This window comes from Anastrepha ludens, chromosome 4, assembly GCF_028408465.1.
Source record: "Anastrepha ludens isolate Willacy chromosome 4, idAnaLude1.1, whole genome shotgun sequence".
In the NCBI taxonomy this organism is placed as follows: Eukaryota; Metazoa; Arthropoda; class Insecta; order Diptera; family Tephritidae; genus Anastrepha; species Anastrepha ludens.
Window position 1 is genome coordinate 76115223 of NC_071500.1, and position 72089 is coordinate 76187311.

The following is a 72089-nucleotide window of genomic DNA, read 5'->3' on the forward strand; positions in this document are numbered from 1 at the left end:
ACGAAGTTTTGCTCGTTTATTAAATCTACCGGATGGTTTGAAAAGGAACCCATAGGGTAATAATAAGTTCCAGTGGTATCACAGACTTGTTAAATTACTTGAAGAAAATAATTATGTTTCAACTTCAATTATGCAGTTACTGGAAAAAGTTGTAGCGATGCTAAAAAGTAAAGGGCCCAGATCTCATCGTTAACAGCAAACAAGTGTAAGTCCGGATTGTGTTATACAACGTAGATTTGTATTGGCGGATTTGTGAGTATACCTATATATAAATATATGTATATCTTGAACTGAAGTGTGCCTCGTACATCTGCTATAGCATGTATTTAACGTTTTTAGTCTATATATTTATCTATTAAAAATGCTTTCTCGCGCTCCCAAGCGGTGCGGCCAGATGACTGTGCTCGGAAATTAAGAAGATAACAGACGATGTGCTCATTCATCTTGAAATGCTAGCTGCCCGACGCGACTGCCCCCAACAAAAGATATGCGCACACATACCATATACTCGTACTCGTATATTTCGCCCGCATACAAGCTGCCACGTTGCATTTTCTCCCAAAACATTACTAGCCAAACCCATCTGTTAGTAGAAGCAATAGCTATTTGAGGAAGGGGCCGAGGCAAGGAGGAAATGAGTTATGATAGCGTAACGCTGCCACTAGCACAATGATGCCACGCCAGCTTGTCGTCCGGCTGAAGTTGTTTGTGTTGTTGCTATTTGATGCAAGTACTGCAAGTACGTTGTCCCCATTGGACCAAATCGCTTTTTAACAACGCTGCAATTTCAATAAGAGCCAGCAAGGCATACAACCGTACAGCAAGAAAAGCAACTCGGTATGAGTAGGAGATGATAGGAAGAAACGCGAATGAGGGTAAAAAAGTCAGACAACGGCTTTTGTAGATGTGTTAGACAACTGATGCAACCCACAGCCTCCGCTGCGCGCGCTATTTCGTTATGTAGCAACACTTGCACTTGACACTGTCTACTTGGTTAGTGGAAATGGGCGGACCTCGGTATATTTACTACATAGCCGATGGAGTGCAGAGATGTTGCTGCAAATGGTGTCGCTGATGTTGTTATTGCTGCTTCTGACTCTAATTCTAAAGTTCTGGTCTCTGTGCCATGTTCAACAATCGCTTATACTGCAAGCCTTACTGCTGAGTTTATTGCATGTGCATGTAGAAGCTCGCTCGTTCGTTAGATGTTGAAGTGTTTTAATTTTACGACATTGCATGAGTTTTATTGCGAGCACCGTATACCGGGTGCTATTGTATGTACGTTGCCTTGGAGCGCATAGAGTGCTAGATGATGAAGTACATGCACCCTAAATTGTGGAAAGTTTTCATCTTTAGTCATTGTGTTACTCCTGCTGACTTTTCACACTTCACACATTTCAACAGACTTTCACAATACTTCAATTACCCAGAAATAATAAAATATACAGTTCTTGAATGCTGTTATTTTATGTCGGAAATCTAACAAAATTATAAGAAAACTATTTCGATATTGAGTTGTCTGATTTATAAAAAGATATTTGCTAGCGATTCACGCACATTACCGTTTTTATGTTTATTGGCTCACATTGACCTAATCTCATGAAGCTTAATTTTCACCACGCACGCAGCGAAATGTTAACAACTGAAATTTTATTTATATATGTATGTAAATTGAACTGCTTATCAATATATTTTTAACTCTTAATTATTGCAACTAATTTCGCATATTATATTAAATAATCCATTTAAGTATTCATTCATTCCAACTTTAAAGTGGCACTATTTCATATTTTTACTGATGAAAACCTATCAGATAGAAATATTCGAGTCCAAAATGTTTTAGTCGGTTGTTCAAATATCTCGATGGATTTCAATATTTTCTCTCACAGACGAATGGCCAGTCGCGAATAGTCATGCCTAGTTAAAAAACATACATACATACATATTAGCCCATAACCGATACGATCGACTGAAACATCTCGGACCTGATCCTGGGTTGGGATTATTAAAACATGAGAATGGTTCTCTCTCGCAGTCTTTGGGAACGAATTGCTCATGGTGTTTAACATTAAATAGCAGCAATCGATCAACCGGCGGCCGACGTAGCCGAATGTGTTTGGTGAAACACCAGAGTGAAGAAAAAGTTTTTTCTAATAGCGGTCGGCCTTCAGCAGGCCTCATAAAAAGTATCTGCCGTTCGGAGTCAGCTTAAAACTATAGATCCCTTCATTAGTGGAACAACATCAAGACATACACCAATATATATATATATATATTCAAGTATAATCGGTCTTCGACTAGCTTGTGACCCATGGCAACTTCATTTGTACATGCGATAAATTTTTAGAAAGTAGGAGTGAAATTATTGCAATTAATGCATCTTGATGGTACAGTCGTGTAACGAGTCGATTGTTGACTCGATTGTGCTGATGTAACGATACTCTCTCGATTTTTTTAACTCCCCCATCACTATATCAATTCTTCTAGAATTATGCCATTTATTGAAAGAGTCTGTTCACCAGCTTCAGGAGCTAACATTCATGTTCAAGATTCGACTGGAGAGGCTTCTCAGAAGCGTCAAATCTGTAGTTTTTGAAAAAAATTTCAAAAACAGCATCACAATTTTAGTTTTATAATTTTTTCCAATTTGTTATTGGCTTTCCCAAACGATTTTATAGGGTCATCTATTCTTATTTGTTAAAAGTAGCACGGGTTTACCCTCCTTTCGAGATTTTCAGAATTCAACATCAAATTGAATTTGCCTAGTCGTGCTTTTGTAATGTAAATTGAAATGTGAAAATTTGGTATAGTCTTCAGCCTTCCATGATTACTGAGGCTAATGGATTTTCATTTACAATCGCTGAATTCTCGATTGAATTTCGACATATAGAATTTATCATGCCTATTCTGATAATGGCTGCCATGGTAATCGAACGGGAAGTGGAAGTGTCCATGTTCGAATCTATGGACATAGAATACGATTTTTAATAGCGACACCCCTCGGCAAGCAATGGAAAACCTTCGATAAAATTTCTGCCATGAAAAAGGTCTTCATATTATAGAAAACCATTTGCCGTTCGGAGGTGGCTTAAAACTGTAGCTCCCTCCGTTTGTGGACCAATATCACTATGTATGCCACAAATAGGAGTAGGAGTTACGCCAAATACCCACAAAGGGAGTAAGCGCCAATTATATCGGGCGTTTTTTTAAGAACATAAATGATAATTCAAAACAGAAATATTGTTGGATTATTTTTTTTATTAAAATCTGGTATATAATTCCATAGCGTTTATTTGTGGAATATGAAAGCATATGACCGCTACAAGTCAGATGGTATGTTCCATCAGTCCATTAAATCGATTGTTAAGCGCGAGTTATGTGGAATGGCCCCGCTCCCACACATAAAATTATGGAAAAGAAAACAACCATATTTTAATAGAATTTATGATTGTAAAATGAGTATTAATGAAAAAGAAAACAATCATATTCCAATAGAAATTTATGATTGTAAAATGAACCTTAGGAATGCCACTCAGCACTTTAGAGTTAGAAATATAAATATACATATACATATGTATGTATATGCTTAAGTGTAATCCGTTCATTGCATATACGAATAACGTGAAGTCATACGTATATGCAGATAACAAAAATACTGGTGTCAACACTCAAGTATGCAAAACATACTTGAGTGAAATAAGAGAACTCAGTAAAACAATTGCAACTATGCTGCAAGTCTAAACAAAAAGTAGATTATTTGGATGGTGCTGAGTAGCATCACAAACACATATATTTACGATCTAAATATGTATATTCTGAGGCTATATTTAAGACCTAAAAATTTAAGTAAAGGCAGTTGTGGCCGAACCGCGAGGGCGACTGGCAATAGTCGCAGAAACTTCTTTACTTTAAAATAAATAAAAGTTTCGAACAACATCAAGTTTATTATTCAGTAAAGGAATAGCCGCAACTCAAGGTTTCCAAACAAGAAACCATAACTGGCACAGTCGGTAGCCAACATAACTAGCCTCGGTAAACAACCATAACTCGCGCTGTATGCCAACTTGCGCCATCTTGTTGGAACCAAATGACGTTGATGTTTAGTTGATTAATTTTTAGAAACAAAAATTCAGTCAGCATGGCTCGATAGCACTGGCCATTCAGCATAAAGGCAGCTGCTTCCTCATTAATAATAAAGACCAATGAAGCCGCCGGTGCTCTATGGACTTCGTAACAAGATCGTTTTTTCTTGAACTTAATACTGAATACTGAAAAAAACAATTGTTTTCAATATCGAAAGCTCTCTCGCAACCAAAAAACACCCGATATATACGTGGAAATGATGGATGCTTTAGGAGAAGCTCAAATCGAATTGAGATAAAACAGTGAGTTTTTTATTTATGGTTGAAAATAATTAATTTAACATTTAAATGGTAGCAGTTTTAATCGCGAGTAGTTTTCCTTATTAATTGGCAAAATGAAGCTCAACAGAGAAATTGCCATGAACATTCACTAAGAAGTCATCGGAGGTAGTGTCAGTTATAAGATGTTAAGCTACATATATTTTTAGTTTTAATTGTGAGTAAAAAATTAAAGTTTTGAATACGAACTTGTTTTGACATACACTAAAATGAATTTACTCCTTAAATAACTTGCAACAATTACAATTTAAATCCATTGCGCTTAAATTTTATATTCTTTGAAAGAATAACATAATTATGTATTGTACAATATTTTATGAGGCTACAACGCGCACTTCACATTTACTGTAACTGCTTATTTTTTATTTTACAGATGGTGACGCGAACGAAGAAAATTTTTGTGGGTGGGTTGTCAGCGCCCACAACACTGGAGGATGTCAAAAGTTACTTCGAACAATATGGACCGGTAAGTATCATAAAAGGGGAAATTTTTTAAATATTGAAATTTATTAACCGGAACTAATATATATAATGATGAAAAGTTTAAAAATTTGTAAATTTTAGGTGCAAATTCTAATCCGATTTCAGGTACGGTCGCCGAAAATAAATCCATTAAATTATGATTTAATTTTTTTAATTCTTCGATGTACGAGCCAGTATGCGACAAAAAAGCACATTCTTATATGCGAATCGTTAGAACGATCATAGTCCCAGTTTACAATTATATTATTATACAATATTTGTACTTATATATAATATATGCACATGTGCCAGTATTATGGGACTTTTGGAAATATTTTGATTGAGTTGTGTAGGTCAACTGGAAAGTAAATATGACATTTTTTAAATTTTGGTTTCGATAAGAATACTCGAACTATTATTAACAGATAAAAAGTTTATTTGAGCCATTTTTAAAATTACTAAAATAAAAAAATATTATTATTATTTTTTATTGAAGAAGAATTCACTATTGTCAATTGATGCGTAAACATTAGTTTAGACACACATTTTTTATGTGATTGTAAAAAGAATAATTTATTGAAGTTCTAGGAGTTGCATTTATTGTATTTTTAAATCCATCTATTCCTGGAATATCTCATATTGACAACTGAGTTAGCATCAGTAGATTTAATAATGAGTGGAAGAATGTAAAGAATGTCTCTCGAAATAATATGACTTATATATATTAAATGAAAATTTACAGGTTATGAGAAATCGCGTCAATATCTTTAATTTCACCCAAACTTTGCAACAAAGATAGAGAAATATTGTAAGACGTCGCCACGATATTAAAGCATTTTTTGATATTTAAGGAAAGCCGAGAACTAACACAGAGGTCGATGTCACTCTGAAGCTCGAGTGCGCTATCTGATTTAGTAATTTTGGAAAATACTTTTAAATCATCAGCATTGACCAAAAATTTCGCTAAACGGAAACAGCTATTTATGATATTTATAGGCAAAACAAATAATAGCGGTCCCTATACACTTAGTATACTTCCTTGGGGAACACCAGAAGATATGAAGAAAAGTTTCTTTTATATAAGCAGGACTTAGTACAGTTTAGACACACAAAATGAAAGCGCATAAAAAGCTTTAGAGAAATCAGAATAGATGCAAAAGCCAATAAAAAATTAAAAATTGTTCGCGCGTGCAAAATGAAGTCGTGACAATTTTTCAATAAAAAGAATCAAAGTGCGTCAGTATCCGTTTTCGCTGACGCTTTATGATTCTTAATCAGTGAAACGGCTCAGCGAGCCAAAATTTAAAGCAGAGCTAAAATCGGACGAATACCTGTACATAATTCCTACCAACAGCAAGAAAATAGAAACTGAAAAATTCCGCAAGCAATTTGGCATCATCACATGTGGATCTAGTAAGCTTTTTATCACAAAAAACGGCTGAAAGTATAAAAGAGTTGGATTTTTTAGGCTTCCTTTCGAAAATATAGTTTCTGTGAAGATATTCGTCTAAGCAATTGAAATCTTTTGAGTAGCGACGATGGGCAACCTAGTATACCTCTCCCAGCGCTTGAACGCAAAGAATAGAGTCGTCACGGTTGACGATCCGTAATATAAGAAATACTTAAATTCACGTTCTAAAAATTGTTTGACATACTATTAAAGGATCATATTAACATTTTATGAAAAAAAAGTTTTTTTTTTCGAAATATTAGAGGTATCTGTCCCCTTCAATTGATATTTTTATATCTGTAGCTCGAAAAACGTGAAATACATCGATAAGTTACAAGCCTAAGGAAAGTCTAAGCATGAGGCCGCTTCTTACATGAAGAACATACACCTTTTGCAGCCTCTCGCTCTGAGAACTTTGGGAGGTCGTTATATTGTATATGTCAAAGTAGCCCCCCAAAGCTTACCCTCTTGTTAGCACTGACCATGCCTCCCACGCTGATTGGATACCTCGTCTTCAGTTATCGTTGCTAAGATTACCAGGAAGTACCACATGGGCTTGAGAGCTGGAATAGAGGTTGTAGAATGCTGACAGCTGCTTCCTTAGATTTATAAAACCCTTGCACTCTTAAGGCCCTATGTTCCATTCGGTAATCCTCAGTTGTAATCCAGTTTATTTATATCTTCCTCCTATCTGTTGGGTGGGTTCTGATGTTTCTCAACAAATGGGAGGATCTACAGTTTTATGCAGTCACCGCACAGCAGGTGTTTTTTATGAGGAACTTTTCCATGGCAGAAATACACTTGGAAAGAAAAATATGAGAACGTTGTTTCAACAAAGCTATATTTATGCATCGGGATAAGATAACGATAAATAGCGAAGAGTGCACATACCTACAATGGACGCTCATCAAGTGATCAAATAAATAAAATATTACATTCATATCCATAGTATCCAGCGTATAAGAATTACTGATTCTTTTAATGTATGCAAATGTTTTGAATTATTGATTCTTATAATGAATAAGATTCCTCAATTTGTGCAAAAATGTAAAGGCGCTTGCCACAAATAGGAGGAGGAGCTCGGCCAAACATCCATCGAAGGGTGTACGTGTAATAAGTGTAATTAAGTATATGCATATAATCGTATATAAGTATAGTGAATGCATATAAGATGCATAAGATTATTTTTGACGACAAAAAGACTGAATTGACTAAATTTATTCAACTATTTATATAAGTACGTTGATTCTGTCCTATTTTATTAACGAATTGCGCATTGGTAATAAAAAGGTATCATTGAATTGATTTCAGTTGCACTTTTAATTTCTGTACCTTTTATTTCAAATATTTGCGCACACTCTAGAGTCATTTATCATAATTTTTTACCTATGATTTTTCGCGTTTTTTTTTTATATTGAGTTGTCGAAAATAACCCACTTGCCATAATTAATGTCTGCAGGCGCTGCAAAATAAAATACGACTGCAAAACTCACAAACTCTTTTGCTTATTTTTTGTATAGAAAAGCACGTTTCATTCAAGTAAACAGATGTATGCGCATAATTACTGATATGTGTTCATACGTTTGTGCATTCATCGAGCATTTACTGAGTGCCATACTGAGCTAAGTGATGTGCTTTATATATTACATTTTAGGGCAGCTGGCATCAATAATTGCATTTCCATGGAAATTGGCTTTATGTCTATTTCTGTTTTCACTACTTTTTTAACAACATATTTGTGAACACAAATGCAATTGCAATTATAGATAGGTATTAGTGCAACATTTTTTTTTACTTATATAGCTACAGCTTTCCTTCTATTTGTGGCAAATACTAAAAAAGCCATGTAGTTGATATACCACCTTGATCAAAAAGTCCCCGGAATATATCTAAAAAATTGTAAATGTTAGTTTTAAGCTTCACGTAAATTTCTCATAACGCTCAAAAAATAGTCCTTATTAATTGTGTGACCTTTAACAATACAGGGTTTGATTGAAAAGTAATGAGCCTTCCCGCGAGGGGCATCTGCCAGGCGATCAACCGAATCGGCTGGTGGGGGAAAATTATCGTTGGACCTTCCCCTTCCACTAGAAACCGGTTCCAGTTCGCTGGCAACAGCTGTGCAGTCACCATCGCTCCGCGCGTGAAAGCTGTTTTAAAAGTGTGTTAGGATTTTGCAGTGGCGAACGTTGGAGCAACGTTACTCGATCAAAGTTTGCGTAAAGCTAAATAAAACGAGTACCGAAACCAGTGGGCTACTCAAGGAGGCTTGTCCAGTGCCCAGGTAAAACGGTGGCACAAGTCGTTCAAGGAAGGCTGGGAGGACGTCGAAGACGCATGTCGAAATCCAAGGTCAAAACCATGCTGATCATCTTTTTCGACTCTCGAGGCATCGTCCACAAGGAGTTTGTACCTCCAGGAAGCACTGTAAACGCGGCATTTTACAAAGAAGTGCTCCTTCGGCTGAAAAACCGGGTTGCCCGGGTTTGGCCCGACCTTGTCAATAATTGGACCCTTCATCACGACAATGCGCCGGCGCACACCGCCTTTCTCTGCACCTCTGCATTGGCAAAGATGGGGGTTCCGGTTCCCTACAGCCCAGACCTGTCCCCCTGGGCTTCTTCTTGTGCCCGCGCCTGAAAAGAAAGCTGAAGGGGAGGCGTTTCGACTCCATTGAGGCGATCCAAAAAACTGTGACAGCCGAATTGAGCTCGATTACGGCGGATGAGTTTAAAAAATGTTTCCTGCAGTGGAAAGACCGCTACCAGCGGAGTATTGACGCTCAAGAAGAATATTAATTATATAAGCCAAAAGGTTTAATAAAACTGCTTAAAAAAATAAGGCTCATTACTTTTCAATCGAACCCTGTATAACACAAACTTTTTATTGCGATTTCAGATAAATTTTTAAAACTAATATATAAAAAATCTAAAACACATGCAGGGGTAGATTTGCTCAAGATAGCGTAACTTTTACAAAAGCCAAACAATGACGATAGAATTTTCATACGAATGTAAATCACTGATGTGACAACCTAACAAAAAACATAACGCAAATCAGTTGACTTAGAGCGTCGCCTGGCAGTTGTTCCGCGAACTTTTTGGTCAAGGTGCTATGATAGAATATTTGTCGCACTCGCCACTTTACATCCGATCGAGTATTAGCAATGGCCTATTGGTGATGTTAGCGTTAGTAAATTTGATTTACTGCTCGACAACGCTGACGCAATTTGTGTAATAGCATTTTCTACTTCACTGTTAACAATAGATAGACCATGGTATACTCGTATTTGATAGAAATGAAACGATTAGTTGCCGTGGATTTATTGCATTCATATTGAACAAAAAAATCTATTAACAAATGGATGAGGCTGATGGCCGTGGCTTGCTAAAGTTTCAAAGTATTTCGCTTGCTTATCGCATTTGATCATTAGCACTCGCAAAAAATATAATTTTATGGATTCATCGATAAGAAGTACTATATGTAGAAAGTGTTAGTACTGAAAGAACAGTGGTGGCGTACACCGAGTTAAATGAGGGCTGTATTAAAAAGAAGAATTAGTTGCCGAATACACCGTGCCAATTTTTAATTTTCATCAGCTTACTAACTCAAAAATTGCAATCTCAAATTTAGTGTTCGAGTACGTAATTATTATTATGCTGTCATAGAAATATTATTTGCTTGACACAAAATTATACATATGTACACGATTATCATATGAAGTACCTATTTAGCGAGAAACCGGTATACATACATATGTTACCAACATTCGCCAAGCGTGGCAATCTATTTCGAAACTCATTTGGGCATGAATATTGTTGTGTGCGCCACACATTGACAGGCGGCAACTTGTGATTGCTTGGTGCTCGTGCAACTGAAAGCTATTCTGGTCACATTTGTTTGATCAATACCAATACAAAATGATTTGAGAAGTAGTCTACCCGAATGTTGCAAATAACAAATTTCCAAAACAAAACCAAAAAAAAAAAACAAAAATGTAATTTAAAAGGGGTGAACACGATTTGGAAATTGATTAAACCCGAAACAAGCACATAAAATTCAGCAAATGTTGAGTCTTGACAAGTGCACAAAAATTATGAGCGATGTGAAGTGGTAAGTAATGGCTCAAGGCCCAATGAATAAATGCCTAACAGAGCAATGAATTGTGTATTTTTGGTAATACCCTGCTCACAGACCTCAACGTAACCCACTTCGTTTTCGTTTCTGCTTCCCAGAACCTACTTACCAGCACATTACCATTAATATTATCAAAACACTCTGCCTTCCGCGGCCCATTTCATTCAAGTCTCACAAAAACAGCCATGAAAGTGAAATAAAAAAAAAGGAATGAGATATAAGATTGAAAAAAGGGAAATCGAAAATTCGCTTTCAGAGACTACCAAGGTATTGCAAATGGCAAATCGATTTTCGTATTTCTATACTTCATTCCAATAGCATCAAAATCATTTATTTATTATCATATTCTCTCTGCTTTTTCATATTCAACAAATAAAAATATATAGATTGCGCGCAGTAACAAAATAAGAAAATAACCGTGAATCAGTTTCACATTTTTACATGTTCCTGCATTCATATTTATATTGGAATAAGAATAAAGCCTAGGAAGAAGTAAAAAGCATAATAAGTTATTTTTTGCACAAAGCGAAAATTGTGGAGGAATGTCATCGGAATTTGTTTGCTTTTAGTTGGTTGATGCTTTTGGTTGGGGAATTTCGATGATGATTGTTATGCGAGCAGATTAGAAGAATCTCATCAAGATTTCTGAGCAATTTTGGACGATTTGGCTGTCGGAAGCGATTGAAAATACAAACTACAGTTATATGGACAGCTGTGTAGATGTTTGCGAATATGTGCTGCTAAATTGTTGTGTATAGTGTTTGTTATTATTATAATCGACAAAGCTGAACCAGAGGCAAGTGATAATTATAATTATGTTTTCTTTTTGATGTAAAGTCTATCGCAGCTGCTTAGTGTCATAAACATAAGCTGTAATCAGGTAAAAAAAAAAAATAAATATGAGTGTACATAATTGTGCGCAATATGTGAGTGAAATTGGTTTTATCAATCAACAATAATTACAATAGTTTCGATTTAGAATAAAATAACTATATAAGCAAATAAGCAATTATATGTTAAGTCTTGGACCACTTTTTCGACTGTAATGGACTTATATATGTACATGTTGCCTCTACCTCATGAATGAGAAAGTATTAGCAGAATGGATATGAAATCGCAGTTACGTTGAAAATTGTTAACACTTGTCAAAATCAGTACTCTAGCGCCAAACATCTTCCGTGCTGAGATTCATTTCAGGTTAAGTGGCCTTGCAAACAAGCAAATTTACCGGATTTGAAGTGATACAAATTCAAAGTAGATATTTATCTAAAAGATGGCGCCACTAACCATACCTTACAGAGAATACTACACTTATTGGAAGAAAGTTTTGAAGGTTTTCATCTTCCTGGCTTTTGACCATCACTGAAGCCAAAAAAAAAGATCTGCAGTTCAGAGGCGGCATAAAACTGTGGCTAAAAAGTGGCTTAACCACTTATGGAAAACCACCAAAACGCAAACCTCAAGTAGGAGGAGGACTTTGGCCAAACGCCCAGCAAAGTACATGTGCGTCAACGTACATATACATGTACATATGTAATATATTAAACAAATATAGGCGTGTTTTATATAATAAAAATTGCCGGAGTGGTTAAGGTGGGATGCATTTAAACATACAATATTAAAAGCGTCCATCCGTGTGTACGATAACTCGACCAACACTGCATACTATTCAATGCAACTTGAAAGGTTGGAAGATTTACAATTTATGTCAGATAGGTATACTTACGAGTAACAATTGTGAACTAAGCAGCTGCGGTATACACACACACAACCAATGGAGCGCGAAAAGATCAAAAAAAGTAAAAATGTCCATCACTCAAATCATAATTTTTTTATTAATTAAAATTGTTATTCAATAACAAAATTGGATGAATACGTTTATCTATATAGAACCCATATTAGTACTTTAAATCACACATACATATGTACATATATCACTTCCACAGCTACTCATATGCCATTTACATCCTCACTATTTTCATGATTGCTTTTCATTTATTAAAACAGGAATCAGTTTATTATATTGCTTTACGAGTATAGTTATTTTATTTTTTATTTTTCTTCTTAGCTTTTTGTGAGATATCATCAAAAGTGGCGGTGCCCTTCTCGCACTTCCAACGGGCGGGCGGGTAATTAAAATAAGTGCAGCCTTATTTTGCTGCCGGCAAATACCATTTTTTATGCTTCACCGACTTTGTATGCGTTTATAAACTAATCGCAAATTTTAATATTAAAAAGTACTTTTTTTAGCTTATCCCACCATGCAACAAAATAAGAGATTTGTCGATTAGTACTCATGCGAGAATAAACCCGTGGGAAATATAGCCGCGCCATCAAAAGCGATAATCCGCTTAAATTAAAATTATCATTGTATGTAATTTGTGGGTCTTTTGAATCAAAGAAATTTCAATCAAATCAGACGATTTTCAGATTTAATGCAATGTACGTCCCAATATTAATAAGTTCTGCTAAAGATGTTTTAAATATAAGTATATTTAATTAAGAATCGTAGTTCCTTCTGGGTCATCCGTAGAGCCAATTTTAAGTGATTTGTCTTCACTAGTCACTGAAGTATTGCATTTCGGTTACGGCGGCAAATGTAGTCTCATACTTAGTACTTTTCTGGCGAACCATAGAACAACTCTAATGTGGCAGAAGGCTATTCTGCTTTGTTTACCGAAACGAGTGGTACTTCTTTTGAAAGAGAACGTTTTACGCTAAAAAGCCGGGTGCTTCTTCTTTAACAGTGTCAGTCTCGTGACTTCCTATATCACACTTCAAATTTCGTTAACAGAACTTTCCCACGGGTAAAAAAGAAATGCTTAATGTCTCGTAAAGTATCGATCAAACAATTTGAAGTTTATGCTCGTTGTCAAGGGAACATTTCACACATTTAAAAACAACGTTTGCTTTTTTTGTTTGTTCCATTTGGTTGTGAGTTACAGAGTGTTAACAATAGAAGTCAATAAAAAGAATTTTCGGTACATTTTTCATTGATAAAGGCGCAAGTGCAAGCCAGGCCGCTGTAACAGCTAATTACGTGCAATGGTTTCGTCGGTTCCGTTGAGGCATATTTGATGTTAAAAAAATATCGATAAAATCAAAAAAAATGATCGAAGTTGACCGGCATATTAGTAAGCGCAGGATAGCCCCCGACCTAAAGATCGAAAATTTTATGCAAAAATCGCACGAACTTATGGGCTGACCTGATAATTATAACACTAGGAAAATAATATAATGTAGCTTGATCTGAAGCAAAATTGAGTGTTTATTTAACATTGGTTAGAGAACAAAGAATTCCGATACTATTTTAAAAATAATTACTTATTCTTTAAGTTTAACAGATTGTAATTTAAAGAGGGAAATAATAAAGAAAAAAATACTTACATCCTTTGTTGTTCGTATGAGTTATAAAGACAATTTTTTACTTAGCGAGAAATGTCACCAGTGTGCCACTATCTTCTTCTTTAGTTTGTTACTTAAAAACCATCATTACATACGTCAGAAGAATCATTAGGGCCTCAAGTAAAATGAATAAATAATGAAAAGTAGTCAGTGGCAATTTCTATTGTCATTTATGTCTGTCTGACTGTTTACATTTAAATGGTTGTCGTTTATTTTCATTCATCTACTCCGTTTATTTATTCTCCCTCCCGAGCTTTGCACTATTTTTCATTGCAATTGGACGACAAACGGTTCTGGAAAACTTTATTGATGACTTGCTATGGCTTATCTGCTTGCAATCCATTTATATTATATATGTACTTGTATCATTTTATTTCGTTTTGATGGATACTTTTACAACATATCTTTTGCGTTGCCATTGCTGCTGGTGGAATCAGTTTTCGCTTCCTTAAATAATATTTTACTGCTGGTTGAATATCTTTGACTGCATCTTTTATAGCTGCTAAGTTCATATATAAGTACATACATACACACATACATATCTAGTCAAGAAGCCGCTAACTTATTTGTAAATGAAAAGTCAAGGGCTAATCAAAGTGAAGGTATATATTCATTAGTTTGAGTTGTTTTGCATGACGGATGGCTGATGACAGAGGATAATGGTGGGGAAGATTTGAAGGAAATATTTACTAACTTTCCTTCAAATAAGAAACAGCAAAAGATATGGAGCTAGAAGTTGCATGTTGAGCAAGATAGTCATCAGTGCTTGTGGGTAAACTTTTCCTAATATTTTTTTTCTACATATTAGGTCATACTTCGACTTATATTTTGACATGAGCTCACTGCTTTAAGTGAATAGCACAAGTTCAAATGCTAAATATTGAAAGCTAAATATTGTATAATTAAGCGTTATAGAGAAATTCAGCTACATACATATATAAATATTATATATTGTTCCTATGTATATATCATAGATACACTTCTGTATGATGATTCGAAGCATTTAAATGAGAAAATAAATAAGTCCTGGTGAAAGACCCGCGAACGCTTTTCTGCCATGAAAAATCACAAGTTGTTCCGCGACGTATATACTTGTACAACCCTCTATTGGCAGATCAACATCAATCCCTATACCAAAAATTGAAGGAATAGCTCGGCATATTGTCTAACAAAAGATGTATGTAACGATTAGAATCATACATATATACATATTGGGCATACATATATAGGGTTTTTCAGTAAGAGCGCTTCAACTTTTGAACTTTTTTGAATAAAACACAAACGGTTTGACTTTTTTAACTAATTTTTTTTTTATTATCGAGTTTGAACCTATACATTTAAGTATGAAATTCGATTTCTTTTGCATGACCACCGCGTGCACGTTTTACGAAGTCCAATCGTTGAACCCAATTTTCGACCACTCTTTTGCATAAATCGGCCGAAATTCCAGCAATTTCGCGTTCAATATTGGCTCTGAGCTCACAAATCGTCGCCGGCTTGTTACTGTAGACCAATGACTTCACATAACCCCAAAACGGGACGGCTTGTTAAATGGACCGTAAAATGGCCGTAATGCTCTTAAAGTAGCAGCAACAGAACGATTATTTTCATAAAAAATTTGCACGATTTGCAATCGTTGCTCAAGTGTGTAGCGTTCCATGATGAAATGTATACTAATGAAGTTTACAAATGACAAGCGAAAAATAAAAAATATTGCGTCGTTCGCCCTCCCTATCGGAAAAAAGTTGAAGCGCACCTATTGAACAACCCTATATAAGTATGTAAGAGCGAAGTAAAAATAAAAATATTAATTACCGTGTTTGCATAGAGTAATTTATATCTAACACATTTTCCTGCTAGCACTACTGACTCACTGACAAATAATTTAGTTAAGTTAACGAGAGCCAATGGCAAAGGTTAATAGCTTTGGTTTTCGGTGACGATCGCGTGATACAAATGTAATTGGTTCCTTTAATGGCTTACTTTATAGAAACAAAAAGAGTAAGGTGTTATCAGTTTACTCTTTGCAAAATAAATATATTACATCACAGTCCCTTAAAATGTATTGCACCCGCAAGTGCTTTTTAGTTTATACTTTTTATGTGTGAAGAGTAAATGTCGTCATGTTTCTATAAATATATATTCATCTCTTTGAAATACTGATTTCAAAAATTATGTTTCACATTCTAGTCATATTTGTTCTTTAGTTCAGTTAATTAGGCTGTCATAAAAATTTCATTGCATTTGATTGCGTAGAAAATTTTTCTTTCGTTTATTTATTAAGTTGTTATGAATAATGAGGAAAGAAATAAAATTAAAGCAGTAATGGAAAAAAATATAAGTGACCAATACGAGATTAAGATCCCCCGACCACTTAAGCCAAAACTGATGATAACAGGTATGTCTTTCGAAAAGAACAATGAAGATTTATTAGAATGTTTGAAGAAGCAAAACAAATATATGGAGCAAGGTGAAATAAAGGTCTCGAAATAATACGCGGTCCAAAATAATAACAAAACGTTTTACAATGCTATACTGTTAGTGGATGAAGAACATTTTTCGAGCGCCCTAAAAATTGAAAAAGTCAGTATTGGATGGGAAAAATGCAAGGTGTATGACGGAGTTGACGCGACGAGGTGCTTTAAATGCAAAGGATACAACCACAAATCTCTAGAATGTAAAAACGAAGAAACATGCAGCAGATGCTTTGGAAAACATAAAACAAGAGAGTGCAAAGACGACCTCAAAAATAAATGTATTAATTGTATAAGAGCAAACGAAAAATTCAATTTGGGCCTAGACTACAGCCATGTATATACAAGTAAACAATGCCCAGTGTATATAAGACATTTAACGGCAAAAAAACACAAAAAATAGGATATTAGCAGTCAAAAACTATTGAAATGAATAATCCTTCAGAAAGTGTGCGTCTTCTCCTATTTGTGGTGTGCGTCTTGATGTTGTTCCACAAATGGAGGGACCTACAGTTTCAAGCCGACTTCGAACGGCAGATATTTTTATGAGGAGCTTTTTCATGGCAGAAATACTCTCGGAGGTTTGCCATTGCCTGACGAGGGGCGACCGCTATCAGAAAAACATTTTTCTTAATTTTGTTGTTTCACCGAGATTCGAACCTACGTTCTCTCTGTGAGTTCCGAATGGTAGTCACTCACCAATCCATTCGGCTATGGCGGCCACTTAGAACTAAAAATTAAATTCTGTTTCATAAGTCTTGATTATTATTTTGCAAGGCACAAATATCAGTTTCATGCTCTACGCACAAGCTTTGTTGCGCCCGGCACATGAGGTTTTAGTCACACTTATTTATTTATTTTTATTGATTTATTTTTATTTTTGCTTCAGTCTCATAATTTGCTTCTAGGCATTTTCACTTGAATGTGCATTTTGGCTAACTGAGAAAAAGTGGCGACATTGTAGTATTGTAGTGACATAACAGTCAAGCTGCTCTAAGAGTCCTTACAAAACCCCGCAGCTCTTCGCAATTAGTCGGTGAATATAAGACAAAACTGAACAGTGTTGCAAAACACAACAAAGTTTGCCTTATTTGGGTGCCTTGACATGGTAGTTACAGAGATCGAGTTAGCTGACACACTGGCTAAAACGGCTCTACAAGCATACCACTAGGCCCTAAACCCTTTCTAGGTGTCAATTCTGTACCTATTCAACTATGGATTGACGACTTCACGAGGTCTACCCATAGAAGACGTTGGTCTGAGATGGGCTCCTGCAGAGTAGCCAAGTGCTTTGTGATAGAACCAAGCAGGAAACGATTTGCCTATCCTGCCGGAAAAATGAGGATATTGTAGAGCATTTTCTCTGTAGCTGTCCACCATTTTCTAGAATCTGGCTTAGGTTGTTGTGCTGCGATGTACTGAGTATGGATAAAGTTCATACTCTTCCTCGTCCGGATCTCATAAGATTCATCAATGAATCCAAAACATACGCGGAAGGGAGACCTCAAACCAAATATTTCAATCTTACCATCCATACTGCATCTATATTTTCTCTCTATTTCTTCCACTGTAATATCATATATCCATATATTAGATAGTAGTCACGCACCAACCCATTCGGCTACGGCGGCCGCCCATAGCTTACTATTGTATATGTATCTCAATAAAAATGAATTTTGTAGGCAATAGACTGAAAGATTTTTTATTAACAATATGCATTCATTTTTGGAAACTAAAATATGTTATATTTTATATGATGTATACATATAGACAACGTGGTAGGACTTTTGTGATAATTCAAATCCACACGTTACTCTTATTTATTTCCTCAATTTAGGGCAAAATGTCGATAGTTTCTTGCACATGCTTATTCATTTGTTCAGGTTCCATGGGAAAATGTGGGCAGCGCTGGTCAGTGCTAGCTATTAAGGGGACGCTTTTGGTGAAGCAGCCTGCTACAAGAAAAAGGCAATTGTCACTGGCAATTCATGCGTTGTAGAAGTGTCTGTCGGACATGCCCTGATCCTTACCTCTTTCTTTTCTCAATGCTCTGTACCCTCTCCGCACTTAGTTCCCGCCCTTCGGATGGTTACTGCCGCCATTGGTAATTGTAGCAGTAGTAGCTACAGTAAAGAACAACAACAACCATAGCGGCAATGTCCTTGTATGTACATGTATGTGGACATTTTGGCCCGTAGCTGACTGCTATGTTAGCTTGCAGCGTCATTCAATTCGTGTACTTCACCCTTCTACTGGCATTGCTCCTTTTAGTATGCTGTCCGCCACTGATTTGTTGTTGTTCTCTTTGCTACAATTACTGCAGCAGAGAATTTCAATTGGAAATTTGAAATTTTCATTTACACGCGTTTACGTTTGTTCCGTCCGCCTGCACGCCCATAGTCAAACCGGCCATTTGGACCTGGGAATGCATACAAACTAAACACGCACACATCGGCTTTGGTGGCGTACATGTGTACGAGTAGATGCGTGTGTGGTATATGCAATGAGCACTTCCGTCCACACAAAATGCTGCCGGACATGGCAAGCCGACCAATCAGCCAGCTGAACATCACATCACTATACTCGTGCACACAACTTCCGCTGGCAACCCCACCATTTAAATTCATTTTGTTGTACGATCAGCATTTTCTTACCACAGCTCCTCCACTTGGTTTGAGCTTGTTCACAAGTTTTTTTTTTCAGGAATTCCATTTGCATTTGCATTGCATTTCATCTTCCGCTTTACTAATCTTACGTTCAATTTGTGACATCTTAAAATGGTAGGATTGTTTAAGTAGGCATATATACGTGCTATGATTAAAGGCAGTTCAAGAGGGGCAGATGTACGAGTACATGCATGTGCACGTTGGGCCTTTGGGATTGAATACGCCAGGAATTTCAGTTATGCTATAAAATTTAGTATATTTTAATGAAATTCAGGCATAAGAAAGATGAAGATCAACACAAGCTAAGAAACGAATATATTTTTGTGTATAGTTTGAAATATTGAAGCGAAATTGAATTAAATGGATTGAAGTATTGGTTGGTTGGAAATCGTTTAGTAGCCGCGCACTCGATACCGACGTTCTCTTCGTAAGTTCTCGTTGCAAACTGAAACTTCTTTGCTCATCTCTTGATCGATGCTGTGGCGCTACCAGGCGACGCAAGTATGAGTTGCCACCTTACTAAAGTTCACTCCCATATATACATATATGTAGAAACATTCAAAAATATATGGTTATAGGAGTAAGTTTCTGTCTTTTCTTAGCCAAAGTTGCGAATTATTTCAACTATTAAATAATACAAGATATGTGCCATTAGAAGCTACAACTCTACTCCATCTTTGAGGCAGCACACGGATTCCTCCGACGAAAAATTCGAGTTCTTTGGACCTAACCCATTCAGTGAGCCAGTTTACGATGCTCTCATTAGAAGTGAGCTGCTCTCCAATGAGAACTGACTGCATTGGTCGGAACAGATGGTAATCCGAAGGTGTAATGTTTGGGGAATACGGCGAGTGGGGCAAGATTTCCATATTCAGTCTGTACCAATTTAGCAACATGTGGCGTGGCGTTGTCAAGCAGCAAAATCAGTTTGTCATGGCCAATTGTACCATTCCATTTCGGCCGCTTTTCTTTGATTCTCGATTCAAACCTATTAGCTGCAGTAGATAACGATCGCCAGTGATGGTTGCAGATTGTTTAAGAAGTTCAAAATAGATGACACCCTTCTGATTCGCTGTTCGAATTTGTTCGAGCCTGCCAGGTGAACCACGTCTTAAAATGCTTAGGGTTATGATAATAGATCAATAGTTGGTCGCCAGTGTCGATGCGATGCAGAAAACCTTTCCTTTTCTGCCCTTCACACGCCACCAAACGTCTCTCGGTATCCCACTTCTTCAATTGATGTGACACCCAGTTACCTGCTTTCCGGACCATTCCCATCGCGTACAAACGTTTACCGACAGTTGATCTGTCAATATCTAACTCTTTAGACATATTATCAAGTGTTTGACATGCGTCTTCATCCAACAATTGTTGTAGTTGAGTATATTTGAATTTTTTCGGCGCCTCTTCGCGATCTTTATCACTCACGTTGAAACAACCCTTTACAAGTTGTATTTGATGGAGCGTGATTACCGTAAATATTGATCAATATACGACACGTTTCAGCTGCATTTTTCTTTAAAAGGTAATAATGAAGCATGACTTCCCGCAAATGCTGTTTTTTGGGGCGTCAGATAAAAAATGACGTCAGATAAAAAATGATCTTTACGCTTCAAACGAATGTCAGCTACTGCGATCGAGACCTCACATGTACACCTTCAAATCACCACTAGAGCAAACACAAAAATAGTATCAGCGGCGACAACTCTTTTGAGGGCAGAAACCTACTCCCATATCCAATATAAGATGAAATAGTTTGTGCGAAACTTTTACGAATTAGTTTTCGAAAACTTTTGGAATTCAAACTTGATGTTGTAGCAATCTAGAGAATGCCATTTGAATGATTGTTCCAGGGATGTTGTTTGCCATTACTCGTAATTGTGTTCAGCATTTTCAAACCTGACTTCCATTTTTCGCAATGAAATTTCAATGATTAAGTGCAATGAAACAAATTTAAATAAATTTGATTTTCTACGTACTAGAAACACCTATCCCCTAATATACGGGTAATATAAGGTAATGATGACCATAATTCTCTCAGTCGCTCATTTTTTATAATCGAAAGCTCCCCGGAAATTCCCGTGAAGGTACTAACTACTTTAAGCAAAAACTATATTTGCTTTCTTCCTTTTCTTCCTATTCTTCTTCCTTCGAATTCTCTAACCTTCTACAAACAGTATCTCTTGCCTTCTGAAGTGTCGTCTATCTCTCCTTATTTGCACCAAACTAATTCGAAATCTGAATGGAAATTTGTTGTTATTTGCATGTGGCAGCCACATTTGTGTAATATGTTGTAGGAATAAGACCGCCTTGTCATTGCTTCTCTTTTTTGCCTTCTAAATCCACGGCCTTTCCTCTTTACTGACACTCAGTCTCGAACATTCGGCACTCGGAATATTTTTTCTACTTATTTCTCCGTTTTAGTTTTCATTTGAGTTTGCCTACAAAAATTTGCGACAGGCAAGCAACAAAACCCCTCATATTCGCAGGGCCAAGAAAATAAAGGACGAAATGAATGCAGAACAATAAGTTGCAACAATGCCGATGCAAGTGATTGTACACCCAAGCGCACTTACACGCAAGCAAAAGAGTATACTTATACATTCAGACGAGTGTAAAATGTGCACATATGGACATGCACTAGTATGCATATTCAATGAGAATCTATAAAAATAGCAAGTCGTGTTGGATTTTCAATATATTTTTTCAACCAGCCAAAATAGATATTGTATAACAACCGATGTCCATATCTGCTTCTTCGGCGTTCTTTCGGAATGTTGTGCCTTTAATGAAACCTCTAAAGTGGACTCTTAAAGCAGCCAGAGGCTGTAGTGGGGTGTCAGCATTGGCGGTATATTCGACTGGAAATAATGCAATTCACTCACAGCACAAGATACTAATACACTCCCATCTATAACTCTACCTCCTGCGCTCTTCTTAACTTTTGTGTGGCTTAGGATGCTTCCTTTTCAATACATTTGTTTATTGCTTCTGCTTTGTTTGGCTTTTGTGGCGCTTTTGTGTGTACGAACCAAGGCTAAAGACTTACAGTTTCTAACTTTCTAAAGGTGCAAAGTGGCAAAACATAGAGGGAAAAGGCACGTTGGTAGTAATAAAATGCATCTAAGCAGTAGAAAAGAGCAGACCTTCTTTGCTGATGATTTGCTATTTTGCTGCTTTGCTTATACTACTTCTTTAACTATTTTAGTCTAACATGCAACATGCAGAAAATTCATATGTGCCAGCTGCTTGCCGTAAATACCACCGAAGGACATTGAGAAGCATCTGCTCACTCCAATTCAAAGCAAAGTTGAACTGACAGTTGTTGTACCAAATAGGATCAGTTCACATGTGCTGTTGTTTTAATTTTATAGTTTTTTGGTTTACTTTATTTTGGCTTTTGTGGGGTTAACTGCGGTCGTTATTGTAAACAGCTGAAAATTTTAATTTGAGTTTTCGTATGCAAATTTATTTGATATATTCAGATTCATGCACAATTTACGTTTGGGAGAAGATATCTGCTTGACTGTGTCTGGTAAAATCGATCTAATTGCAATGATTCTTCGCCTTTTGACAGCGCACCAAATTTCATTTATAGCAATGAGTATAACCATTTGCTACGAATAAAATGATTGGTTGGCATACAACTTTGAAAATACGATCGGTAAATAACAGCTCTAAGGAGAACTTAGAGACGACATTTTCGTGCAGGTAAAAAAGCAAGAGTTAATTTTTAATGTTATACATATATAAAATACCTACCCGATAACCAGCCGACCATGGTAACCATAAATAATGGCATATCTGTGGCCACAAGGATTAATCGCATAAGTCGACTTCAGAAAGAGCTTAGCTATAAGTACTAATATATATACATATATGCTAAATATCTAATAAAATTTAAGTAATTGTAAAAGTTATTATAAAAGCATCGTCGCTTATGTAAAATATTATATACAAAAAAACATATAAAGTATTATTCTGGACTTATGTCAATGTTGCACGTCTGATACAAGCACTATATTTCCAGTGACAAACGAGCTAGCTGTCGGTGCAATGTCAAGGAATTGCTCGATGGTTGCAACTCAATTCAAATAAATATGGTTTGCAGTGATGGTAAATCCATATTCAAAGGCCTCGCTAGCCACATCAACAATACCGCACTATTTAAAAAAAAAATCCAAAGCACTTCGAAAACAGAAAGGTGCTCTTTTACACCCCTCTTCTTCTATTGTTGTTCGGAATCTCTTCACCGAATTGTATTTTGGAGTCATATTATAAGTCTGAATGTTTTGCATGTAAATTCACCCGTTAAGTCAATCGGTTGTAGCTTGAGTATTCTTTCAAATGCTGCCGTAGGAATAGTTTTAATTGCCCCTGTAGTGCAGAGTGCATCCAGCCGTTGAATACTTTCCATAGCAGCTTTGTGTGTCGTTTTGCTTAATGCAGTACACCACACTAGAGCACCATAGAGTAATATTGGCTTTACTACAGCTGGGTAGCACCAATACATTATTGAAGGAGATGGACCCCATGTAACATGCATGAGTATGGAGTTGCTTTTACCTGCTTTCGGTATAAACCAAACCCTTGCTTCTCTCCAGAGTATTGGCACATAGTTAAACCCCAGGCGGTTGGATTTATTTTATACAAACGTGCAAATCGTCTCCTGCTTCAAATTCAGACCTTATTTTCTTATCTTTTTAGTATACTTCCCCTACATTTTTTATTTTCATCCGATTGCAACAATGGGCTCTGATTTTATTTTGAACAACTAAGTGGCGTTTGAGTCGAGATATTCGAAGAATTGATATTTACGGTCGGATTTGGCTTATATATAAAACATATGACACCTTAATAAAAAAGCATTTTAAAAATCAAATCGACCCGGTACGTATCGTCTCCCTACCTATAAATAATTGCGTACATAAGACGGCGAGAACAGTTCTAACGATTTGAGCTGTAAGTTTTTTGTTGAGTTCGCCTCAAGCAAACTTTTTACGTAAAGAAAATACAAAAAAGTTTTATCAGCGCTTCAATATTCAAAATTGGAAAACAATTTTTATTATCCCAGCCACCGGAGCTATTGGGCTCTTTGTTATATGGCGATATTTGCGAGGAGCTTGAGATGCTGGCCAATAGGAACAACACACGAAAATTCTGCCATAAAATTTGGCGGCTTACAGAAGGTTTTAAGACCGGCGCGTTTTCCTGTTAGAACAAATACGTTGATCTGATGACTGACATTCAGAGTATACTTAAATTATGGAGAGAGTACTTCTCGAACCTGTGAAATAGTAAAAGCTGCGCATGTCAGAGAGAATGTGAAGATCCCGGTACCACAATCGTTGACCACGGAATTGTCGTTCCGCTACCCGACCATGACGAGATGAGAGTAGCGATAACGCGGCTAAAGAACAATAAAGCCACGGATGCCCACGGATTGCCGGCTGAGCTATACGCTCGCTGTCATGTGACTTCGTTAACTTGATGTTGGAGATGATCGTACGAGCCGCAGAAGTTAATCGCTCGGGCACAATTTTTTATAAGAGCGTACATCAGGGATATTGACATCATCGACCTTAACAACCGCGCTTATCCAAACTGGATAAAGAGGCAAACCTAATGGGTCTGGTGGTGAACGAGGACAAAACGAAGTACCTTTTGTCATCAAACAAACAGTCGGCGCACTCCCGTATCGGCACCCACGTCACTGTTGACTGCTATGATTTTGAGGTTGTATAAGACTTCGTTTATTTAGGAACCAGCATTAACACCGATAACAATGTCAGCCTTGAAATCCAACGTAGAATTTCTATTGCCAACAAGTACTACTTTGGACTAAGTAGGCAATTGAGTAGTAAAGTCCTTTCTCGACGAACAAAACTAACACTCTACAAGACTCTCATCATGCCCGTCTTAACGTATGGCGCAGAAGCGTGGACGATGGCAATATCCGATGAAGCGACGCTTGGAATGTTTGAGAGAAAGATTCTGCGCAAGATTTTTGGACTTTTGCACGTTGGCATCGGCGAATATCGCGATAAGGCGATGAACGATAAGCTTTACGACGATATAGCACACCGAATAAAGATCCAGCGGCTACGCTGATTGTGTCAAGTCGTCCGAATGGATATGAACGCTCCGGCTCTGAAAGTATTCGATGCGGTACCAGCTTATGGTAGTAGAGGAGGAGGAAGGCCTCCTCTGCGTTGGAAAGATCAGGTGGAGAAGGACTTGGCTTCACTTGAGTGTCCAACTGGTGCCGGTTAGCACGAGAAATAAACAACTAAACCGAGGATTTTTTTAAATTGTGAGGGATTAACGCGAACTTACCTTTTTTACTCCAAGGGGGTCATGCAAAATGCTATTGATGTTCGTCATATTATTGCCGAAGAGTGCCTCAATTTCGCAGTATAAGATATGACGATCTTGCTCAATCGTTTCGCGCACAAGATCGATATTTTCTGTTGAGAATGAAAAATCACAGGAAACCCCCAGTCTTAAAGGCACTAGGCAAAGATGTGCAATATATTATTCCTAGAAGCTTTTTGAGATTCACGTGAAGGCATTAAAGTTAATAGTGTTCTACATTAGGTACGCCGACGACACCACACTTTTAGCAGATAATTTGAACGATTTGTCAACGTTGTTAAAAAAAGCGGGTCATCATAGCGAAGATTACGCTTTTAAAATTAAATAATATTAATAAAGCAAAATTCATGCATGCCGTCACGAGTCAAAATTTAAACATGGCAAAACAAAAAGCACTATCAAACATGACACGGGTATATAAACACTTAGATCACTCAAAAGGAGCATCACACTTTAGAGAAGATATGCGGCTAGCTGACATCACATCAATATTTAAAGCAAGATGTGGTTTGTTAAAACTGAATGCAATAGCCTATGGAAACGCGGTAAAAATTTGCACACTACGCAACTCAAACGAAGAAGGAGATATGTATCACTTCTTAGGAAGATACCCTGCAGAGAAGCTAAACTACGCTGAAGTAATATATACATACAGGTATACTAAATGGTCAAAATTGGAGAACGATAACTGGTTTCGTATACTCAGCCTGGAACTATAGAGATTTTCTTATAGCAGAGTTCAAAATTAATTAATTTAAGAGCTGTGCCAGACAATATAGTTATTGCCACAAACATTTTTATTTATTTCTTTATTTACTTTAATATATTAAATGAATTAATGTATGATTTCAATCAATTGCTAACCATGAGTTTTATAAATTAAATAAAGAATTTCTACTACTACTACTATACATGGATGTACATGCATTCATATGGAATAATTCTACGAAAAGATTTATGCAATAATGTTTATTTTGGCTTGGAAATGAAAAGCGATTTTTTGAATTTAAGTAAAAATAGAGAACAGCCTGGTTGGATTAATTTTCTGTGGCCGCTGGCAAGTAAGAGGGTCAGGAAGCAAGAACTTATATTTTGTAACATTTTCATCTTACCAAAGAGTTTTTAGTTACTCTTTCTAATTAGATTTTCTAATTGTGTTTAAAATTTGTTTCATGTTAACGAGGGATTCGAAAAAAATACCAAATATGTTGAATAACAGAGATTCTAAAAATTAATAAAGAACATATTCAGATCTAAACATATATGTATGTATTGTTGTGATGTTGAAACTCGTCGCATGTGTTCGCCTTATTGTAGTGCTAAATTAAGGTGGTCGACAACAAGCCATTAGATCACAAAAATACTCATTTAAAGCGTAGGTATATGTATTTATGCGAAAATTGGGGAAAAGGGCAGAAAAGTAAATGGGTGTCAGGCCAAAAGCTTGTCACAAGCATACACAATCAGATGTTGGACTCTGCTATACTATCCGCCAGCCCGCAACGAATATTACCCTGTTTTCCAACCATTGGTTACAATATTTTTTGCACCAAAAATGCTGCATGCTACGTAAACTTTGATATCTTATGTATACAAGCTGTGTCAAGTAGACTAAAGACAGATTTAAGTGGAGGTCGCACTCAACTTTCGAATCCTCATTTCCCTTGAATTCATATACAAGCAGAAACCAGGAGAAAGCATGGGCACTTTATAGACTTTCGAAAACTGTGGCTTTACCTGCAACTGGACCATGTGTGACCATTTGTCAATATTTATAAGTAGGGGCGGCAGCACACGCCAATCGCCATCACCCTTTTCAGGATGTGAATGCGTATATGTATGTAAGTATGTACACTGTGCATGTAGTATATGCTTGTCTGCACAAATCTCCAATGCCACAAATTGCCACAAAGTGTTTGTACAACATGTAGAGTATTTGTGTGCTGGAATGCAATGAGCATCCATTCTATGTATACCGACATTATATGCAATCGAATTAGAAATGTGCTGTTAGGAATCTGTAACAACAAAAATAACAATGCAAAGGCAAACAATTTTGCAAAGGCAGTCTTCAGTTTTAACCACATGGCAAATGTATGTATGTATGTACGGATATTACATTCTCGTGTTAGCATCATGATATTCATTCAATCTCTCTTGTACAGGTGTGGTCAGTGCTTTAGATCTACATGTGCATACATATGCACGAAAATGTATACTAGAATAGGGGAATACTTACGACTATGTGAGTAACAAATTTCTCCGCTGACTACAGAAAATATTCAAAAGCCACTAAGCCTATGTATTACTCTGTTCACAATTTGTTGTTGTTGGCTCGGCAATATGGCGGATTTATGCAAATGCATGCACCAAATGCACATTTCGAAAGATTGAAAACAAGACTCCGTATAGCAGCAGATTTTTTGTGGTTTTCGATAAATTATTCAGCTCTTCTTCAGCCTCATAAAATATTTAAAGTGGCACTAGTAGGTGTAGATGTATTTGTACCCTTGTAAATTTTTTAATCGTGACTTATCGGTATTTTTAATTCCATTTTTCACCAAGCGTTTGCAATGGTTAATAGTTACTGAATAGTTACTCAATAATAATGATATTTCTATAAGCGTGCCTTCTGAAAATTGATGACTGTAAGCAGAGCAGCTCCTCAAATTTGGATTCAGTTTTTATAAGATGCTTCTTTCCTTAGGGATTAATAACTGATTGTTTTTCGAAAAAAAGTGTCTTTTATTTTGAGGATATAGACAGCAAATAAGCTTAAATCCGATGTCCTATATAATAAGAACCGATATTCCAAGATCTTTCAGAATCAGGCGGGGCCATAATTATGTAAAACAAAGATCAATAGTATGTTGTACGGGAGATTACTCTGCAACGTCTCACACCACGTTTGATGTGTTGCTAAACATTTATATGCGCATAGTACTGAATCGACAGACCAAACTGAGGTACAAATTGCAGACAGTACAGTAACAGTAATTTTAAGGCAGTTTTAAGATAGCAAAGTTTGATTTTAATTAAACATTTTTTCTGTTCATTAAAAATATCGCAGATAAGCACTTTTGAGGCTTATCTCAGTACCTGACCATTTATGAAACTTTCTTATTCGGTTCCTGAATCAGCCATTGTAATGTGCGTTTTGAAACGGTGGGGCATCAAGAACCTGCCCTCAATCTTTTTGTTTTTAAATATCTTTCTCCGTAATTTTTAATTTCGTCATCTATCATCGATCATTGAGGATCTCTGTGTAAGTTCGCGTTATTGACATGCCACGTTCTAAATATCTTGGAGTGTATTCTTTGTGTGATATTGAAGTTAGCTTTACAATGAAACTATACTATATAATGGCACCTTGTAGTTTGGTTTTATAGTGTTGATTTCTGGTTCATTAACCAATTTAAGTGTGAAGTTTTCAATAAAATTTTAGGAATAATCTGCTTTCACTGAAGAGACTATATTTTTTTGTAAGTCATACTTTGTGCATAATAATCTGATATCTATATGTTTTAAAGATTCTAGAAAACCTCTTTTTGTGTGAGATGAGATACCAATATTTGACGTCTCTAGTGCTCAGCTGTATACTAAACTGTTTTCGTAAATGGTGTACAAGTGGCACGAACGTAGTTTAGTGGAGCTCTGTTTTCTTCATGTTTCTTCTTTCTTAATTGATCATTTTCATTGTGGGTTTTTTATTGTTTTAGTGCAATTTTTTGTGAAATCGAGTTCACAGTAACAATTGCCAAAGCTTCTTTAAAAATCAAATATCAAAACTGCGATATTACCACCATTGAAAAACCAGAATTTTTGCAGTCTTATAGCTCACAGACTATACCAAAGAGCAAATTTCAAGTGACCTTATGAAAAAGTTGAACTTGTACTTTGTATTTGGAAGAAAAGACATGGCAGCTCAGCGAGAACAAAAATTGTCAAAAATCAATATTATTTTATAGTCGCTTGAAATTTGAAATCCAAAATTCAATCGGCTATAAAATTAAAACAGTATAACCAGTGAAAATTTTAAAAACTCTGGTAAAAAATTTAAAGTGTTATGGAGACTTGCAAAATTATGTACAAAATTTTAAAATTTGTTTTTTTGTTGTAGTTTTGAAATAGCGTGCATATAAGAAGAAATCGTATGGATACGAATTAATAGTGATATTTTCCTCGCTCTCTGCAGGATCAATGTCTTTCACTTTCTTTTCTAAGCTTGATAAAGCCGCTCGTACCTAGGCTGTGGAAGGAAGCCAGTGTCATATAATCATACCATTTTTTACGTAATTTTATTATAAAACACATTTTTACTTTTTGTATAACACATATATGTATATAAGTAGTGCTAACATCTGTTTTGAGTATTTAGCAGAGCTCCTGCTCCTATTTGTCGGGCGCGTCTTGATGATATTCCCCAAATGGAGGGAACTACAGTTTTAAGCCGACGCCGAACGGCAGATATTTTGTAAGTTTTTTCAAAAGGGAAATACACTCGGAGGTTTTCCATTCCCTGCGGAGGGGGAAACGCTTTTAGAAAAAACATTTATTTTATCATTTTATCATTATTTCATGCACGGAGAACCGAACCTACGCACTTCCGAACGGTAGTTACGCACCAACTCATTCGGCTATGGCGGTTGGTTATATAAACTTATAACTTCCAATTGATTTGAACTAAATATTCTCTGGGTAACAACTGAGCTTTTAAAACCTTTGAAGGCGATTTACAGTGACATCGTTGCGGACATGAAGGAATGGATAGACAGATAGTTATAAGCAATAGTAACAGCTGATTTTACGAGGAAACTGGAAAAGAGAGAAACTTTAGAGCACCTATGTTCGTGCTCTGATAGAACATGAATCTCTACCCAACCCAACTGAGGTATTGTGGGTAGGTGAATTGTTAGGGTCACTTCGACGTATTCGTCCGGGCCACTCGGATTTACAATATCTGCTCACCAGACGTGCCCATTAGCAGATACTTGTGTATAAAGCTAAAGTTATAACGCATAACTGTTAAATCCTCCAGCACACACGAGACGTTGGAAAATAACTTGTCCACCTCACTTAATGAAGTTTCTATACGGGATTTTAATTTTTTTTTTTTTTTTTGAGTAAATAATAATTTAAAAGCATATCTTCCTTATATTTTTCTTTGCTACCGCTAATTTACCTTTTATATGTAATTTGTCTGCAATGGGAATTGAATCCAGGTCTTAATGTCTGTATTTGTGTGTCACGGAATGAACTTCTATAGGTATTCATTTCTTATTCCCCAACTTAATACTTATAGAAGTATTTTTATATTTTCTTTTGTTTGGTGTTTGGCAAAAGTTAAGAATTCATTCGACAGAACTCTTTCTGCTCTACAAAACTATGTTAATTGTATTTTTGAGTTATTTAACTTTGTATTAATTTCGAGTCCTAGAAATGGAATATCCAAGAGCCAAAAATCAACATTTTTGACATCTGGTCTTCTTTGATTTTCATCTTGGTCAAAGCCGTGGACATTTGCAACGTGTACGGAGAAGGGGTCGGCGGAAGCCGTAGCCGAATGGGTCGGTGCGCGACTACCATTCGCAATTCACAGAGAGAACGTAGGTTCGAATCTCGGTAAAACACCAAAATTAAGAAAAACATTTTTCTAATAGCGGTCGCCCCTTGGCAGGCAATGGCAAACCTCCGAGGGTATTTCTGCCATGAAAAAGCTCCTCATAAAAATATCTGCCGTTCGGAGTCGGATTAAAACTGTAGGTCCCTCCATTTGTGGAACAACATCAAGACGCGCACACCACAAATAGGAAGAGGAGCTCGGCCAAACACCCAAAAGGGGTGTACGTGCCAATTATATATATATATGGAGAAGGTGTCATAAGCGAGTCAATAGCACGGAAAGGGTTTTGAAAAGTTTAAAAATGGCTACTTTAACGTAGGAAAAATTAACTGCTATCATAAAACGATGCTCAATCACCTCCATTCAATGGGATTTACGTCTGGGTGCCTCGCGAGCTCAACGAAAAAAAACAAAGAAAGTAGCCTTCATATTACTTCACCACATCTCGCCCGCCATCGAGGAACACGTGGTCATAAACATTGCTTTTAGTACCGAATTGTGTACATAAATAAATTAAAATTAGCCGGACAATATACTCGTATACTCTCACTTCTTGTAGAGGATAGAAAATGCTTAGTCGGAATGCAACAGTTGAGAAAAGAACACGCAACTATGTGAATATGCAAAGAAATTAAGTGAAAAAGAATTTGACCACCATGACGTAGGCAGAATGAATGCGACATTATTACTAGAAAAGAAAACACCGTAAAACTTCCTGGTGATATATAATATTGTGCCAATAGCTCAGCCAAGCCATCCAGTTTTATCTTGACTGGCAAACAGGAGATCATTAGTGAATCAATGAACGAACTCTACTATAGTCAAAGCTATTCGCAATACACAAAATGCCGTAGGTCACAAGCGAATGAGGTGGCGCATTTGTTCTTCTGTCGGCCGCTACTGAACAGCCAGTCAAGCATGCTGGCATTCGACTCGCACTAATTAAATGATAAAAATTGTTTTTTAATGAAATTAGCTTATACTAAGAGGAGATATTGCCAGTACCCAATACTTCACATTCTAACTACTCCCACTTTAATTGCATTATTATTAATGTTAGGGGTATATATACTTATACATATATACACCACACACATTTATATGAGTAAATGCTCATGCGTTAGTGTAGCTCTTTAAGAAGCGTTTGGAATGCGATGAGCTATTACAAAATATAAAGGTCGCTACTTACATGTTGGCATTGAGTTCTGACTCGCACCTGCAAAGTATTTTGATGCATCTCAACTAAATTATTAAACAAATTTTTGCTAATCGACACGAGCGGTGGCTACTAAAATGCCTATGGCGGTAAACAGCCTACTCTCAATTATCTTCAAATAGATGTGCATGAAAATATTTTCAAATATCAATCACGTAGTCTCTCGCTCCAATTGCTCAATGCGTGTGTGTTGCCTGATATAATGTGTTAAGTACGAGTACACTACATTTTTTACTGCTGAGATTCGCAATGAATGGAAAATAACATAACATTTGCGGCCAAGGGGCTGAAAATAGTATTCAACTAAACAGTCTAACGAATCTGTTATAAGTAAAATTCAAAAATATTGAAACTGGCATTAATTAGAGACATTTGGTCTTCCGGAAAGATACCATCGGAGCTGAAAGAAGGTATAATTACTCCTCTCCCGAAAAAGGGCAATTTATCCGAACGCAAGAGTTGGAGAGGGACATCGTTGCTCAGCATAATAAACAAATCCATAGCCCATAGAAATTACAATTTCTCTCTGAGGCAAGATTTACGCAATGAGCAAGCCGGCTTTCACCCACGCCGGTCATACGTCGATAACGTAAACATCCGAATCATCGATTTCGAGAAGGAATGACGCAATCTGAAGGGTTCAGGCATGCAAAAGAGTGTCCAAAAAAATAATCAACCTTGTATGGGATTTGTGCACAGGCGCTTGCTGTCATGCCAATCATGAAAATGCTTTGAGTGCCAGTATTGAATTGCAAACCGGGGTCAGACAGAGTTGTGTGCTTTCGCCGCTATTATTGAATTTAGTCTTGGACCAAATTATACGGCATTATGTGGTGTTATGTGCATTAACACCAACGAATCGGAAACAATTCAGATCGCCGGCACCCCCTTAGAACTATTGAATGAATTCAGCTATCTCAGCAATCACATATCAAAAGAACGTTTTACCTTTGGTATGCTAGATAAGGTCTGGCGATCAGTGCATATATCCAGATGTACGAAATTGCGGATTTTCGACGCCAACATAAAATCCGTTGCCTTATAAGGTTGTGAGAAGCGGAACCTGAACCCGTACGACTTGCAAACATTGCAAACCTTTTTTATTCGTTGTGTACGCAAAATTATGCGAATATTCAGGCCTAACACCATAACTAACACTGACCTATGCGTTATTACTAAGCAAATACCCATCCTGCTTGATGTACGACTTCGCAAATAGAAGTGGATCGGTTATACACTGCGTGAACCACTGGACGACATCACAAGAGATGCGTTGTTTCGGAATCCCCGAGGGAGTCCCAGATGCGGGAGCCCAAACATCACCTGCGGGCGACTCATGGAGACAAATACAATTTAAAGCTTTGTTGAGACCCCATGTTCCACCCAGGAACCACGTCCACTTATAGTCCTTTTGATAGTTCTTGAAATATTAAATCTTGTGAGACCTATTTTTAACAAAAATTTTAATGTGGCACTTTGAACTTTTATCTAATTGATGTGAAATCCAAATGAAGGAAATAAATCCTTTATGCAACTAAATAATAATGTATTTAGGCATGTTTGGATTGCCTCAGTGTAACGACAAGTTTGTATAATCGATTTTTGCAAAGTATCAATAAAAGTGTCACACTAAAAGTGTTTTTGATGACAAATACCCAAAAATTAAATCATCGCAAAAAATCTTTACGAATTATTCTGCTGTCATATTAATACATTTGACTTTCAGACGCACGGATAAAACCCTTGTGATATTTCTTGTTGTTGATCAATCATATGTTTGTTAATTTGGCCATGTGCCCTTCTTAATTGTCAAACTCTAGCACAATTGATGCACAGTTGATGCATTACGTCAGATAAACATTAGATGAAGTAAAAAGTATCTTCAGTATCCACTTAACATCACTCGACGACTACATGCTAAACGCCGATTTAAATTTGACACCAAGCTTAGAAAAGCTATTTTATGGTTGTTGCATCTAATGTTGTATGTAACAGCATAAAAAATCAAGATAGATGTACACATACATATACCAAAATGCTCAGAACAACTAGAGGGGTCCCTAAATTTGCATGCACGTTTTTCAACTGAACTCATTTTGATCCAACTTAAATATTATCAGAGCGGAAATATGTTAAATAGAAATTTCTGTTCGTCCGCCTTTTGCTACTTAGTTTTTTGATTCCAAAAATTAACAGCCAATCACTATTAAATTTTGCGCTGGTGTATGAAGTTCGGCCCCGACCAGACTTCCTTATTTATTTTTTGCTGAGCAATCATAGGAATACACCCTTTCTCCTCATTTAAAAGCTACTAAACTATAAAGATTGCGAATCGGTTAGTTACACCTGCTCTTATGCGAAATGAGAACGGCAAAAAATGTATAGAGGTTAACTCTAACATCATTTCTGCCTGTTAGGTAATATAAACCATTTATGTACTGGGATATCAGTGAGCGCTAAAAAGCTTAAATTCTGAAAGTAGTTTTGTAACTCTCAAAATATTATGATTACACTATTATTATGCTACTAATGGTTTACTAATTACTTTCAATTTAAAATCTCTTATACTGACAATTATTTTCGTAAATATAAACTTTTTGCTTGCAATTGGGTAATATATTTTTTATTTATAATTTGTGATTTAAGGTCCACCCATTTACACGTGCGTATGTTACAAGAAATATTTATTTTTTGATGCTTCGAGCTTGTACAAATAGTATTTATGTCACTTACCACCACAAAGTAAGACATGCAGATAGAAAACCATATTATTATCAGTAAAACATCAGTGGCAACGCCAGCGATGAAAACAACAGCAACAACAATTGCATAACAAGCATTTCTACAATATGTGAAATTTCAAGTGCGAGCTCTTTTTCAACGCTTGCGGTGTTGTCAGCACAGTTTGTTGTTGCCTACATTTAAATTATAACCTACTATGTGATGTTGTAGTTGTAACTCTGTCATCTCCACTGCATACAATGAGATAAGAATTTTAGTAATTGCAACAGCAATAGCAAGTGGCAGTAGCAAGTGGCACTTTCATGTGGAATTATTATTATCCGCTTTGCAAGCTCATATCGCACTCAAGCACACACGCGCAGTTAGAAGGATACATATACACAAATATGTATACTTGTATAAGCGCACAGGAACTTGTATCTGCATATAGTCGCTTGCCGAATGATACAAGAACCTAAACGGTTGTGCGAAAACTGGCTAACAAACAAACCAATGGCATATAAATTGATGTGAATGTGCGTGCATTGAAAACAAGCAGCAAAGTGAGTAGAAAAGTCAGACATACGAGTATGACCAACCGAGCAAATGGCGTTTGTCTGCCAGTAGATTTGCAACTAGTTGGTTCTATGTAGCGTTCCTTTCGTATTCGCTCCAGGTAGTTGCAGCTGGGCTGCCACAAAAGTGCTGGACGTCGCACAACATCAACTACATTATTTTATTAGCTGAAAGCCAAATTTTTTCAGCCATGCAACACATACCATGCAACAGCAGTTTGCACTAGCTCTTCTGTCATGGGAGCATTAAAAATCAATTTATATTTCTTTACTTTTCGATTTGGTCAACGGAGTGTCGTTTATTTATGTATATGTACACTTGCAAACGTGAGTATGAAATAATGGTTTACCACCATGTTAAATAGAAATGCGGGGCTGTGGAACTATGGAGCAAAGTCAAAGATCCTAACCCCTTTCTTATGAAATCAACATAGACAAATTGGTCTTGAACGCTTGTACATGTTTGTCTCAATTAATCAGTATTGCGCGCTATTTTCGGGGTGTTCCAAACACAACTTTCATTTGTTTTGCATTGTTTCCTGTTCTATAGTAAATATTTTATACAACTGTCTAAACAGGGCGTATACGCAACTTTCGGGAGCTCCAAAGTTCACGGTGCAGAAAGTTTTGCTATTAATTAGGCGTAACTTTGAGTTTTGTGTGAGCAAGTCAGTGAAACGTGAAAAGACACACGCAAGCAAAACAACATCGAAATGAAGTAATGAAAAAGTGTTCCCCAAAGCTACAGTGTAGAGAAGGATGGTATACATTGCAATTAAAGGAACAACGGGCACCCGTTGCAGAAATGTGAGTGGAATAAAAGCGCCGAACCTACTTTTTGCGGCATAACTTAGTCATGCCTGCGTAGCAGTAACCAAATCACAATTGTTAAAACAAACATTCGCTTGTTTTGAATATTTGAGAAATAAGAGATGCTAGAGATGCGAGATTTTACTTTAGAGAAAGATGGGATGACGAATAAAGCCGAATATTTATATTTTTATTAAACCTAAAACGATTAAATGTACACTTTCCTGAGTAAAAATAAATATAACTGTCATGTATGAGAAAAAGACAGACGTAATTGAGACACCGACCGAACAAGTTGTCCCGCGGATTCCAATATTTTATACATACACTACATACATATGTATACCAGAATTATACAGTTTCACTTTAATAAATATCATACGTTCAATACTTAACACTGGCGACGAGGATGGGATGTGTACAATAGTATAATACATAATATAATATTACAAAAACAACATACACATATACTATATGTACGTATTGCGCGTAAGTCACTCGAAAAGTGAAACAAAGCATAACGACAAAACCTACCGGCGCACAACAACAAGGACATTGAATGTGCAGGAACCGTTTGCAAATACAAAAATGCACTGACATTCACACAACCTTGTGTTAAGTCGCCTTATTCGCAAAGAATATTTTGAGGTCATAAAAATTGGATCAGACAAAAAAGTCGCAAGTCAGCTCTCGTTGAGAGCACATGGATCGTAACGGCAAACAAATAAAAAGTAGCGGTGATTCGCATTCCTCAACTGATAGCAGCACATTCACTGTGAAGACTGAACGAGTTATTTTGCAAGAGGTCAAACGAGTCAACATGGCTGGAGTTGGAAATTTGGAACCATTTGATTTAAATCATCCAAATAAATGGTCAACGTATATGGCGCGTTTCGATTTGTTCCTTCTGGCTAATGATGTACAAGAGGAAGGTCGTCAAAAGGCAGCATTCCTCACATTGGCCGGAGCGTCACTCTACGACCTCTTGGCATCATTGGCGTCACCAAAGCAGGTTAGTAATCTGAATCTTCCCGATATAAAAACGATTCTAACCAACCATTTTTCACCACGTCCATCCGAAATTGCGGCCTATTACCATTTTCACAAACGTGATCAATATCCGGACGAGTCTGTCAGTAATTACATCGCAGCATTGCGCACATTGGCAGTGGACTGCAACTTCGGTACGGCGCTCGACCGCATGCTTCGCGACCGTTTTGTGTGTGGCATGAAGGACGAAGGACTGCAGAAAAGCTTACTGGCAGAAAAGGATCTAACAGTGCAAAAGGTTATCGAACGTGCACTTTCGAATGAGGCAGCAGCCATCAGTGCTATGGCTATGAGGCACCCCAGCGAACCAGTTAATGTTGTCAACGACAATCGTTTTCGTACACGAACAAAAAACGCCGTCAACAGAAACCAGCAGCTGTCATGCAATGGTTGTGGTGGATCACACCCTCGTAAACAGTGTCCATATCGTGAATCACTATGCAACGCATGCGGAGTCAAGGGGCATCTGCAGCGAGCCTGCCGGAGCGCGTCGAATGTCAATTCACACAGAGCGTCTTCATCCAACTCAACAAATGCTCGTTCAGTTTCAATGCGGAAAAAATCATCTCGTCGAGAGAATGTCAATCAGATCACGCCCTTGGTCAATCAGAAGAAGTCGATCTCAGTTACGATTAATGGCAGCACATGTATTTTTGAAGTGGATTCTGGGTCGCCTGTGACCATCATGACGGAATCTACGTTCAATAGCGTCTGGTCCAACAGAAGGCCAGATCTTTCCAAGTGTGATTTGGATCTTAGCGATTACCAACGCAACCACATCCCAGTCAAGGGGATCATCGATGTGTCAATTTATTACAACCGCCGTAAAATTGACAACTTGCCGCTAATCATCGCAAACAGTGGTGGCTCTAATCTTGTTGGTTGCAACTGGTTCGATGCACTGGGCATACGTATAGAAGGAGTTTTTGCCGTCAACAGTGGTCTCAGCATCAAAGCCATTCTGAAGAAATACGATCATTTATTCTCAACAGATCTTGGTCGCTACACAGGACCACCAGTGTCTTTACAAATCGATTCGGCGGTGCCGCCCGTGAGACTGCCTCCACGCCGTATACCCTTCGCCATTAAGGGCCTCGTGGAAGAAGAAATCGATCGCTTATGTTGTCAAGGTATTTTGGAGCCTGTGGAATACTCCGATTGGGCAACGCCAATAGTGCCCGTGGTAAAGAAAGATGGTTCCATCCGTATATGCGGTGACTACAAATCGACGCTGAATAAGGCAATTAAGCCACACTGCCATCAAATTCCAGCCGTTAGCACGCTTTTGGCTTCGATTGAAGGTGGATCGATTTATGCAAAAATTGATTTGGCACAGGCATACCAACAGCTCGTGGTTGATGAGCGTTCATCACTCCTGCAAACCGTGTCAACGCATAAAGGCGCATTCAAGGTAACCAGGCTGCAGTTTGGCATCTCATCAGCACCCGGTATATTCCAAAGCTGCATCGAAAACGTTTTGCAAAACATTCCTGGCGTCTTGCCGTACTTTGATGACATCGTGGTCATGGGTAAATCGGAAGATGAGCTCGCAAACAGACTGGAACAAATATTTGTACGTTTCGACAAGGCCGGACTACGTTTGCGCAAGGACAAGTGCCAGTTTAGTGTGCCATCCATCGAATTTTTGGGGTTTAAACTGGACAATCTCGGTATACGACCCTCACATGACAAGATCAAGGCCATTCATGAAGCACCATCGCCAAAGGACAAGAAGCAACTCCAAGCGTTTCTGGGCTTACTCAACTTTTATCACGCCTTTTTACCCAACAAAGCAACAATCGCTGAGCCGCTTCACCGCTTGCTCGACAAAAGTGCTCGATGGACTTGGAAAGAGCAACACGAAACAGCTTTCAATACGCTTAAAAGGCTGATCGCATCAGATAATGTGCTTATCCATTACAATGAGAACTTGCCCTTAGTGCTCACTTGTGACGCATCGCCGTACGGACTCGGAGCAGTTCTCAGTCACAGGTTGGCAGACGGGTCGGAGAAACCCATTGCATTCTACTCAAGGACGCTGTCGAAGGCAGAACGAAATTACGCACAGATAGATAGGGAAGCAGTCGCCCTCGTCTCTGGAGTGAAGAAATTCCACAACTACTTATATGGCAGATTTTTTACGCTTGTCACCGATCACCGTCCACTCTTGGGAATTTTCACCACAACAAAACCGGTCCCCAACGTAATTTCGAACACAATGCTTCGTCGATCAATTTTTCTCAGCGCGTACAACTTCAATTTGGTACACCGCGCTGGTCTTAGAATGGGCAATGCAGACTTTTTGAGCCGTTGTCCAATGCTGTCTGAAGCAGAGTCTACGACGACCGAAGACATTCTCATGGTAGAAATATCGGCAAAACCTGTTGTCAGCGCGCAGCTGATTGCCTCTCAAACTTCTAAGGATCCGGAGCTCTCCAAAGTTTTCAACTGGGTGTTAAGGGGGTGGCCCAGCAAAATCAACCGCTCCGATAAGCTGTATCAATACTTTTGCCGTCGAACTGAACTCAGTGCAAATAGAGGATGTCTAGTTTGGGGAAACCGCGCTGTAATCCCGTCTACTCTTCGAGGGTCTATTTTGAAAACTCTTCATGCACCACATCCTGGCATCGTCAAAATGAAGGCCGTTGCTCGAAGTTATGTTTGGTGGCCGAACATCGATGCGGAAATCGAACTCGTTGTGAAGAAATGCAGTTCATGTCAACAAAATCGCAACGATCAACCCCAAACAACAACGCACCACTGGGAATCTGCAAAACGTCCATGGTCCCGCCTGCATGTGGATTTCGCAGGTCCTTTTCGAGGCAAATTATTCTTCATACTCATCGACTCCTACTCTAAGTGGCTTGAAGTGGCCGTCGTTAATTCAACTTCTTCAGCGGCCGCTATTAAGGTGTTACGCCAAATATTCGCCACGCATGGGCTACCTGATGAGCTCGTGTCGGACAACGGAACAGCTTTCACATCTGAGGAGTTTAGGAACTTTATGAAGAACAATCTAATTCGACATATCCGTTCTGCACCGTTCCATCCCTCTACAAACGGGCAGGCGGAGCGAATGGTTCAAAGTACCAAAAATTATTTGAAGAAAGCAGAGCCTGGCATAAACATCGATCTCAGCCTGGCTAGATATTTGTTCAACCAACACACCACCCCGCACTCAACAACGAACCGCTCGCCTGCTGAGCTACTGTTCAATCGTGAGCTGAAAACTTATTTCGACAAAATTCAACCTCAAGAAATAGTTTACGGTAAGGTCACCGACCCTGTCAGTACTAAACCTTTTATTTCAGGCAGTCCAGTATGGGTTCGTAATCATTCGACGGGCCCGAGATGGATCGAGGGCCTGGTGGAAAATCAGACTGGGCCTATATCTTATGAGGTTCGGTTGAACGACTCTAGGGTCATCAAACGACATCAGGACCAGCTTCGTAGTCGGGTGGCATCAGAAGATTCCGACTGCGAAATACTGTCAACCGAAGACGTCGAAGCCAGCACAATCCAATCATCTGATGAAGTTGATTCAAGTACTTCTGGTCACGTCGTGGAGACTCAATCGCCAGGACCATCAACGAATCTACAGCCTGTCGCCTCGTCATCGCCAACACCGGAAGAACCGCGCAGATCGAAGCGCGAGCGACAGGCCCCACAATTCTACTCCGCCTCTGGGTGTTAAGGGGTGTCATGTATGAGAAAAAGACAGACGTAATTGAGACACCGACCGAACAAGTTGTCCCGCGGATTCCAATATTTTATACATACACTACATACATATGTATACCAGAATTATACAGTTTCACTTTAATAAATATCATACGTTCAATACTTAACAATAACGGTGACGTTTTTATCGTCATTTAGACATTTTTATCCCTTCATGATTTTTCCCAATGTAAAAAATATTCAATGAATTGCAAAAATTTAACTAGCGCAAAACAAAAAACTTTATAACTTAGCGTGCTAATTGGTGTTGTTGTTATATATTATACTAGCAACCCGCCCAGCTTCGCACGGGTATAAAATATATACCCTATGTCACTCACTGAAAAAATGATTAAAATCGATCCAGTAGTTTTGGCTTATTCATTATTGCCCGTGGCCCGCACGCGTTAAATTTGGAGTAAAACAATTCCCCTTTCTTTATAGCATGAAGATTTCCTGCTATCTTTGGGATATCTAAATTCATACCCTACATTTTTGCATATTAACTTTTTGCATTTTTACATATGTATTTATTTTATTTTTACAACAATTACTATATTACAGAATGTCTTTATATACAACCTTCATAGCCTTCTTGTCATTAGACAATACAAACATGTTTTCTCTAGAGGTTACTCTTGAAAGAGCGGCATACAGTTGGCCATGTGAAAAACAGTCAACACTCAAATCTAAGCCTGCAACGTTGAAGGTTTGACCCTGAGATTTATTAATAGTCATTGCAAAAAATGTCTTTACCGGAAATTGTAAGCGTTGAAATTGGAATGGTAGATCCCATGGTATCAGAGGGATTCGGGGAATCAATACATCTTCTCCGGTACCACATCCTGTGAGTATTGTGCACTCTATTATGAAAGTTTTCAGTGATTTTACCAGCAAACGCGTGCCATTGCAAAGTTTAGATGGACTTAGGTTTCTTAATAAAATAACAGGACAACCTATTTTCAGCTCCATTTTGTGAGGAGGGAGTCCAGACGGTTTCAAAGAATTTAGAAATTCTGTAGGAAATTGAACAGATTCTTCCAAATCGAGAACAGTATCGACCGAGTAGTATATTTTCGTCGGCGCATCAATTTTTGAAATAATCAAGTTATTTACTTTATCTACTTGTTCGTTAGTTGGTGACAGAATAGCTCTTTCTTTAAACCAAGATATTGTCTTATAACTTATGTTATCAATGTCTGGATAGACATTGTTGACTAACTCTTGGATGTTGTCTATCAAAACACAAAGGTTTTCTAGGTTAATCCTTCCCTCACTTTGTGTTAATTCTCCATTGCCAACTTTTAGCAGCATCTCTGGAAATAGCCTGTTCTCACGTGAAGATGACGAAATCCTCATATTAGTTTTAAGCTCTAATTTATTGACATACGACTAAAGGTGGGATCTTTTTAGCGAAGCATTTATTTCGTCAGCACGTGTTCCTCGAGTCACAACTGGTAGGATTTGACGGAAATCTCCTGAGAACAGAATTGTACATCCACCCATAGGTGCATTTTTGTTGCGCAAATCGCGCATTGTCCTATCCAGTGCTTCCACAGACGTCTTATTTGACATGGTAGCTTCGTCCCAGGCTATTAATGAGCAGTCACGCATCAATTTTCCTGTATTGCTCTTTCTAGAAACACTACAGAAAATCTACTACTAGAAAATCATCATCGGTGGCGATTTTCAGCGGGTGCTTCATTGTAGAGGGTGTGGTTCGGCCTCTTTCCAAAAGAGTAGCGGCAATGCCGGATGACGCAACAGCTAACGCAATTTTTCCGGTAGATCTCAATTACTAATTACTGTTGTAATATCTTGAAAAATATTGTTTTTAATTATATGCTGTAAAGAGCCATATACATAGATCTATATGAAAACAACAATGTATTTAACGTATTTAATTGGATAAGGATTAATGTTGTACCCATTTGTTGAAATCGCTTCGAAAATAAGCTATTAGTTGTCGTAAAATGTAAATGACAAAAAATGTTATTGTATGGAATTGATAGCAAACTAAACGCGCTCCGAATCAATAAAAACTATTCAAAAACTGTATTTTAATTATGTGCGATTTACTAATATAGAACCTGAAAATAGCGTTTTATTTCGCTGTAAAATTGTATGTATGTACATATAATTACATGGAATTCAGTACATACATAGATACATATGTACATATGTCCGAAATGAAATAATGCGAGTGATTCGTAAATACATACATAGATACGTCACCATACGATGTAATTCAACATTAATCAGGTGTGGTGAGATTATCGCTTAACGCCTGTTGCTTCATTCGGTTGACAGCGAACACACACACAAACTGCTTTTTTTGGAAAAAGAGCTGCTTTTGTTTAAACAATTTTGGTTAAATAACAAATAAATCAATTATTTTTTTTGATGCAGAACGAAAGTAAATATTTCAAAGTTAAACTTCAAGAAAGTTTCATTTTAATTGGTTGATTCGTTTATGATTTATGGCCGTAAAAACAAAAAAATTATGTTTTTTTGCCACATTTTGACCGATTGCCACGCCCCCTTTATATATTTCTTCACATTGTATAGATATAAACCTTCCTCTTCAATCAATCTATCTTTAAAAAAAAACCGCATCAAAATCCGTTGCGTAGTTTTAAAGATTTAAGCGTATAAGGGGACATAGGGACAGAAAAAGCGACTTTGTTTTATAATATGTAGTGATATGGCCAATAATGAAGAAATGCATATATGCATATGGCGCTTACCTCCTTTGTTGGCTGTTTGGCCGAGCTCCTCCTCTGAACAGCAGATGGATCTTTTATGGGAAGCCTTTTCACGACAGAAATACACTCGAAGGTTCACCATTTCCTGCCGAGGGATTTGATGTTTCGTGGCCGAAGTTTCGAATCCGCCTGATAGTCATGCACCAGTCCATTTGGCTATGGTGGTCGCCATGTAGTGTACTTACATTCCCACTTTTGAACACACTATGCACTTTGTTGAAGCCGCAGTGGTTTTCGTTTATATCCCTTATAATATAGAATAATTGGCACATATCGATTGTCACCGAAGATAGCATTTCGATTTATAAAATTTGAAATATACAACTTTAATCCAAATCTTTTGAGAATACAAATGATTATTTATTTTTTTAGTATTGTAAATCAAACTTTTGTTTCCAACTTTGGCTCCTTGTATAAATACATTAAAGAGTTTAGTGAAACTAATAATCTTTGCATATATTCCATACATTTTTCAGAACAAATTAGATGTTTGCTCATGCCTGGCAGCACTGCAGGTAGCCTAACTTAAATTTTACTAACATGTGATTTAATAAAGTCGTACTGATGTGCGGAAAGAAGAAAACAATAAATTTGAAAAGTTGGGTGGCAAATTAATAGGCTTCATAATTAAAAGCTTTTGAGATTTCATACTTACGAGTATATATATAAATATATATTATTGGCGCGTACACCCTTTTTGGGTGTTTGGCCGAGCTCCTCCTCCTATTTGTGGCGTGCGTCTTGATGTTGTTCCACAAATGGTGGGACCTACAGTTTCAAGCCGACTCCGAACGGCAGATATTTTTTTATGAGGAGCTTTTTCATGGCAGAAATACACTCAGAGTTTTGCCATTGCCTGCCGAGGGGCGACCGCTATTAGAAAAATGTTTTTCTTAATTTTGGTGTTTCACCGAGATTCGAACCATCGTTCTCTCTGTGAATTCCGAATGGTAATCACGCACCAACCCATTCGGCTACGGCGGCCGTATTACGAGTACGTCTAGTACAATAAATATACGTTTGTAAAACTGATGACCGAAAAACTCAACCGAATCTTTTGTTACACCTCTTCCTGTCCTCCGGCCTTGATGTTTATAAGTATATACATATTTACAAGATGTGAGCGTGTTGTTTTTCTTTCTGAATTGTGCCCATCTTCACAGTTACGCAGGTGCTTTTCATTTGGGATTATTTCTGAGACAGAAGATAAAATATTATACTAACAAAAGTGACAATGAAAAAAAGTCAGAATTAATGAAAAAGCAAAATTCCCTACTACGGGTATATGCAAAATTTCTAAAAAGTTTCGTTTTGTACAAAGCAACACTCTTTTTAATATTGGATTTAAATTGTTTCTCTTTTCGCCACTTGTAAGTATAAATTTTATCACATTGTGAGATGGCCACATTCGGTTCTTATATTCACATGTAACTATGCACGCAAATGCCTGTGTAATTAGACATCTGCACTCGCGCTCATTTTTAGCTTTGGTGTTTTAATTGTTTTTCTTGCATGCTGTTCCTGCTGCAGGATGTTACTTGATATGTATGATATGTATACGTGCAAGCACATCTTGTAATAAGAGCAAATCATGCCAGTTGCCGGCTTTGTTCGAGCGATTAAAACGCAGTTACTACGCGTTTTTCAGGTGCTACCCACTTTATGGTTCATGTGACAAAAGTTGCGCTGATTCTAGCAGTTTGTAGCTGATGTTGTAGCACAAAATAACAACGGTACGAGCAGTATAATAATCGGCACAAGCATATTTGATTTATTCCTCGCTGTTTGCAAATTCATGATGCTATAAAAATGTACTTCTACAGGGTCTTTCAAATTCGAGCTTCGTTATTAGAAATATTTTTTCTTTCTGTTGATGATACGGGTATTGACGATAAGCGGTTACAATACATGCAGCATCCCTAACGATAAAACCAATATGAAGTACCGTAAAGAGTAATTTGACGACGCTCTGTAATAATTTGGTCAATAAAATTATCGAGGGGCCATCTCAACACTAAAGATTATGTAAAAAAACCTGAAACAATTAAAGTTTTAAAAAATACCATTTACTCGAAATAGCGGAGACGTAGCCCCAATTATGCCTAAATTTGAGCAAAATATCACTAAAAAAATCAAAGTATGTGATTTGTCATATGATATATAAATAAACTCGATCTTGAAAGACCCTGTACACCCTTTTGTACTTCTTTTATTCATAAATACTTGGGTGTAACTATGTCTGCATCATGCAATAGAGTGTATGTTTTTATAGGAAGAAGCACTTGGGAACCATGAACCCCACTCGAATGCGAACAAACTCATTCATATAGGGATACATATCAGCAGAAAAGAACTGGAAGTAGAACAATTAACAAAAATTTAGTGACAATAAGTCCAAAAACCTTTACGCCAGCAAGCAAATACTCACACATTTACATTTCCAAAATCGCTTGAAAAAGTTGCAACAGCGAAAACAACAACATCAAATATGTACAATGTCACACCACTGCCAAATTCGCCTTGTTAGGTGTGTGTACAAGTCGGCAGCAGCGAGGTTATGATGTCGTCCCATAAAGTTTCATTTGCGTTTTTTAAATGACATTTTAAATGAATGAGTTGTTGCTGCCACATGCGTCATAATTTATAACCATTTTGTATTCCCATCTACCTCCATCCTACGCCTCCAGATCCTCTTATTACTTTTACCCTTCACTGGCGAAATCTCGCCATGTTTATGCTACTAGAATGTTTAGTATTGGTGTTGTTGTAACATTTATTGGTACGACGAATCATGTGCGCAATCAAGAGGGGGGTTTTGGGGTCACCAACGGGTTCACTTCTAAGAAATAATACCAAAGTTGAATTTAAAAAATTATACGATCAAACTGGGAAGTAAGCTGAAGTGAGTAGACGAAATTTTAAATATTTCATAAAAAATAATAATAATGAAATAATTGGCAATCTTAGGAACGAGGCAAGACTAAAAACAGTTTTAAAACCATTGAAATATGCCAAGAAAATACTACTCAATAACTCGTTCCATAATAACTTGCGAGAATGAGAAAAAAAGTATGAGAATGGAAAACAAATGGGAGGTCAAATTTTATTACGGCATGTTTAGTCCACGTTTTCTTTAAACGTCCTTAAATCAATTTATAACTCTATTCCAAATCGCATTTTTGAAGTAGTTGTAAACAGTATTAATAACATTTTACCACAAAACGTGGTTTTGTCCTAACACTTACCTCCGTCTTCAAAAATCAAAAATCATGACTTATGGAGAGGGGGAGTTTTTTTGCAATCACTTTTCTTGAAACACAATTATTGGCAGAAACAATTTTTTTATGAGGACTCTGGGCTCAAAAGCAAAAGAAAAATATATGGCCTTAATCAACAGGCAGGTCATTTAACAAGTGCGATGTCATACGAGTGGCTGATTGGGACAGCCCATATTTATAAGTATATTTGTTTAAGGATATGGTGGGAAAACGTGATTAAAGGAAGCGAGCGCCAAATTATATATTTTTTTATTTTCATACGACTAAATATCTTTATCTGCTCCATTGTGATTTGGTTAAATTTTTTTTTTTTTTCTTACAATGAAAAACGAGTTTTGGTTTTTGTTTTTGTACTATTATTATATTTATTTTAGAGCATTTTTCTCGATATTTATACTATTATTTCCCAAACAAAAATCCTGGTTGCGCCCCTGCTGGGAATGTTTGCGAGCTTTCCGCCCTTCTCTACGTGCTTGCGACAGCTGCTGTTTCTAGCGGCATTTGAACAAAATAACAACAAAAATACAGGCAGGCGTAGAGAATTTAGTATTTACATGAGTGAATATGTCGCCGTGTCTTTATGGATTTGGGACCAGAGAGCTGTCGTTGACACAAAAACCCACAATGACGTTAGTCATATTAACAGCGAAGCGCAAACCATGTCGTCCAAAAAATGAATCGTTTTATTATGCAATAGGCGTATAAAACTTCAGTGCACCGAAAATATTACCACAATTTTATTCCATGTAAACATATATAACATACTTATGTATATCAATTACTAAAGTATGGCCAAAATGTATACTATTTATATGTGAAAAATAGAGTAAATAAAACACTTTTAGTCAAGATGGAGCTTATGCTTTATATCAAAAAGTTCCACGGCATATTAGGGATATAGCTATTCAAACAGGTATGTTTACTTATCTAGGGATTTGGTAGTAATTCTGTAGAATAAAAATAGGGCCCTAAAAAGTGTTGCGGAGAAAACTGAGCCCGCAAACTGAGTGAATGCGGAATCCAAAATGCATGTATACAAGCATGCCCTAAATAGTACATAAATTTAACACTTACAACTCAACCTATTATTCCAAACAATGCTGAAAGTATTCCTCTATCAGCCGCTTTTCTATCCATAGCTTCAATGGACACAAATCTTGTTAAGTTCAATGCAGATTCCTTTTTAAATAAGTAAGGAAGGCTGAATTCGGTTCGAACTTAGAGAAGTTCGAGAACTTAATATAGCTGCGCACAACTGCGTGGAATTTAATTTGTGGAATCAAACAAACTCATGGACACTGAGACTTGAAACTCACAACACCAGATCATCATTCGGAAATTCAGATTTAACATATAGGAAGTGGGTACGGCTTATCGGTTCTTAATAATTTTTATGACGAATCTAAATTAGGGGGACTCATGTATGTACCAAGATGTTTTATTAAGTCATTAGCGAATAAATAATAATCGTTAAAACAATAAAAAAAAAATAAAAAATATTATCGAGACATCCGCATTCACCCAAAAATGGGCGTGACACCGCCCATTTTCCACAATTTTGCTAACGTAATATTTACCTTCACGAACAGACATACAGGTGGACAAATGGCTAAATCGACTCCTCTCATCATTCTGCCCATTTTGGTATTTATCTATCTATCTATCTTGTTTCTGGTATACTGTTATTTTATTGTTTTATACAAAACCGTTATGTCAACAAAATTAACACTGGGATGCTTTACATGACTAAAAACCTCTAAACAGACAATGCGGATTAAGTCAGCGGATTGTGCTACATTATTACATTTAACCTTCTCCTAACATTCTCTCTCATGTGAACGAAGCCTATGACTTTTTATAATAAAATAAATTTTTAAAGGACCTTATTAACACACTTTTATTAGGTCGGGTTGTATGTATGTATGTATGTATGTATGTATGTATGTATGTATGTATGCATGTAACGGAATCTTTGAACTTAATTTTCACTGGCTTCTAAAAATCTGATCGACTTGAAATTTTGCACACCTATCAAGGACCGATGGCAATGCAATAATTTGACAAAAGTTTTCCATTATCCTTATTAGGATTGCCAGGATTAATATTTTGTTTTTTTACCTGTGGGCAAAAAGTAAGGTGAATTTGGTTGTAAAATGAAAAATCTTTTTTTATTCTTGTAAATCAGTTTCTCAGGCTCCCTCCACGAAATAAGTTCTTCATCCCGATTACTTCTTTATCACGGCCGATAACTGCATAGCTTTAGACTCACAGTCGATAAGAAAGGAATTAAATATAACACGAATATATCGAATCATTTATTCACTGACTGCAATGATAACAATAATTTCCATTCATAATAAACAAAAAATAGTTTAAAGAAACTAAAAAACACGCTTTTTTGCTAATCGAACTAAAAAGTAGAAAATAAAAAAATAGTTTAAAAAAACTAAAAAACACGTTTTTACTGCTAATCGAACTAAAAAGTAGAAAATAAATTTTAATGACAAAGAGACCTATAATGAAGTAATAGCAAATCGAACGATCAGTCATAGTCAACTACCTCAGAACAGAATTATAACAAAAATTAAGATACAAATAGAGTAATTCAAATTAGAGTTAAAAGCGTGGGAAGCATTTTGCTTCACTTTCATAACCCTCTGTACATAGGTAGTTGCCAATAGAATGATTGTAATATTTACTATATCAAGGGCCTCTCAGTTTCTATACAGCAACGCAGAACAACATAGAAGTACAGAACCAGAAATTAGCAACGATGGTATCCAAGAGTATAGTATAGCACTATATGATGTGGAAATGGCAATCACAAAAATTAAGAATAGAAAATCTCCCGGACCGGATAACATACATAATGAGAAGATAACGTACGGTGGATTTAACTTGGCAGTTGACATTACGCATCTTTTCAACAAAATATTGGAAACTAAAATGATACCTGATGAATGACGGAAAAGCACGACAATTCCTGTCTATAAAAAGGGGTTAAATAAGGCCCGAATAACTACAAAGGAATAACACTTTTAAATACTTAACCTCTTAAGCTTCTAACGAAAATTATCGCTAATGAGATAAGAAGGGTTTAATGACGAACAACAGGGATTAGACAGTTTAATCCCAGTTCTATTTAATATCATTATGGATGAGATCATCGCCACTTAAAATCAGTGCCGGTAAATGGATATAAAATGGGTCCAAATGAAATCAAGGTTGTCTGTTATGCAGATGATGCTGTGATTTTAGCAGATACGGAAAATAATGCGCAAAGACTATTGTATATCTTCGAGCAATCGGCAGCTAAGTTTAAAATGCAAATCTCCGACACCAAGACAAAAGCCATGATCGTGTCGAAGCAACCATGTAAACTGGTCGAGTACGAGTGATGCATAGACCAAGTCATGTTTTTTCAATACTAAGATAATGCGCGAGCGTATTGTGTGAAAGGCTGAAGCCCACCGTCAACCAACTGATTGGACCTTATCAGTGTGGCTTCAGACCTGGAAAGTCTACCATCGACCAAATATTCTCAATACGCCAAATCTTGGAAAAGACCCATGAAAGGAGAATCGACACACACCATCTTTTCGTCGACTTCAAAGCTGCATTCGACAGTACGGAAAGGAGTTACCTGTATGCCGCGATGTCTGAATTTGGTATCCCCGCAAAACTAATACGGCTATGTAAGATGACGTTGCTCAACACCAACAGCGCCGTCAGAATTGGAAAGGACCTCTCCGAGCCGTTTGATACCAAACGAGGTTTCAGACAGGGTGACTCCCTGTCGTGTGACTTCTTTAACCTGATGTTGGAGAGCATCGTGCGAGCCGCAGAACTTAATCGCTCAGGCACAATTTTTTATAAGAGCGTACAATTGCTGGCGTATGCCGATGATATTGACATCATCGGCCTTAACAACCGCGCTGTTAGTTCTGCCTTCTCCAAACTGGATAAAGAGGCAAAGCGAATGGGTCTGGTGGTGAACGAGGACAAAACGAAGTACCTCCTGTCTTCAAACAAACAGTCGGCGCACTCGCGTATCGGCACCCACGTCACTGTTGACAGTTATAATTTTGAGGTTGTAAAAGACTTCGTCTATTTAGGAACCATCATTAACACCGATAACAATGTCAGCCTTGAAATCCAACGTAGAATCTCTCTTGCCAACAAGTGCTACTTTGAACTAAGTAGGCAATTGAGTGGTAAAGTCCTCTCTCGACGAACAAAACTAACACTCTACAAGACTCTCATCATGCCCGTCCTAACGTATGGCGCAGAAGCTTGGACGATGACAACATCCGATGAAGCGACGCTTGGAGTGTTCGAGAGAAAGATTCTGCGTAAGATTTTTGGACCGTGCAAAGGCAACAGCGAATATCGCAGACGATGGAACGATGAGCTGTATGAGCTTTACGACGACATAGACATAGCGCAGCGAATAAAGATCCAGCGGCTATGTTGGCTGGGTCATGTCGTCCGAATGGATACAAACGCTCCGGCTTTGAAAGTATTCGATGCGGTACCAGCTGGTGGTAGCAGAGGAAGAGGGCGGCCTCCTCTGCGTTGGAAAGATCAGGTGGAGAAGGACTTGGCTTCACTTGGTGTGTCCAACTGGCGCCGGTTAGCACGAGAAAGAAACGACTGGCGCGCTTTGTTAAACTCGGCCAAAATCGCGTAAGCGGTTATAGCGCCAATTAAGAAGAAGAAGATAATGCGCAAAGACTATTGTATATCAATCGGCAGCTAAGTTTAAAATGCAAATCTCCGACACCAAGACAAAAGCCATGATCGTGTCGAAACAACCATGTAAACTGGTCGAGTACGAGTGATGCATAGACCAAGTCATGTTTTTTCAATAATAAGGGTCGACAATAACGTCGCATAGGGATTGGGTGGAAGAGGCAAAAGTGCAAGCAACAAAAGCAGCACGAATTTCCGGGTACTTGAGACATATAGTGTGGAGAAATAAGAACATGAGTGTTAGGAGTAATACACGCATATACAAAACATGTGTCCGCCCTATCATGACGTATACAGTTGCAACCCGTGCAGGTACGACCACAACACAGCGTATCTTTACCACCATAGAAATGCAAACGCTCAGAGCGGTTTGTGGGCGCACAAGGCTTGATCATATCAGAATCGAAGAGATCCGTTCATTATATGATATTCAAGACATCTGTAAATGGAGTCGAAGACGTCGGAAAGAGTGGAAAAAAACATGTAAAGAGAATGGGACCTGGTCGTACAGCCAGAATCGCTATGGAGAATAAGCCAATAGCCAATAGACCACCTAGAAGACCACCGAAATGATGGCATGAGTGCTGGATGTCTGAATCGCAAAATTACTGAAGTAAGATATGTATTAAATTGTTTACTATAAAATTGCTTGTTTAATTATAAGAATTGTATATTATAGTGTATAAATTTCTAACATTAAGAGTAATTTCGTTGTTACCAACAAGGTATAATCTAAAATAAATTGGGAGCAGAAGAATTATAATTTATTATTAGCCAATAACAAAGAATAAACAAATCCAAGTAAAATCTAAATATGAAAGAAACATCAAAAAAGTACCAAAAAATTCTCAAATATGACTTCAAAAAAGCGTATATCATAGATTAGAGCTCAAATAAGAGTCCAAAAGAGTTTGAAATTCACGAATTCGCCATAAAGTTAAATGAGTCCATCGGATTTCGAGTACCTTTGCAGTCATTTTTTAGAGTCCTTTCCACGTGTCTGCGTAGAATGAATAGTCACTCATACAGGACTCCAAAAAAGCTCGTTTTTGGGGTAATATTTATAACTTATAAAAGAGTATTTTAAGAACCTTTTGGCTAGACGGAACACATTCCTCTTCTCGCTTTTGTCGGTTTATAGTCTTCCAAATATGAGCGTAGATATAAACAAACCGGATTTACGGACCGAATTTAGCCTCATTTCTTATTTCAAACTAGGTTTTTAGTCTCGTCGAGAAAATGCTTGAAATTCGTGTTAAAGGCAATCTACGAGGAATTATTGCACGCATTCTGAGTGAGGGTTTGGATTGGATGAGATACTGGAGATACCTGGACACAAGAGGTGATACCTGGACGTTTACATAAGTAGGGCCACGACACCCGTAAACAATATATAGGTAGGATGGACGGACGGCGAAGACGTCCAAGTTGCGACTGAAGACAATGTTAATTATTCATCCTGAATGTGTTCGTTTCGAAAGCATTCATGTTACTGTCGTACGCATGTTGTGTTCATTAGAAGTCCGCTTATCCTTATGACACTATCCTCGTAAAGTAAAGGTGTTAACCTAAAAAGCCAACTGGATCTGTCAACAAGTAAAAGAATTAGGTTTCTTAAGACAAATGATAGATCACCGCCTCCGATGTGCTATATTTTTGCAGAGTTATGGTAATCATCGGCGCTGTCTTATATTATAATTGTCTTTAAATTTATTCGCGATATCATTGAAGTCACCTTTAAACGTAAAACGCACCCTATATGGTAATAGTTTCGTCTATGATAAATTAAAACTAGAACTTATCATATATACATACATGGCTATGGAGGCAAGCCCATCGTTCATTTAGCATAAATCCTTTGCGGTCATTGCCAACGTTAAAACCCAAGCAAACAAGAATGATAAAATTAAAGCCACAAAAAATTGCCAAAAAAAAGTTGTTTAATAAATAAATAGTATATAAAAATGTGAAATACAAACCAAAACAAAAATAGAAGCGACGTGAAAGTAAAAATGAAACCAAAACAAAAAAAATTTAGCAAAAATGAGAATGCCGCAGATAATCCATAAAAATAGACAAAAAGGTTCAGATATAAAAATTGCAACAACACTAAAGACTGCGGTCACATTGCTAGCACGGAACTTTGTTTTGGTGGCCAGTTGGTCAGTGCGTTCTACCAAACCATGCGTTCATCCGTTTGTCCTTCACCCCTCCATTAAACGCGCTCTCTTCTTCCGATTGCCTCATGGTTAGCAAGACTTTTGGAACAAACGGATAAGTGGATTTGCATTTTTTTAGTTACTTGTTTTTTATTTTTTGCTTTGCTTTTTTGTTATAGTTATTTAAAGTGTTGTTTTGTTTTTGCGGTTGTTGTCTATGTGCCTTTTTCATATTCCCAAACTATTTGCATGAAGCATTTATAAGCACTTGCGTTTTTTGGTGCAAGCATTTCTGGATTTTTCTCTGCACAAAGGATTTTTGTTTAGTACGCGATTTGCGGTTAGCGACCAACCAAAAGCAGTTAAGCGCAGCTTAAGTGGCAGTGAGCTGGTCGGCGGAAGTGGCAAACGATTGTGAAGGGACGAAACTCAAAAGAGGAATAGATGGAAAGCACATTGAATGAAAGTAAACTGTGCCACCGTAGTGGGTGGAAAATACAAAAGCAGAATTTGTATTTTGCATGCAAGAATGCACCCCTAGTACTGCTTAGTGCAGCGAAGCGTATTAAGAGCAAAAAATATATGTGTGGAGACGTTAAGAATCCTTAAATCACTGCCTGGCACAACCAGCACTGGGTATCGATTACTTGCCCGTGCACAAGCAATAATGTTTTGCCTGATTTCCAGCGCCTGCCGTTGACTAACGCTTCTCGTACTGCTGAACATATTCGTACCTCCTTCGCTCCAACTGGTCCCACTGACTTTCTGCCAAATAAATGTGCTACTTCAATTTTGTCGCATGCATCATTGATTCATTTGATGCTACTTTTTTCCTCGTCGTTGCTTTTATATTCTTCACTTTTTTTCATTCAATGCTGAAGTCTTCGCTAGCTTGTACAGTCTTCCATAGTTGATGATTTATCCAGTAAAAAATATTTTATTTATTTATGCATCTTATAATCATAAAATATATTACAAATATGTTTGAAGTTTAAATGGATCTAATTCAAACCGTTTTTATAAGGTATCCGATATATGTGCTAAAAAAAATGCATCTCTCCGAATTCAGAAAAATAGTTTTTTTCGTTACTTTATTAACACAAGTCTGTTTTTAAAAGGGTTACACCGGGGATTAAAATACTTTTCTTGCTGCTACTTTTTTCAAAGAAAAAGATGAATTCCGCAACTGAAACCCTACGAGCTATCACCGTCGCTATTAAAAAATATTAAAGGGTAATCTCTTCTCTTTTTTTATTTTTTTTTTTTACTTATTAGTGAAAATCCGAGAACACTAGGAGCCATTTTCTTGGCACAAAAATATATTAATTTAAGTGGATCTGTAATTTTTTCAATTATGCGTCGCTTCGCACGTCAATTATTTGTACGCAGGCAAACATTTTGAAATAATAAATTTATTAATTTTATATCCTTTAATAAATCGAGCAAACGCAGTGATCAGTACTTTCATCATATACGAGTTTGAGAATAAACATGAAAAGATGGGATGTCTGGAGACTAACGACAGTCATAACGGGCTTTTGGTCTGTCGGAGAACAAGCAGCCAAAATGGGCATCCCTCACACCACATACTGTCCCTACTGTAATCTACCATTTCCCCTGCCCTGGAAGGACAGAATGTTAACCCTGAAGAAACCGCTGTTCAAGAGTCTTGAACAACTGTCTGACTTAGATGTCAACAACCTAATAAGGCTCCTGAACCGCACAGACTGGATATAGTCATGCTGTAAATAACAGTTAAACAAGTTGGTAACGAAGATGTCCCAAAAAAACGGTGCGGAAGCAACTAAGCAACCATCCAAGGGTCTGAGAAGTTTGCAATATTACACCTGACAAAGTCCAAGATCGAGTATGATTTTGGGATAATATAATTGATATGACTTGAAAAAGAAAAATTTGAATCAAAAATCACTCGAAGGCCTTTGATCTCATCCACATATTGGAGAACATTATTAGAGGTATTATATGACGGTTGTAGAATATCACGTGATTTAGAGTAAGTGACTTGAAAGCATATTTTAATATTTAGAAGCGAGTTCGTTAAGGTCAGTCTGGAGACTAAGCGAATCCTCTCGGTTTCTTATTGAGGCATGAATTTTTAAGTCGTCTGGATATAATAGGTGCCTGGCAAATGAAAAGTATCTGATAATAGCATTTGTAAATAACACGTAAGGAGCCCAAAGTACTCCTTTGAGGTATCCCAGAAGTGGCCATGCAGAAGGCAGAAGATTCACCCTCAATTTCAACAAGACAGCTCTTTTCACTTAGATAATATTTCAACCATAAAAGGAAAACCGAGTGAGAGCCAAGAGAGCCCAATTTACACAATAAAATTCTATGCTATCACTAAGTCAAAGGTTTTGGGGAAATCCATGTAGATTCATTCAACTTGAAGTCCAGAGGAAAATGATTCAATACAAATATCGCTGAAAACGGTCAGGTTGGAACCTGGACGTACCTGTTACAAAACCATGCTTGCTTGGAAGAAATTAGACTTAGCAAAGTAAATATGATTTTTCTTCAATAATATTGGGAGGTTGAATTAGTTTTAAAGGTGACACACAGATGGCGCTATTTATCACTTTATCGCGTTGGCAATACTGAATATATATTCATGACAAAGCCTCATCCCTAGGCTTTGTTTATCAGTATCTGTCATTTCGCTGAAGTATAAACAACGCAGTGTTTTCGTGCTCCGAGTATGTCAACTTTCGTGCCGTCGAAACGCAATTTGCGGGAAGCTTTGCTTTTCTGCTTCAATTTGAAAAAAAATACAGCCCAAGCCCGTGAATTGCTGCAGGAGGCCTACCCAGACCATACTCCGTCGATTTCAACATGTGAGTACTGGTTTCGACGATTCAAAAGTGGTGATTTTCACACCGAAGACAAGGAGCGTCTTGGCCAGCCCAAAAAGTTCGAGGACGCGGAATTGGGGGAATAGGTAAACGAGGACTCGTGCCAAACCCAAGAAGAGTTTGCTGAATCATTGGGCGTTGATAAATCAACCGTTTGCAAGCGTCTAAAAGCGATGGGAATGATCCAAAAGCAAGGACATTGGGTCCCGTACGAGTTGAAGCTGCGCGACGTCGAACGGCGATTTTTTACGTGCGAATTGCTGATCGAGCGACAGAATCGGAAGGGTTTTTTGCATCGGGTGGTGACTGGCGACGAAAAATGGATCCACTACGATAACCCAAAACGCAAAAAATCATGGGGTTTGCCCGGCCACGCATCAACGTCGACGGCCAAGCAGAATATTCACGGCAAGAAAATCATGCTCTGCATTTGGTGCGATCAGGTCGGCGTCGTATATTTTGAGCTGCTCCAACCGGGCGAAACAATCACGGGGGATCGTTACCGACTGCAATTGATGCGTTTAAGCCGGGCATTGAAAGAAAAACGGCCGGAAACGGTAAAAAGGCACGACAAGGTTATTTTGCAACATGACAACGCTCGGCCGCATGTTGCTCAACCTGTCAAAAAATACCTTGGAACGCTTGGCTGGGAAGTTTTACCCCACCCGCCGTATAGTCCAGACATAGCTCCCTCCGATTATCATTTGTTCCGGCATATGAGTCTCGATTTGGCGGACCAGCGGTTCTCCTCGTACAAGGCTACCAAAATATGGGTTGAGTCATGGATAGCCAAGCAGCGGCCAGAATTTTGGAGAAACGGCATCCGGAAATTGCCCGAAAGATGGGCGAAAGTTGTAGCTAGCGATGGCCAATACTTCAAATAAAATATTTTGTACCGTTTTTTCACAATAAAGCCCCAAATCTTCGAAAAAAACCTTTAAAACTAATTCAACCTCCCAATAGCTTCGCGTAATTTGGAAGTAGTGGACAGCTTTTACATTGGACTATAGTTAAGCGCATAATTGTTATTGCTCCCTTTTAAAGATTGGAGTAACTATTGAAATGCCGGTAGTGGTGGGCTGTGTCGTAGAGAATATTTTTAGCATTTTTGAAGGAGTTAAATATTGCAAGTTTTGGACATATTTCGGCAAATTCACAAAACACTGTTTAATTTGACCAGCGTTCCTTTAAGGACAGATATTTCAGTGAGTGTGAGTGGTGATTAAGCTAAGGCAACTGAAGTGTGTGACACGTCATGGGCACCACTGCCGCCACTCCCACCAACCTTACTGCAGTCACTGATGCTTCTATCGCTTCACTGCATACGATTCTCCACTTCAATTTATATTCTCGCGCGCAGAAACCACGAGTACCTCACCAAATAAGACGAGCGAATGAGCACTCATGGAAGCGTTCAGACACACACAAGCACAAGCTCATTTTGGAACACGCTTAAATTCGAAAGTGCACTACACATGCGTACACACATACATATTTACTTGTAGTACATAAAAAGTGTTCGAAATAATAGCAGTGACATATACAAAGTGAAATTTTTATTCAGGAATTCAAATAAAAAACTATATTTTTACATGTTTTCGTTCTTGTTTGTTTATGTCTAATATTAAATACTCATAAAAATACTTCAAAACTAATATATTTATTCATTTTATAAATAAATAAAAAAGTATCGTATCAAAAATGTTAGCTGTGATAAATAATATCAGTCTCCTTAAAGTTTTCATTGCAACAAAATTGAAAGCAATTAATCTTATAATTATACTAATTTAACTAATATTTTGCGGAATGACCGATGTTAAAATAATAGCTACGAATCTTTGAGGCATGGAATTCAATAAATGTCTGCATTTCTCGGCAAGAAGGTCTGCCAAGTTGTAATTGTATTTCACAAGTATTTTACATTTGAGGGATTCGGCTTGCCTACAGCTTCCTTGAAACGGCTCAACAAAGGCCCAAAGATTTTCGATTTTGGGATTGAAGTTAGGAGGTTGAGCAGGTTACTATGCCAATACTAAGAGGCAAATAACACAATTTTTGGTTCATCGGACTATAAAACGTTCTGCCGTTTTTGAGCTACCCAATCGACGAAATCAGTGATGAATTTTTAGCTGGCCTAAACATGTCCGGCTGCAAGAGTGACACTTTCTGGAGCTTCTGGAGTCTCGCTTCAATTAGATTCCTCCTATAGTTGACGACTGTACAAAATGACACTTAATTCCTGTCTAATCCTTTTAGACGTATACCATATAAAGGATTTTCACAAGCAAAAGCCACCCCCTTTTTTAATTTTCATTTTGAAGGAGACTCATCGCATCTACCTGTTTCGAGATTTGATGCCCAATTAGTAATCATTTTAGCTGAATAACAGAGTAAATCTTGCAAACGCTTGAATGACTTTCCTTCTCTTAATAATTTTTTTCTAATTTCTCACTTTTCATTGTTCCAATGACTAGCACGGCCCATTTTTATGAACGAAAACTGTCAATGTTTAAAGTGAAATACTAACGAAAAACTGGCAGCACTTCGTAAATGAGTGTAGATTTTAAAATTTAAAGAAATCAGTGTTTTCCATAGGCACTGCTAATATTTCGAGCACAGCTGTACATATTTAGTAGCCGAATTTGCAGCATACCGCCGCAAACGTTCAAAAATTAAAAAAATATATGCGTTTATACATATAACCCAGTAGGTATACATTAAATAAATAATGCCCATATGAAGCTCACACTTATATGTATATATGTACATATAGGCATATGTATAGATAATAAGTGAGTTAAAGAATTGACTGAAGGAAGTAAAAACGTGAAAAAATTACCAGAAAAATGAGCTAGCACCGTGAGCTGTTGAAAGAATATGGAGTGTGCCGCTAACGAAGGGAAGAAGGATTGCCATTTTCCGCAACAGCTTTTCAATGGCGATATGGAATCAACAAAAAATAAAAAATAAATAGCATTGAATGTGAAGAATGCATTGTGGGCGAGGAGAAGTCAGCGTGAGGTAGTGGTGAGTGTGGTACAATATAAACGCCGCATTAAATATCGCCACCGCATACAAATTGCATAAAAGCGTCATCAACATCAAGCGTCGAAAGTACGAGCAGAACTCGGTTACTCTACATAGCAATTCACCCTTCTTGTGCATAAAAATCGGCTTTGGCTAACACTTCAAGTGCAAAAAATCACACTATCATTCAATGTAGATGTTTGAATGAATGAACAGGACTCCGTGGTACGAGCTAACTTCGCTCTCTACGTGCAACATGTGAAGTGAAGAAGCAATGGCACATGAAGGGTTGAATTGCGATAGCGATGATTTAAGTTACTCGCAAAAAAAGCCAAGGCATAATGATAAAAAATTACACAATATTTACTAGGCAGAAACGATTCATTTTATGCGCAGATTACAATAGCATACATCTTGCGATTAGTTGGATATTGATGCTCTTTTTCTACAACACATTTATTCTTGCCACGCAAAGCTTATTCAACTAGCCCAAGCGCATTAGTACACAAAGGATTCTTTCATACTTTCGATATCATCTCTAGAGCGTATTGATTGTTTACTAACCATTAAGTGAATTCTGCATCTTACCATTTCATCTCTACACTAGACAGTGAAGTCCATTGCTTAGAATAGACGCGTACGCCGCGCAATATCGATGGTGAATTCGAAGATATTGACATAGTGCAGAGAATAAAGGGTCTAGCGACTTCGCTGGGTAGATCATATCATATGATCGAATGCAGATGTTCGATACTCAATAGAGTGTCTGTGGGCGATGGCAGATAAGGAGGAAGCGCTCCTATATGTTGAAAATACCAGTAGAAAGCAATTTGGCCTCACTTGGTGTTTCTTTGATAAACTTTATTTTCTTCTGTGAGACGTATATAGGCTCTTCGCACTCACGTATTTCGGCCTCTCGTTTCTTCTGTCCGATAATAGGTATCTCTTCCTTTCTTAGCTCTCTGTAGCGATCCCACATGGCTCGCGTTGCGCCCGATCGCAGCGTTGCTCTATAGACAGCATCTTTTCCTTCGGCACCAGCATTACATTCCTCGTCGTACCAATTGTTTTTTTCGGGCTCGCCGGAATCCGGCTGCGGTACGTAGAGAACGAGAAGTGTTGCTTCATTGCTCGTGCATGTCGGTTTGTTGGTACTCTCTGGGAGCAGGAGTGAGAGTCGAGTGAGCAGGAGTGAGAGTCGAGTGGCGAATCTTCTGGCTGTCTGTTGAGATTGCAGCTATTCGATGTCGAACACGAGCTAATTACTAGAATATCATGAAATTTTAACAGCTTGCTTCAGGTCAGTACCTACTGAAAAAGAGGTTAAAGCAATAAAACTATTGCCATCTATGTGTTAGGCTCTCGACTTTTCAATCCAGGTGTTAGTATGGCCCGACTAGATCTCGGTCCATTGAAACGCGCCAATAACTAGCGGATTTTTTAAACGGTTTGGACCTATAATTTTTGTCACTCCAGATATAACAATTTTGTTAATTCGGCAAAGCACTAAGCCAGAAGTGAGCCTCATGAATGAGCTCAAGTTAACGGTAAAGCGAACATTGTGAACTTTTGTACTAAGCATTGATTTTGAAAATAATTTTCTACAATGCGAAAAAATACATTTTTTGCCATGAACTTTCAGACCATGGTGAATAAAAACGATACATGACTCTCTATATTAATTTTCCTGTTCAGATTTTTGTAGGTGTTGCTTCGTGAAGGTAACCGGTAAACTCTGTCAGGATGCTTTCATCTATGCAGCAAAACATTACACAGATTTATGCTACATCAATAACTACTACTCGTGGGGGGGTACGCACCACTTTTCTAACTAACTAATACAGATTAAGAAACCTTAACAGCCAGATGCTTCAAATGTGCAACCTGGGCTTGATTAATGCTCCGTTATTGTATGACAGGTTACTTTTTACTGCACAGTTTCTCTAGTTTTTGCTTCCCGCTATTATTCATACTCTAATCACACAGGTGACGGCTGGAAGAATTGGTTATTGCTCCCGCGAGCCATGACGCTCATGTGTCGGAACCATGCAAGCAAACACATGCTTATGTATGTGCTTATAGAAGTTTCATATAGTGTACAAACACTCACCAATATATCTATATATATATACATACATATATAAAGGTGTATGGAGGTGTGTATGTATATTTGACTTGAACATCGCCGGATATCAACAACATTAATAGCCAGCTTTTGCCTGTTTATTCTTCAAATATTGGAATATAATGAAATATTAATCGAGAACTGAAAGAATCTGTTCATCTTTAAAAACTTGGGCACGGAATGCACAATTTGCAAAACATACAAATTCACAGCGCCCATAAAGGATTTAAACTTCTTAAAAGATTAAACAAATAAATTAATTTCGATTATTGGCACCTCTATTTATCTGAATGCAAATGTAGCATAAAAGAGTCTTTGGTAAAGAAATATTTATTGGTATTCTTGAAAATTTCATTGCCTGAACATCTTATCAATTGCAAGTTACTAAAGTATTTCTTTGTATGTGTACGGCTTTCATAAATTATGGTGCTTCACACCTTTCACGCAACTAAGAGAAGTGCGAAAAAATTCGCCATTTTATTATATGCAATGTGTACCTAAAACAGCTGCTCAAAGATCTCGGTGGAGCTGAAAGCAAAAAAACATACCAGCTGCCAGGGGAATAGCACACAACACCACTTAAGGACGGTTGCATCAAAGAAAAGTAATAAATTGACTCTAGTCAGACAAGGAAATCCTCAATGCTTCACTGGACTTATTGGTGTGCCATTGAAGCGAAGCAAACAAAAGTATATATGTATGCATACATATTTGTATGTGTGTATGTGTGTGTGCATGTATTCATATTGCTATAAGCAAACAGTGATATAAACAAGTAAGGAAGTGCCAAATATGGTCCGCGCCGAACTTTATACACCCATGAATATTTTAGTAAAATTTTTTTTAGCCTGTCTGTTAATTCTTGCAATCAAACAAAATCATATACATAGGTTACAGGTTATAATATAAGAGGGACGGACGGAAATTTAGTCTTCACATATAAAAAGAGGGCGTGGTTTTTCTCTGATCTAATTAATATCTCGTCGGATTTAAATGCGGTGGGGAACAATACGTGTAGCTATATTAGTTTGGGCGAGTGCTATTAAGTCGTTATCAAAATACGTCCCGACCATTTTTCAGAATTTCACTTACATCGTTGTTTATACCAAATTTAAGTAGTTTTTCCTCATTTTTAATAGAGATATTACTTTTTTTTTCTCTTTAAAAATTACGGTTACATGGCAGATGAGCGTGGATATTCACCGACTAGTACAGGTGTACTAGGTTTCATAGAAATATATTAATTTTTGGTCGAGCCAACGTGCGCACGGACGGGCGGACAGACATGGCAAAATCGACTCCTCTCATCGTACGCATCCTATGTCTATATACTCGTACTCGTATATCTTGATTCCTTTATACTGCTACATATAATCGTTATATGAACAAATTTATAATACCCTCGGGCACAAGCGGACGGGCATAAAAAGGTTCAGGTGAGATGCAATAAGAACGGGGAGCTTAGCTGGTCGATGGCTTAGTGCTAGTTGGCTGGGAGCTCATACGTTAAGTTGTCACAAATGGCGTCGATACTGGGCACAAACACCGTCGGTGGACACAACAATAAAAATATGCAAAAAAAAGCAAGCAATATACATTGATGCAAAATATGTAGATACATGCGCAGGTAGTCCACTTGAATGGATGTATGTATGTGTGTTTGTGTGTATGTACGTATGTACTCGTTCACAGTAGTGTATATGGCTTCAGGGCCTTGCCGCTGCTACACTTTGAACTAGGTTCGGTTGAAGGTTTGTTGCGCAAGTGTTGCCTCCAATTCAATTTGCTCCATTTTTTCAAAGTCAATTTTTTCCATTTTACCGTTTTGTTTTCTGTTTACGTATTCTATTGCAATTCGTCTTTTGATTTTCCTATTTTTCGAGTTTTTGCCTTTGGACAGTTTGGCCAGGAAGAGACAACATATAATCTATTTATGTGTGCTGGAAATTGTGGTTCTTAACCGCCATTTCAAGTTCTACATTCCCATCAGCCAGTGAGCACGGTGATTTGGCTCCCGAAAGGCGATCAGCATTCGTTATACCGGCTACAATTTGATTTGCTCGTTTAATTTTTTTTTGTTTGTACGTGTTTTTCTATTGCAATATTTTGTATAATTTCTCTGAATACATCTATTCCGTTTCCTGTTTTATTTTTATTGCATATTCGCTTTAGAAGCTTCTGAGGGCAAAGTTGCAAAATGCTTAATTTATTGCTATTTTTCGTGTGCTGGCGTTCAATGTACTCCATAATGAAATTTTCCGCTATCATTCTTTTCACAAATTGTGATTTATATGGTTGTATTCTCGGCAGTTAGTTGTAACTAAATACACGCATTCATATGTTTACCGATTATTACAGCCACTAGCTCTTTATTGGATATTCATAACTCTTTGTGCATAGAAACTCGGAACAAAAAAGTATTTCTATTTAAAAACGCCACAAGCTACTAAGCTCACGAATATGAACTGGTGTATTATTCAAAAAATATATAAACACGTGAATGGCAAGAAAATAGTATTGATATTTTGGAAATTCAATTTCGAGAGGGTGCAGTTTTTGCATGATTCAGTTATAAAAGGTTAGGTAAGTAGAAGCAGGCGAGTTTTGATACTCCCTTACAATGGGCTGCATTTACAAGGATGGTGAAAAGGCGAAACATGGAAAAGCCTTATGTAGTAAAAAGTACGAAAAGTGGGTAAATAGTACTGAAACAAAATATATAAGAAAACTTTGTATATTGGTTATTTAATCTACATTAAAAGAAATAGACGATTTTTCTCTTGTTTTATTTTAATGCAAATGTAATATTTATTTAAAATTTTCTCGATTCATATCTAACAAAACAAAAGCGTGTAAAATTCGTTTGAAGTTGTAAAACAAATGTTCTAAAACTTTGCAATTAACTAGATTGTTTCCCGATAACGGAGAATTGCTTCAAGTTCACCAAATCTGTAGTTAGATTTGGGATGAACAAAACGTTGGCAAAACTCGTTATAGTCATCGGGATCAGTGAGGCCCTAAGGGGGGAGCCTGGCTTATGAGGTCTAAAAATTGCATCTCTTTGCGATTTTTTTTTTATAAGGAAAAAATTAATTTAGCACTGAAAAGTTTTTTCTATCTTTTAATGCACATTTAAAAAGTATAAAAATTTTTTTGTACTGGTTAAAATAAGTTGAAAAAAATGTTTAACATAAAAAGTAGTAGAGCGCTGCAACGCTGGAGTGTCCAACTGGCGTACAAGATACAGCTCGTAATTATTATCTAAAGCAAAAAATTCAAATGGATTTCTAATTATACTGATTTTTTATTCTAGATGAACTAAGAAAACTTGGAGAACTTCCCAAATTTCAAAAATATGAGGTTTTAAAGAAAAAAATGCCTTTCTATAAAAAAAAATTCACTTCAACTTGGTATAAAAATCTTGAAAAATTTTTTTTTATCTATTTTGTTAGTTCAAATAGAAGAGAATTTATTACTGAAGGGAACAAGCTATGATTCATTCAAAAGGTTCATTAGTTTTTTTTCATTCATGTACGCCAATTCAAAAAATCATAAAAATGAAAAGTCGAGAAAAGAAGATAAAGTTTGCGGTGAGGTCACAGCGTAACTACCTAACGCTCGCCTACCTTTGGCTTTGTATCTACGGAAATATTGAGAATTGGGCTCTGTAACTTTGTGTGAATATTCTTAAATATATTAGGAATCGCTTAAAACGAAAAAAAAAATTGATTTTTTTGTCCTTTTAGCGGTCTCACTTGTCATTAACATCATAACTGGATCCATTGACTGTCCTTCTCTTTAGAAAACATTGCTTTTAGTATTCTCTAGACTTCTTCTTCTTTTTTAAAATTGTTTTTTCTTGAAGCAGTTATAGTATCTACGCTTCTTATATATCTAGAACTTGTGCTGAACTACACTTAGTCTTCAATGCTTTAGATTTTTGATGAATATGATGAAATATACTTATGTATGTAGTCCATAAGGTTTTTGTTCCCATATATATGTAAATAAAAAAATAACATATGCCATATGAGCCACCCTGCAGAAGTGCCTTGGTAATCTTGGAAATAAAAGTGCCGATTTACACTGGAAATTCTCTTTTCCATGTTTCATTCGCTGTCGCACGTGCAAAATTGTTTTCGGCAACATTTTGACGATTACTACTTTAGCATCTTCCGGTTCCCGCTAACATGTAAATATACTTCAAATATAAATAATTACCTTAAAATTAACTTGAGTATCTAGAAATGGGGCGAAGAATTAAAATTTAACATAAACATGTCCCATAACTTTTTAAAATATACCTACTTTACTAGCAAAAGCAATCCTGCAGCGTTCGTATGTTTGTCATCGTTGATTTCTTCCGTCTGATTGAAAACCAACACATAACTCAGAACTTTCTCCCACAAAAGAAGAAAACAAATGAAGCAACTGCCAAAAATTGCTTAAAGATGGGAAATACGAATAAGAAGCACAAAGCGGGTCGCCACTACGGGAGACAAATTCCCTTCTCTCTTCCGCGGCTGTCCTTCTCCCCCGAACAAAATGTTTCCCTGTGTAAATGGGAACAAAACAAGAAAAATTAGGATGATTTTCACATAATACATAGAGATAAGCTTTGTCCACTATAGAAGTAAAGCCGTGCTGCCACAATCAACCTCTTGTGGCATGGCACTTCTGACTTGATTTTGGCCAATTATTTTTTAATATTTACGAGTAAAATTTATCTTTCGAGTTCTCAAACACCAATTGTTTTTGCCAATAAATTAATTATGTTCCAATAAAAGTGATTGCTAAAAACAACCTCGTCTCTCGATGGTAGTTGAGTCGGTAGGTCATGTTCCACACACTGAGCGATACCTACTTGCAGATTTCCTGCAACTTGATCGAAGTAAAAGCGGGAAAGATGAAGAGGCGTCTACACTCTGAAGTTCGAAAGCAGACAATTATTGATAAAGCAGCACTCTTCGTAGCTGATAGAGAAGCTCTACAATGATGGAAAAAACAAGAGAATCTTGGCCTAAATATCTGTCGAGGACGTGTGTTCTATAGACTAGCTCTTTCAATATTTTGAATATTCTCTTCAAGCTATTGCATAAATATGAATTGGCTGGACTTGGAGCAAAAAGTTCGCTTGATACATAAGGCTTCTTCTTTTCGCTAAGAGTTAGCAAGTGGCGAATAGAGGAAGCAACTGGTACAAATGAACATATGTTGGCAATGCGGGAAGAGAGCTGCCTTAAATTACATGTGTTGGTAAAGCTGTACGGTATATCAGTCTAATGAGCTCATACTCGCTAGCGGCGAATCTTACTAGATAACTTTGTTGTTGCTTTCGCATGCAAATTTTTCGTCAAGTTAATCGAGCATAGAGATAGCGAGCGGGGAAATGGCGAATAGAAGAGGCCTATAGATGCTTTAGCAGCATTGTCTGATATCAGGGATCTTGTAGCTGATTTTTGTCTTGTAGCTTTTATTTCGCTTTTGACGCTTTACTTTGCTTTTGATGCTTATTTACACATTAGTTATTTAAATATTCAACACTTTCTCCATACATACATTCATTAAATGTTCTTCTATTTGATTTGGACTTTTTCTTCCGAGGCTCCTCTTAAAGTGAAAGCGAGGCCTTCGAGGCCACTTCAACGCGTTTGCAATTTGTTTCAACAAATAGAAAAAATCATAGCCAACATGAAAATCTTTCTCGCTCATACATAAGAGTGGTGGTGCATACCACTAGCAAAACAATGCTCTATAACCGACGCCTTTTTTCTTTTCAATGCGGAAGAGGGTGTGAGAATGCAAGAAGCATCAAAATGTAAATAACTCGCTGAGTGTTTCTATTGTTGTTTGGCTACTGATGTTGCATACGAGTATTTTTGCTTCTTTCATTTATGCATATGTTTTTGTTGTTGGTAGGATGTGCACCTCGAAATGGGACAAAACATTTGCATAACAATGAACGCACACCATCAACAGTGCGTCGGACAGCGTTCACAGTTAGACGCTCGGCACTCGGCGCCCAGCCCATTGAGTGTTGCAACATAGTGTTGCCAAGTGGTGCAACGTCTATTTCTGCACACACACACAAACACAAAGTAACATATTAAGCACCTGTTCTGCGAGTTAGTTACTGTGCAGGTTGGTAATAGAAAAATATGGAGTATGTTGAGTGTGTGGCAAAGTGATGTTACATGAATGCATTTAGTTGCGATGCCAAACGCGAATAGCATCACATTGTTTGCCACCTAACCAATGTTTTTACCTTCTGTTTTTTACATTACATTCGCCTCCGTCATATATGTACCTACAATCAGTTCCAGTTTGTGGATTAAAAAAATATGCATAGGTAAAGCAAAATAGTGTGAGAAAAAGGATTTGAAGAGGGCGAGAAAATGGATGTAGTGAAGTATGAAAAAATAAACAATGAAGGGTTGGGTAAATGCTAAACCCGTGAAGTAAGCACTTAGGACGAAATAGAAGGGAGAGATGCCAGTTGAAGAGTGCATAAGTGGCTTTTGGAAATATATGAGTGCGAAAGAGCTGACACAATATACATAGTACGCGCCAAGAACGAGATAAGTTTAGAAGCGTAGGACTTTTAGTATCACATGTGAATAGTTAAACTAAACAATGATTCAAAATGACAATACTGTAGTATCCTACAACATATGTATGTATACAACATTGCCATAAAAAATTAAAGATGTTTTCCTTCTGTAGCTCTTTACTTATGGTTTACCTCAGTTAGTCTATCTGCAAATGATTTGCTCTTTACTTATATTAGGTATACAAGAAACATTTTAATGTATTTAAATAATATTTTACATGGTCGCTATATTTAAGCTTTAGCCAAATCTCTACATTATTTTAGTAGAAATAAACATACATATATATCAAAGTTTTATCTTGCATACACCTGCCGTAAAAATTTCATGGCGATATCTCATCTAGTTTTAATAAAAAATCTTTCGTCAGACAACGTTCCAGGTTATAAAAGGTTTTTTGGCTTAATTGAAAAAATACTCTTCGAAGTGCTTCAACATCCACCTTATTTACCAGATGTAGTTAGACTTCTGGCTGTTCCCAAAATTGCAAAAGTTTATAATATAAGCCGAAGATGACAGATTTAATAGTTTTGGCTAATAACTGTGGGGAAAAAGAAAATTATGAGGAGAACTTCGTGTGCCACGACACAGGGGACTCGGCACACAGTGCGGCCGATTCCCAAAAAGCTGGCCAAAAGTCGAAAAAAAAAGTTTCTAGATAGAGTTTTTTTGTCTTTGGGTTGGCTACAGTAATGCCTTGAGTAGTGAAAACCGTTCATAGCAACGTCCTGTACCCTAAGTATCCTCTGTATTTTCAGTCGCAACGTGGCCTTCGTTTGAGCATCGTATTACTGTCGATGAATAGTGAAAGTTGTACACATTTGAAAGATTTTGTAATGGAGTAAATTGAACAAAACCAAATGGAATCATCTTCGGAAGGTTAGTAAAATACGAGAAATCTTTAGTACATATCAATACCTCGACACAAAATTTTTAGCTGCAGCAATACGTAGATACATTTTTTGCAATTTTTTTTATAAAATTTGAGTTTTCAAACTGTATAGTAATACAACGCCGTCATATGCTACTTTGAAACCTATTAAAGGTTACTCAAAAAAGTAATGGTTACTGAATAAAACATGATTCAGCTGCTACCACTTGCTAATCAGCGACGCCGAAAACATATAAATTAACATGCATCTTGATTATGTTCTAGAACATACGCTATTTCACGTGGGGGGATGGCCAATAGGGGTGGAAGGGGGTGGATTTTCAAAATTTTAAGATCAAACTCGTAATCAGCGACCCCGACAACCCCCGAGTAAGAAATTTTGAATCAATTACTTAATTTTTTGAGTTTTGGCCAGCTTTTCGGGAATCGGCCGCACTGTGCGGCAGCCGGATTCTGCAGGATTATTTCGCATGTATTCACACACACACACACTTGTCTAGTAAGTCGTTGTTCAGACGCCAATGAATTGACATTGTGTTGATTGTTTTCGTATATCACTAACACAATCTTAGTTTTTTCATAAGCAAACCGCTCCGTGAGCCCAGGCTATCAGCTGATGCAGTAAAATTCCTCAACTTCCACAAATTGGCCACAACTTCACAATTATTTTCACCATGATATAAACAGAATCAAATCGCTAAGCGAACTGCATCGGATGGAAGGATGTCTTCGGGTGACATTCGTCGCATCATAGCCCTAGTTAAACAGAAGCAAAATTAAATTTTCATCAAAAGCGAAAAGATGAACCCAATTTTCGTTTAACGTGGAAGAAATTTCTGAAAGCAATGCAGCATTTGCGAAGAAGATTTTTAAAATTTTTCGCTGATAGCGGATTTTGTCGATCGGCGATAGTGACAAAATTACAAATAAATCAATTCACGAGGAATTCCGACATGGCCTTGGTTGTGCGCAGTCCCATATTAGGCAGTGATTCTGTTTATTCTTTTTAAGTGGGCAGTGTTTTTAACCAAATGAAGAGGTAGAAACTGTCGTAAATGGGTATTTTGAAGGTCTTCTGAAAACCAGTTCAGCGACGTGGTTGAACAAATTGGATTGCGTTGAACAATAAAAGAATATTTACTCAATCATTCGAATTGTTTCATTGTGATTTGCTTCAAATATTAAAATAATTGGTATCATTGTGAGTAACACCGCATGATTCAATTATTAAAAGTTTAGTTAACAGTGGCAAGATAGTTTAGGCACTCTATTACAAAACTTGCATTTAAGAAGGATGGAAGGAGAGGAAAAAATAGTAAACGTTTATTCTTTCGAAAAATGTAATTAAACAATAAAGAAAATTGGTAATTAGTGAAATTTTAATTAAAAAAAAACGAAATGCATTTGCCAGACATTTTGGGGTTTTATTCGAAATATGGAGTGCTTAAGTTACTTCATTTGCAATCTGATATATCCAAATGGATGTAAGTTTCTACGTCGAATGCACTTTTAAGTCCTTCATTCGATTGCAATGAAATTTTGATGTGGTGCTGTAGCTCTATCCGAGAGGGGTTTCACTAGGTAGCGTCAGATAGGAAATAAATATTTCTAAAAAATTGCTAGTTACTGTCCGATTCCGGTCAGAATATAAATGTACACCATAAATGGAATTCTAAAATGTATCTGAAAATCATATTTAAAGATCGTAGACCGACTTGATTCATGCCTAAATAATAGGCTAATTCGATTCGTGGAACGTTAGGAAGTGCAGAATAGATGAAGCTACTGGTATAAATAAAGAGCTACCAAAAATAAGATTTATATTATTATAAATAACATGAGTATTAGTAAGACTGCGTTCATACGGGCCTGCACCGAATCGTAGAGAAACACAATCCCATTCTATCTTGACATCCTTGATTTGATATCAATTTCAAGCAAATTAATTGAAATAAACCTAATATCAAATATATCACGCTAAAACAGATTAGGCACTAAGCAGAAATATTACTGAATTTTTCATTCTAGACTAGGCTTAAAATCTCGAATGAATTTATGCGTGACTAAACAAAAAAAAAAAAGAGATAAAACAAGTATACGGATTTGCCGCGCTGCAGGCATACTAACATCACTGTACAGTATGTATAGGTATATCTGAAGTATGAAATTACGTACCCCTTACCGTACTTAGTGTCATCTTATAAATATGTCCTACTCAAGCATATAAAACATCAAAAATGTCCCATTCTTGCAAACTATTTTTCTATTGATTCAGGCGAATTATTTTTGTATTGATGTATTTTCGTATTGGTTTGACATGCTTTAAATACGAGCCTTTTCTATATCCACGCACAGTGTGAGTTGTCTTCGATTCGCCATGTTTTAGCGTGTGGCGAATAGAAAAGCAACTGGCATGAATAAACATACCCTGGCTGCACTGGAAAAAGCTGCGAAAGTTATATTTAATTTTGTATTTATATATCTCATATTAGTATTGAAACTTGT

General features: G+C 37.2%; 1 protein-coding gene across 1 annotated transcript; it reads left to right on the top strand.

The window, feature by feature from the left end:
• The first annotated feature begins 37038 nt into the window (after positions 1-37038).
• On the top strand, positions 37039-41079 carry LOC128861877 (uncharacterized protein K02A2.6-like). Its single transcript, XM_054100252.1, has one exon. The coding sequence runs from the start codon at positions 37039-37041 to the stop codon at positions 41077-41079; it is 4041 nt and encodes a 1346-aa protein (XP_053956227.1).
• The last annotated feature ends 31010 nt before the right edge of the window (positions 41080-72089 follow it).

What these genes read in the sequence shown, in the direction of transcription:
- LOC128861877 (XM_054100252.1), top strand. Translation starts at nt 37,039, where the DNA reads ATGGATCGTAACGGCAAACAAATAAAAAGTAGCGGTGATTCGCATTCC.